The sequence below is a fragment of the Terrapene carolina genome, unplaced genomic scaffold (assembly GCF_002925995.2).
Source record: "Terrapene carolina triunguis isolate 2854851 unplaced genomic scaffold, T_m_triunguis-2.0 Scaffold66, whole genome shotgun sequence".
Lineage (NCBI taxonomy): Eukaryota > Metazoa > Chordata > Testudines > Emydidae > Terrapene > Terrapene triunguis.
In genome coordinates, this window is record NW_020664417.1 from 97003292 (window position 1) to 97075380 (window position 72089).

The window sequence follows — 72089 nt, forward strand, 5'->3', positions numbered from 1 at the left end:
GACTATATAGCAAATTAGTCTCATATAGGCAATAAATCTCCCCACCTCCCAATAAAACATTTAAAGCTACAACGATGCAACAATCTCTTAGAAATATTCTCTTGGTTGCAACAACTGCACTTCGAAAATCCTGGAAGTTAGTCTCCTTGTGTTATTTTTTTTAAAACAATCCAGAACACCCAAACCTTTTAGTAGTTACATGTCAGTCTCACTGACTTGGCATCTGCTTTCACACGGAAGGCATGTCAGGATATAACGGGGTACACAAGGTTGACCATAATTAGGACTGATCTGTATAGTAAGCGGGAGATGTTCATGTTGCTCTGTGTGTGTCTGTCTCTTTCTGGTTGCAGACACAACAAGAGTGCGCTTTGGCTGCTTGCCACACTTTTGGCATTATATAAACAAGAAAACAGGCATTTCCTTGGCAAAGGCTTTTAAGCAAGAGAACGTCTGAAGTTCTTTGAACCTGTGAAGTGCTATATAAAGAATTATCGTTACAACCAGAACAGAGGGCAACGTCTAATATAGTTCGCTTTTTATCTTCTACATCAATTGTAGATAATACAGTAAAATCTGCAAATGTCATCTGCATAGATCTATTGTTTCAGCCCATATCCAGCACGCCCAGAAGAAAACCTTCAAACTAGGAGTATAACACGGTACAGTTGCATAGCTAGCCTGGGTAATGCCAACTGCAGTTTCAAAAGCAACTGTATGTGACACGGATGCGGGATTTGGAAGCAAAATGGTTGGATTGGTAGGGCGCATACAATTACCCAGCATGCTCGTCCAGCTCACAGGGCTCTGAGCTTTCAGAGCAAACTCAAAAGTTTGGCTGTGCTTTTATGTACACTTGGGGCTAAATTCCACCCTCTAATGCGTCCACAGGGCAGTCATTGAAATCACGGCGCCGCAGATGCACCAGAGAGTGTAGTTTAACCCTGGATTCTTTTTTAGTGTCCTCGGGGTGGGGTGGGGTGGGGGGAGAGAGAGGGGGAAAAGGAAGATGTGGCTCCATTTTATTCTGATTATTTACTCTAATCAATTGAGAAGCAAAACATTGGATAATGTCTTGCAGTTCATGTTTAGAAGTAATCACCACATCTCTTTTTCACGGTTATGAATAGACAGGGATTTTTTTTAATGACCTGCGTGTTATTAATTTACGCTACTGCAGTATCTTCCCACACTGTGAAATGCATTATCACGCCGTGCTCTGAGTGACAGCTCTGCTCTCAGGTTGGAGGTTGATGAGGGAATTGCTTGCTTCGGCCAGTTCTGCAATGGAGACTCGTCCTCTCTGTTTGATAAACTGAGCCACTGCGGTCATCTCCTCTGGAGTGATATAGATGAACTTTCCTCGGTCATCAATCACACCTAGAAGACAAACGTGACCTGGAGTCAATACTTCAAAGCGAACTACGTTTCCCCAATAGACATTAATGACCCCACACCGTTAGTTAATTCAGGGACTACAATTACACTACACAAACTAAATTCCAGATTTAGCAAGGCACTATGGTCCAGCAGACAGGGGCACTGGTCTAGGAACAAGGAGACTTGGGTTCTTCTATTTCTAACTCTGCCGTTGGCCTGCAGGTGACCTTCGGAAACACACTTCTGTGCCTTCTTCTCATACTTGGTCTGTCTCGTCTATTTTGATTGCTGGGGCTTGGGGGCAGGGAGTGTTTCTTAGGTGGTAGAATTCCTTTGCTGCAAATCCTACAAAGAACTTAACATTTAGGCTGCTGGTGTGCCGAGACCACAGCCCGTCAATTGGATCAATATTGTCTCCTTTTTTCCTTGCACTCCTTATCTGCCTGTATCCACCTATTGTCTCGTTTTATACTTTGATTGTAAACTCTTTGCGGCAGGGATCGTCATTTTGTTCTCTGTTTGTACAGCGCCTAGCACATCGGGGTCCTGGCCCATGACCGGGGCTTGCAGGAGAATAGTCTCTGTTGGGCTGAGAGGCAGCAGAACACCACATATAATAAATAATAAAATCAAAGGAGTGTACTGCTAGTATTTATTGTAATAAGACAGTAACACATTAACAACTGTAGCCCAAGTTGCCAGCACTAAAAGGCAAGTGCTCTAACCCCGTGTTATCTAGCCCCCTGTAGCAAACCCTCTTCAAGTCCTTCAGATAATTTAGCTCCCTTGAACATAGACAATACCTTTCCCTACCCGTCAAATGATGACAAGAATGAACACCACTTGCTATTACCGTAATTGTATCTATTCAGGGGACACCAACTTAAAAAATAGGGATACGAGGACAAGCACTGGCTGAAGTTCTACTGGACACTTGTAGAACTAGAAACTATTTGAACTTAATTTTGAGAAAGGGATTAGATTTCAGGCTGGCAGTGATTTAGGCGAGTTCGTAGGCTACTCCACCAGCTGAGGAAAGGGAAATCCTATCTAAACAGCTGCACAGTTCCAGGGTTTTGTTTGTTTTGGTTATTTGGCATTTCAGGTTTTTCTTTATTAACTTAGGAACAAAAGATTCACAGCAAAACGTAACAGTCTAGTCTTTGTCTCCGCGGCTTCCCAGACCCCTGGAGAGGCTTTCCCCAAACCAGACCCTGCTTTCTGTTGTTGTTTCCCTCCTAGCCTCCTTCTGACAGGTGGGGAGAGCCACCGCCCACTTCCTTCCCTGACCCAGTCTCTCCTGTCTGCTTCTCCTGCCCAAGATATATGCAATTTCCTGTAGGGCACATGACTAAGAGCAGGCATGTGATCCACAACTATCACTCCCGGTTTTAAAGGCCCCCAGAGCTGTAACAAGTGCACTGGGATAGCCTGTATGCACCCCAAGGACTGGTGCCCCGTGACAGTCCCTTTTCTAGGCTCTAGGTGTTATGTTTTTTAAAAACTGGTTTGCAAACTACCCGAAATCCCCCACACGATTCAGCTGAGACTTTTCTCTTTGCAAAAATAATTTAGCTCTGAGAGAATGAAATTCACACCTGTGCAGCCCAGCAATGCCTGTATGCAGTTCAAGTGCTTCAGCAGAACTCAAATGATACACAGGCCTTGATGTGGAGACTCTGCCGGGGGGTGAAGGTGCATTAATTTTAATTCTATACTGCAACAATAATCAGGTACAAAAATGCTAGAGCACCTCTCCAGGATGGCAGTCCATTTTAAACCACCAAGTTTCAAAGCTGAAATTAGGGTAATTAACATATCTATTGATCAAGTCAAGTAGGAGTCCTTGGTGATTACAGGATAAATTCAATAGAAAGCATTTTCTTACTACCTGGCTTAGGGGTCCTATGCATTTTCTGCATCATCTATTAACATACTAAACAACTCAACAGAAACCCAAACACGTTTCCACTGTCACCTGTTAGAGTGCCATCTGCCATCAGGTCTTGTACTCTATTAATTGCATCCTGTTGGAGGGGTGGGAAAAAGAACCAGTTAAAAGAAGAGAGATCTCACATTTCCAGGCATATCAGAGAGATTGTGCTTCATGTCTTATTCTTGAGTGCAGAATATTTAGGTGAAACATGCATATCAGCATTTCTACACAAATGCAACCGATAAGCCTGTTATCGGGACAAGGTTTTGTCTTAGCCAGGATGCGGTCAGCCTCTGTAACCCGGTGTATGCAAATAGCTCTCTCCCCACAAGAGGCTGTTCTTGCAAACTTATCTGAATGCGAGAGGTATGATTAACATATTTCATGGAAGGGGATTGCATAGAGACCTCTTGAGCATTAACAAAGAAGGGTGTACGTGTACAGAAACAAAAGGGCCAGACCATGCAACTATGCCTATGTACACCAGCTAAGGATCTGGCCCAAATACAGTAATGAAAATGTATTTGTTCTGCTTAAAGTCTGCTGTGTTCTCCACTGGCCCAAAAGGTAACATGCCAAATTTATCCGTGGGGTAACTCCAAGGGTTTTTATTATTTATAGAGCAGCTGAAGTGTCCTAGGCATGTCAGAATTAAATCGAATACATGGCCCTCCCCAAACTGCAGACAGAGCCAAGGCAGAACAGGAAGAGACAAATGTAGACCGGGGGAGGTTGGGTGGGGGGAGGAGAGAAGAAAGAGAAATGGAGGACAGAGGCCAAAAGGTGCAATGTAAGGTCAAGATTTCCCTTGGAAGGTTCTTTATAGTTTTTGCAGGGGTGAGGTTGCTTGTTTTTCATAAGAAAACACACCCTAAAAACATGTTACCATTTAAAAATAATTTAGCAGGCTATAAATTGGGGAAGGGGGCAGTGTGGGAGGGAAATGCCAGCAATAAATGAGTCTAAGGACAAAAATAACTATCATCTGTTCTTTTACTGTACATGAAATAGTATGGCCAATGTTGTAATTTTCCCCACTCATCTGGGCAGCTTTCACCCTATCCAACAATGACCATGCTCGTAGCTATATTCTAGGATACTTTGGGCTACAGAGTCACATAAAAGAGAGCACGCAAACGTGTGCTGGATACAAAGAAAGGCTGGGATTACAGCTCCAGCGGCCAGCAAGAAGTGCTGGGGTACAAGACATTCTGAGCATGCTCCTTCATGGCAAGGACTCACTGGCTGATGAAGTTATTGGCTGGATGGCTCTTCCAATGAATTCCGTTAGGGTGGCCCTTCTGTTGAACTTCAGTCAAAACCCAAGTATTTTCAGTAGGACCACCAAGAGTCACATGGAAATTACGCAATTTGCCCACACTCCCATTATTAGCATTGGTGTATTAGGTCTGACTTGTAATGCTTACCTGGGTTCTTAACCCCAAATGGGAAGCCAGGTCTTCCAGAAGAACCACCTTTGCATTCTACGGAAACAAAGAAGAGTTGTAAGCAGCTGATGAGAATGGGGACTAGCTTTTTATCTGTTTGGCCACAGAAATATGCAGGATGCATCTAGTGGGAGAGAAACTAGAATTCAAGTTCGCAATTCCTAGCAAACTCTCCTGCTTGGGAAACAACTGAGTTGAATCATTTATTTAAATCAGTTTTGCTTACGGAGAAATTAGAGGCTCTTTTCCACTGGCGGATGAAGCACTGCATGTGTTTCTAAAGATCTGTTATGACCAATCTCTTAGAGAGGCAAGATAAGCAGAAACATTTTTGACTATTGACGTGCAGCTATTCATAAAAGGTGCCTGACTGTTCTTCCTGCAACCTATATCTCTCCCCACCAGTATTAACGTAAGCTTTCAGTTTGCACAAAGCTATTCCTTTTCACTTCAGTTTGGGATGTTGCAAATTACGTTTAAAAAAAGGGAGAACTGGGCCAGATCTTCTGGTGTACTAAGCTCTTGGGTGGTTTGTCTGCTTCCCCCCCCCCCCCCCCCCCCAACACTAGTGTTGTTGCCTTAATGACCTTCTTTAGCAAGTTAATCCCTTATCTAGTTTCTCATAGTTAGAGATGTACTCCTAGTGCTCTGTCGAAGGGCAGCGCAATATGGACTGAGGACAGAACTGGGAGCAAAAGAACTCGTGAATTTTCTAATTGGCTTTAGCACGGACTCCGTGTGTGACTTTAGCCAAGTCATTTAGTATCTGATTCACCACTGCTTTACTCTAGTCTTACACTGACGTAACCAGAGGGAGTTACACAGAAGAAGACTGGAGTCGTACAATGCACTGGTGAAACGGGAATTCAACCATTCCATGCCATGATTTCCCTATCCGTAAAATGGGTTAATATCTCATTTATCTAAATGCACTGTAAAGACGCATTAATGCTTGTAAGGAACTTTAAATATAAAGGGCTATAGAGGTGCTAAGTATTATTCTCTTAGTTCCAGGCCACTATTCCTTCCAGTATGGTGGGACGGCAATATCTTGGGGAGCTTTATAATCTCAGATGCAAGTATTATGTTTAAATTGGACAGAACAGTTTCAGAATGATAACGTTTATATTTGGACTTATTTAAGGACACAGCAACTCTAACCTGACTGGACATCTGGGAAATAAACAGGTTGTATACAGTCATGCCCTCTCTCATTAAGGAAAACAAAACCAAAAAAACCACAGACTTACTAGTTGTGAAGTTAGATACAGCCAAGCTAGAGAACTGACTACCATGGACTGAAGATACAGAACTGAAACCAGTCCATGGAATTCAGTTCTCAGAGCTGGGAACTGCTATGGATCATCACATCTTCATTTTAAAGGATAGGGGGCAAAAAACCAAAAAACAAACCACCCCCAACCCCTTACTAAATGAGAAAAGAGGATTTAAGTCTTCCCTTAAAAACAGTCATCCCCTAACTACTGAAACAGTTTATTGGAAGCTTTCCAGGTTAATCGCTTCATGGCTGGTATTCTAGGAAATCGAGGCTCTCTTTTGCAGAAATACAGTCACTGAAGCTTGAGGCCTGAGTCATGGCAGAGCACTTAAGCACGTGCTTAACTTCCAAAAACACACGCTGAAGTTCCATTAATTTCAATAGGCCGGCCTGTGCTTAAGTACTTTGCTGAACTGGGGCCAGAAACTGTAAATTAGGGCCAAATCCTGCTCCGGTTATTTACGCAATGAATCCCACTGTAATCCAGGGGAGGATTCATGTGAATAAGGGGACTAGGATTTTGACCTTATCTCTGAGAGAGAGAGAGAGAGAGAGAGAGAGAGAGCGAGCGAGCGTGCGCACCTACGTGCACTCAGGATTTATCCCCCAGCCTCTTTCGGTATTTTTGCAACAGGTTCTTTTTAAAAACAAACTGGCAGCCACCTGAAGCTGCTCAGAGGTTTGAAACGGGGAGTCCAAGTGGAAATGGTTTAATGGGCCAAGGCCCAGTCTGAGGTACACGTGTATGTTTCTCTTTGTATTTTAGGCTGCCTCACCAGCACTTTGCCTGCTCATCCTTCTCCGGTGGGACTACTTCCCATGATCCGAGCCTCCCTGCAGCTTTCAAACCGCCACCAATTAATTTGTAAAGTTCCAGTTGGGCCCACAGAGTCCTCCTTTTTGTGAAGTGGCCTGCACAGCTCTGGCACCAGGCTCAAACCCAGCAGCTTTTCTGTTGCTCTACTGCATCTCTTTCAAAAGCCAGAACCCCAGTTTGTAACGTCACAATCGGTTGCTGGGGAATGGAAACGCTTTTGGCACTGATTACACACACACACGCGCAGGATCACAGAGGCCTGAGACTTTAGGAGCTGCAGATGAATTTAATAACCAAGGGATTTTCAAAGGAGCCTGAGGGAATTAGCTGCTCAATCTCCATCTAATTTCAATGGGATCTGGGTGCCTCACTCCCTTTGGGTCTGTTGTAAACCCAATCTTAATCACAAAAACCCAACCCCCAAAAACAAACCGAAGAGAGGCTACATTTCATGTAAAACATCCCTAAGAATAAAATCTGAAGCAAGCTGCCTCCACTCAAAAACTGACACCGGCAGAACAGCTTCCTCAACAGAAAGGTTAAATTACAAATTTTTTTTTTTTTTGGAGGCATCGGCTGCTCTTTAAGACCACGTGACAGACGCTTTCAGACTGATGCTGCCGGATTAGCACTGTTTCAGCAGAGAAGTCATTCCTTCTGAAAAAGCAACAACATAGCCAGCTAGGAGGGACTGCATGCTGCCCTTGTCTTCTCTAAACCAAGTATATTTTCATGCTAAAGAGAAAGTTAAAAATGTTAAAGAAAATATTGCTCCCAATTCTGCTGTCTATCCCTATTCAGCAACACATGTGCTTAAGTGCCTTCCTCAATTAGGATGTTTTTCTGAATCAGGGCCTTTTGTATGTGCTTATGTCCCACTTGAACCACATGAACCAAGCATCTTAGCTTTCAGGTCTCAGAGTCACACACTGTTATTGTTTCTCCGGTTTCAGACAGACAATGTAAATGGCAGTTAAAATGTAAGTTGAGGCTTCTCTTTTAATTGGAGAGCGCGAATCACCACAAATACCCCAAACTTTAAAAATGAAGCCCCCCAATGCTATTAAAAGGAAGCCTAAGACATCCTGACGAGTGATCTTTTCTACAACACCTCTCTAAAGGTTAAGACACTGCCACGCATCTCAAGGGTAGAGAAGTTAGAGAGGAAATCAAGTGAGAGGTTTATGTGACCTTTACTGTGCTTGTGTTTCAAGAGGATCAAAAAATGCACGTGGTACAACAGACACCACATAAATTCAGCAATCCTCATTCTCACTCGGCAGTGGGGGGAGGGGAACTAAACTGCAATGGAACCAGTGAATTAAACTTTAAAAATAAATAAAATCACTACGGTGCGTTCAACATTCGCAAACTCAGGGCCGAATCTTGCATGGTACGGAGTGTCCTCAACTACCACTCACCTCTATGAGAGTTGAGGGCAATCACCACCTCACAGGACTGGGCACCGAGAAACTGGCTAGGTAAATTTTTTAAAAAAAAAAAAATATAGTACCTTTTCTATTCAAGACTCAGAAATTTTACTCCAAGGACTATGGGTATGTCTACACTGCAGTCAGAGGTGCAATTCAGCACCCGAGCTAGCTCCGATCTAGCAGTGTACAAAGAGCAGTGAAGATGCAGCAGCAGCGTGGGCTGTACAATCCCGCGCTGGGTACTTACTTGGCACCTAGCCTCTGCTGCTGTGGCTTCACCGCTACTGGTATTTGAGCTCGCTAGATCAATGCTGCTATGGTGCGTGTACTTTTGCTCCAACTGCAGGGTAGACAGACCCTAAGATAGATGTCATTGCTGCCAAGTCCAGATTACACTATGAAGGTCTTTTAAAGGTGGAATGAAATGCTCAGTTATTGATAACTTCTAAAAGGAAATTACATGTTCCTAAAGTGATCTGCTTAAACTGGACTATCTAGAACACTATCCCAAAGCAAACAGGAGAGTAAAATTCTATGTAAACATTTCCAGAGTTTTACTTTAAGTATCCAAGGTACCAACTCAACTCCTGGGTGCACGTGTTGACTTCAGTGACTGGGATACAATAGCCACTGACGTGCATATAAGTGCCAAAATATGGCTATGAGATAAAAGGAGAGGGAGGAACTACTCCAGCAACTAGTCACACATTTGTGAGCTGCAAGAGCAAACGCACATTGTAGTTTAAGTCCATGGATCGCTTGGATACTTGTTTTATTAAATATCCACCTAGATATTAACAAACGGGTTTCCTTTTGTTCTCCGCCAATAAACGTTTTCATAATAAATAAAAGAATAAATAAAAGGAACACACACTGGATATAAAGAAAGAGGAATGGTAGCTTACCTTAATGTAGTTGATAAATTCCGTTAGAAAGCTATGGGACTGGATACAGCAAGGAAAACAAGTTATTAATTCAAATGAACAGAAATCAAATCAAATGTGTCTGCAAATTGATGGAAAAATAAGGATTGTAAAATAGACTTAATTGTACAAGGCACTGCACGAGGGACAGATTCTCATTTGTTGCACCAGCGTAAATCTAGAGTGAATATCATCTATGAATTTGCACTGATTTATCTGAAATCAAAAAAGGCTCAAGGTGTCTGTATTTAAATAAAATATATATATTTATACCTGTCCAACTAGAGTGGAAATATCCAATTTCTAGCTTCTTTATGTCTATGTCATAGGTAGCGTGTCACATTCACGTTGAGACCAAGTTACTTTCTGCACCTTCTAGTAAGTTACAAACACCGAGGACCAAATCTTGCCCTATGGACGTGTGAAGGGCAGGGTGTGGGGTGATATTAATGGGAGGCTGCTCAGATGCATCCAAGGGCAGAATTTAGCCTGGACTACTCATCACACAAGAGAAACTGGAGCCGATTTCTTTTAAACTTGGACGCCTAAAATTAGGCATCTAAATCAATAGTTAGGCATCTAAATAAAAGTTGCCTGATCATCAAAGGCGCTGCACAACCAAAATTTGTATTCAAGTCAATGGAAGATGCCGGTGCTCAGAACCTCTGGAAATTATTAAGTCATTTATATTAGTTGCCTAACTACAGATTTAGGTGCCTAATTCTAGACACTCGAGCTTGAGGATGTTGGTAACCAATAATTGACTAGTAACCAATAACCAGTGACAGAGCATGTGACTGCAGCAGGATACTGGATGCCTCGTAAAGCACGAGGCAGAAAGCCTACAGCCTTCCAGCCACGTTAGCACTGACAGCAGCCCTGTATAACTGTGTATCTTGGAATGTCTTTGTTTAACAGGCATTTGAAATATGTACTTTATAAAAAAAAACATTAAGTTGAGAACAAGGCCCCCAACCTCCATCTTAAGCAAGTAAAGCCCCTCTCTGCTCCCATTTACATACAATAGCCATCCTGGTCTAGGATCTTATACACCACAGATTCCTTTGCCCCCCCAAACAAATTAATGTGACCAAGTTATATACTCCTGATCATGGGACAATTTTGTCTTAGCCGTAACTGATCTCCCAAGAGTGTCTGTGGTATAATTGGCACAGCTGCTTAGCACTGCATGTAACTTACAAACAGATGGGAAAAGTCTGTTTTAGCCACTTTTTGCTGTTGTAAGACACTACTACTCATAAGTTCAGAAATGCCAATGGCACAGTAAGGGTAGATTTAAAAGGAACGGATAGAAGTTAAGCACCCTAGTCAAGCTAACTTTCAGTAGGAGCTTGGCACCAAACTGCCCTTTGAACCTCTGAAAATCTATTCCACCCTCACTAACGTGGCATGACTTCTATTGGTCTTAATTTAGAGCCATGATGAAGAATGCTCCTTTGGTTTAGAGTGGGTGGCTGGACAGAGGGAGAGAAAAAAAAATCACCAATATCAATCTGATTTACACCGATGCCACCCCACTGAATAAACTGGGGTCGCAGCAGCGTAAGAATTTTTGACACTTAAAAAAATGTTATGCTAACATCAGATGAATTCAGCTGCAAACATCTGGAGCACGAGATCTCCATTCCCGTCATTATTTTATAGCACTTCACATTAAAACAAAGCCAACCATTTCGTCTCTGATGGGTTATGAATGAGAATCTTGCCTTCCACAGTGGCAGCATTAAGAAAAAAAAATCAGTTACCACGATGTGAAATACCACATTTTATAAGCAGCATCCAAAAGACATGCTTATATGCAGCCATAATAGAGTGCTACAGTCCTATGCAGAGGGTAAGGAATTAGCAATAGTCACTTCCATCACAGAGTGTACAGTTCTAACACCACACAACCAGAAACACCCGAGATATGGGCATTTTAATGCTTCATTTAATAAATTACGTTTAAAATCAGCTTTAGTTCAGTTTCATTCCCCTGATTTAGTGATAATTCAACCCCTTAGATATTGAAGCTGGATTTAAAACATACTTGGCAGCTATTTTGGAATCAAACTCTGCCTTTGGAATTGCTCTTTTCCACGGTTATCTGTCCTTCTAGCAGCACTTTCTGCGCTTGTACTGCAGCGTTTCTAACCCTAGGAAGGCATTTGGATTACAGAACTCCTAGGTTAATTCAGCCATGCTGTAAGCAGGTGGAACCCCACTGGGAGTTTGCACTCCTTTCCACGTGAGCTGAATTTGCCCCCTCGCATTTCTCTCTAAATCTAAAGGTTGGTATAAAGAATTCTAATGTTCTCCTATAATGCTCTCGGTTCACATTTACTATACACAAGATCTGTCATTTAAAGGCAAAAAAAATTCCTTATGTGCACTCAGCACACACCATCCAAGTGTTATTTTTAGAAGTAACTCACCCAGGACTTGATTCAGAATGGTTTGGGTGGGTTTTTTCTGTTTTGATTTTTAAAACAATAAGGGGATAAAATGCAATCAGGACAATTTAAACAGCTGAATCTATTCAGTCTCAGGAAGCTGGGTGGGAAGCCAGGAATTCTGGCTGCAGTGACAGCACAACATACCTCTTCCTCGGTCATTGCTTCTTCGACACCCTCCTCTTCAACTACAAAACACTCCTTCAGCTTGAGGTACTCTTCATGCTCCCTCTGCTCCTTTTCTTCTTTTGCTTTCTTTTGTTCCTCTTCCTGCAGAAAAATGAAGTGCTCAAGTCATTCCTCCCCAAACCAGGTTAGTTTAATGGAGACCCTGCTTACTTTATCACTTGGGTGCCAATCGGATTCACTGGGACAGGCCAGGAACAGAAGGACTTTCTGAAAACTGAAACTCTGAAGCTCTCCCTTGATCGCATCATTAATTTCAAAAACAGCTCTGCCTCTGTCCTTCTAATACAGTAATTGTCTCAGTCAATTCAGCTGTTCCTGGGCTGGCTCGGAAAAGATCTGATGAAGGGGAGAGAGACACTTTTATATAGCGAACTGCTTCCTCAATTTGCATGAGCACATTTCTTCTGCAGTGCAAGCTACAGGAAGTCCCTGCCCCCAAACCATACATTGATGCAACTTATCCATTTTCAGTTACTGACCCTGATCCTGCTCTCACTTGCACCGGTGTAAAACAGGAGTAACTACTGAAGTCAGTGGAGTTACTTGTTTGCCACCAGTGTGAGAATGAAGAATCAGGCCGATTACAAGGTTTTAAACAAATGTTTTTTTGATGGCAGACTACTCAACTGGTTATAGGTAAAAGATACAAGGAGCTGTATTAACTGCCTGGTTTATGAACAGAACATAAGAGGTGGCTATAAGGAGAGAAAAATAAAGTTATTCTGTGAGCAGTTCACTCTAGTTAGCTAAAAATTACGCATTCTGGTGCCTTTCAATCATTTGTAGTCGCTAATACTACTTGTGCCTTATAAAGCATTTTAAATCTTCAAAGCGGTGTACAATCAGTAATTAAATCTCCTAACCGCCCTGTGCTGGGGGCATCACAACCATTTAACGAGACAGGAAAACAGAGGCACACACGTTAAGTGACTCGCTCTAGGCTGCCTAGCAAAATCAGGGGCACAGCCAGGATGGGATTGCAGGGGTTTCGTGCGCAGCGCACACCATTTTGCTGCTTTCCATGCATTTTTCCTTAGTGTTCTCAGGAGGAAATACCACCACCATATTAAGCTATTTTTGAAGCAAAATTCTATGACATGCCTGTTTCTAATGACCAGTTGTTTTCTCCATTCCACACTGAAATAATGATGCAGCATTTCTTTGACACTGGTATTATATAGCAGGTGCTTCCTTAAACGGAGCAAAATTGAACAATTGCATCAATAAAATGTACACGGGGAAAAAAGAGGTCCTATCGTGAGGTATAATCCATTAACACATGTATTAAGGGACACTGTTCAGAGCCAGACCCTACAAGAGACCGGATCGGGCCCTTAGAACACGGCACAGAAAAAAATCTGCCCTGTAGTAGAGACAGCCAAAAAATTATTATAGGTCTCAGCACTGCCCGATCAGACTCCCAGGCTGAGTCTCTTGTGGGACACATCCACCCTAACTGAACTGGCCTCGTTAGCACTGACCCCTCCACTTGGTAAGGCAACTTCCATCTTTTCATGTGCTGTATATTTATACCTGCCTACTGTATTTTCCACTCCATGCATCCGATGAAGTGGGTTCTAGCCCACGAAAGCTTATGCCCAAATAAATTTGTTAGTCTCTAAGGTGCCACAAGGACTCCTCGTTGCTTTTGCTGGTACAGACCAACATGGCTACCACTCTGAAACTTGTGGGACTGTGGCCCTGAGAGTAATTATGGTGAAAAAGTGACTGGAAAAAAAAAAAGCATCTAATTTCTTACCAGATCTGATCCTTCTGTGCATTCAGAGTCAAATGGGAAAGATTTTGCTGCTTTTTATTCCTGCAGATTTAACACAGCTTTCGAGAGGGAGTGGGATTATTTTCTGGGTCCTGCCTCACCAAACAGGTTATTAACTAAGATCCAGTTGCAGAATCTTTATTATTAGCAGTGCATGAGCCTGAAAAAACACAGCCTGGCTCTCAGAGCTCTTCTTCACTTGTAAACTGAGCCAATTTGATCTAGAATCACTGAGACACATCAAAGTCCTTCACAGCTCTGTCCCTATCACATCCCTGTAGCTCAAACGCTATGTAGAATTCTGAAGCACAAAAACCCTGACATCACTTTCGAAGGGAAGTGATAAGAGTTGAAGAGTCCTTCAAAATTTCCAGGTGGTTGTTCTGCAAAAATCAAAAGATAACTGGCCCATTTACAACTGTCAGACATCATTTTCCTGTTTCTAAAAGAGGCTGACAAGCAAACCAACCAACCCAGTCTCTCTCTCACGCGTCTACAGAGCTGTGCCTTTGATTTCAGTAGGACAAAAACCTGCCAAAATGTTAGTGTCCGTATTTCCACATCCAGCACACTGTGGGAAACACCTCAGTGCGAGGAGATTGACAATGTGCGCCATTCTTGGTCCCACGGCTTTTTTCCTTGGTCACTCATTACAATCTGACCTACACTTATTTCTCAGACCTACAGCTCTCATTTTGTGATCAGCAGAGCATTTCCAGGAGGCCTGAGCAGCGCCTTCAGTAACAACAGTGAAGCATCCGCCAGCCTTCAAGCCTGAATGCTTGTTAGTTTTAGCCTAGGGCAGGACACTCAGGATTTCCAGAGGCTTTGGTGGAACAACTAAACTGAACATAACAAAAACCCAACAACTCCCTGCTCAGCTGTTTCATGCATTTCTTTGGTGTAAATTCAACCATGATTAAGCCTGAGGACAGACCCAAACTGTAAAGAGATAAGAGAGGAGCTTGTAGACCAATAAATTCACTGAGAGAGGCAACAAACAGCAGAGATGGGACATGTGGGGAAAAAAATATATAGTAAAGCCGCTTTGTCTATTACATTAACACGCATTTATTTTCACCTGGCTCTCTTACTACTGTCTTTGTATCCTTCTTTCATATCACCAAGTACTACAGCTGCTGTGTGGAAAGTGTGGACTCAGGACTAGACGGGGAGGTGTCGACAGGAGAATCTATCCACCTGTAGAAGTGGTCCACGTTATGAAATAGCGCTAAGATCAGTCCTTAACTACTTGGTTTAGTGGCCATTTATGGTGCTGCCTGCCTGCCTCACTCCCAAGGATTTCAGAAACACGAGGGCAACCAGTGAAAACGTTTCAGGGAGCCTGTGGGAGGAAAGCGAAATTAAACCTCTGGAAAAAAGCAAAGTACGGTTATGTCATTTATTTCGGCCTGATCTCAGATCTATTGCTCTCAAGTGAGGCTGCAGGGAGCGTGCAGGAGAGAGAACAGACGGGCCACCTCCCTTAAAGGATGGGCGGGGAGTGGGGAAACCCCAGCACTAAGGAAATTTGTTAACTGCCGCTGCTTACCTTGGTGGTGTTTTTTTTGCTGTGAAGCAGTCGCATCTTTCTCCTCTCCTGCCTCAACATGACACCATGTTTGGGCTCTCTACAAATGTAAAAAGAACAGGAGTACTTGTGGCACCTTAGAGGCTAACAAATTTATTATTATTTGTTAGTCTCTAAGGTGCCACAAGTACTCCTGTTCTTTTTGCGCATACAGACTAATACGGCTGCTACTCTGAAACCAGTACAAATGTAAAGTATTTCTTCTGATCAATTCCTATCCTTCTTATGAAGTATTTCAATCCTCTCCGCCCTCCAAGGAAGTCTCTCAGACCCTGGTATAAATTCACACTCCCTCAGAGACTGTAACCCACCCCCCTTCTAAACACCTGGCAAAATCCACATTTCTTCCTGTCGTACCAGTCCTACGTGGAGTCACATGCTATGCATCTGCCAGGACACACTAAACACTTTGCTAGGAGGGGGCTAATGGCATCAGGGATTTTTCTGGAGCATCTCTGTGGTCTCAGTCTGGTGTAGCACCTTACCACTGAATCTCTGGAGTGCTTTGCAATGTTTTTTCCCCTCAAACAGTCACTGTTTTCTACCTTGATTTGTTCTGCACGGCCGTCGTTCACCACGTACAACAGCCCTTCCCTGTTGCTCACTGCATGCTCTTCTTCCACCCAAATTCTGCCAGGCTAGAAGCTGACTTTACTCACTTCCCATTGTTCACTTTCTCTCCTCACCCATGCCTCTTTCTCCCCTCTTCAAATCCATTTTGGTCTATTGTTTCCATTGCTTTAGAAGTCTAATCGGGGGGTAAGGGATGTTGGGCCAGGCCCTGCTCTTATACCCAGTGTCACCCCAGAGGAACTCTCCTGAAGTCAGTGGGTCCATCTGGATTTATAACCAACAAGGGAGAACAGAATCTGACCTCTGGCCTCTTACAGGCCTGTGACGCGCTGCACAGTTCTGCGGTGCTCTATGAATCACCCCATGCTGTACATGCCGGGAGGATCCTGGCCCCAAGAGGATTAGTTTGATGATGATGGTAACTGGGTAGCGAGGCAGCAAGAGGAACATCATCCAGTAAAGTAGACTTCAAAGCAGAGCTCTCAACTTAGGCCCTTCTTCAGCAAACCATTTAAATTGAAACAAAGCCACAAGGCAACATGGTCAAGTGGGCAGAGTACTGGATTGGGACTTGGAAGACCTAGATTCAATTCCGGGCTCGGCCACTGGCCTGCTAAGAGATCTCAGACAAGTCATTTCGCTCTCTCTCTGCCTCGGTTTCCCCAATTGCAAAACAGGGATAATGGTACTGATCTCTTTTGTAGAGCATTGAGATCTATGGATGAAAAGATCTAGGCGTTACTAATTATCATCTAGTCGATCATCCTGATGGTACAGAATTTGCAGGGCGATGGAAGGGGCTCCGCAGGGAGCACAGGTTAGGAGTCAGGCGATATTTTTGAAACCCAAACCGAGTTCCTCTGTATTTCACATTTTCACTGCTTATGCACAGCACCAATTTCTTAAGAACTCTCTCCTCACTCTAATAATGGGACCTGCTCAAAAGGAATTTTGTTCAAACTTTCTAAATAACTTTACCTTCCTGCCAACATTAAGCATGGGAAATTTTCAGAAATTTATGAATGCCTGAAAATAGCCACAGCCTGAAACTGCACTGCAGTCGTAGCTTGTGAGCGTCCAAGTGACCGCCGTAGATGCATGTGAATTTAATACATCCTCCCGCCACAATTGTACAAGGAGGCTGCACTTTTTAAAATGAAAGTTTATACTGACAAAATAAAGCATCAGGGCAACATTTAAGTGGTTTGCAGATATCACTAGCAGCCCTACACAGGCTAAAAATACAGGCCAAAATTTTCAAAGCTGGGTGCTTAAAATTAGGGTCTTCAATATCAAATTAGGAGATTAAATCTAAATGGCCTAATTTTCAGAAGCACTGAGCGCCCCAAAACCCCAGTGGGAGCAGCTGTAACTTGGGGGGAAAAATCAGGCCATTTTTATTTAGGTGCTGAAATATGACATTAGAAGCCTAACGTTAGGCACCCAGAAATTTTGACCAAAGCCTTGTCTGTGCAATATGGACACGGTTTATTATTTACAGCACTGATTCGAACATCCCAATCCTGCAGTGGTGCATTTTTTTAAATACACAATTAAAACTAGCTCAATAGAAGAGGGGCAAACCTTGGGTTTTTTTTCTATTACAGCAAGCCACGTTTCAAAGGCAATTTGCTTTCAGGCAGTACATCCTGTTCCAATATAATATTTCGTTACAGGACAGGCATGGAGTTACATGTCTGTCTCAGTCACACACGCTGTATGCAATTTTTCAAACGACTGTAGATTTGCTGGTGCTGTAGGGAGCAAAACATACAAAATCCCTGTGCACAGAAACACAAGCTCTTTACACAAAAGCTTTGCAGATTGCTCACGAAGGGCGCTGTTTTGCAACATCAGAGGAAGTTAGTTCTCATTGATAAGGTGTCGGTCGGTAAACCATTTCACCACCAAAAAACTCCAAGAGTAAAAGGGAAATCCCCAGGGTAAGGCACTGCTGAAGCCAATACCAATCATAAAGGAGCTTCTTCACAGACGGAGCCAATCAGGTCACCAGAACACTGGAAAGGAAACTTATAAAATTTAAAAATATATTCTCTAGTTTGCAACATTGCAGCTAAGGGGCAACCACATTTTATTTTTATATATATGAATAATTACATTTAAAATAGCACCAGCCAGCTCATTTTCTCACAAAGTTTGAGATTTTAGTGCCCACGACTCCTATTAAAGAGCAGTTTCCGTTTACAGCTAAGCTTTATGCAATGCTGTGAAAAAAGTTACCCAGAAGAAATGGACGCCATTTATCCATCCGCCTACAAAAGGTAAATCAGAGCGATTCTGGGATTTCACTTGTCTTTAAGATTCTCAATTTTCATTAAACTGCCTGTCTCAAACCACTCAGAGTAGTGGGTTAATAGACAAGATGAGATTATAAGTGAATACTTTGAAGGGCGTCTATCATCAAGTAAATCCAGTTACTGGATTTTGTAAATTGTAACTACAGTAACCCAATCAGGAATCACCCTAACTTTTGATAAACTTTCCTGGGCCATCAAACTGTCTGGATCACTGGAGAGAATCTAGCTGTTCGTTTTGGGTGTTGCTAACTTGTCTAGGCACGCAGAAAGACCAGCATCCCCTACAGAAAGTGAATGTCAACTCTTATGGAAAGGAAATCTTTCTTGGTAGCTCTCTATAAGATGCCCACAAAAGGAAGAAATTCTTAGGGTAACTCAACTAGCTCACTGAGTTTTACTGCTCGTTTGTTAATTCCTTTGGAAAATAGTCTTTAAATAACTTCTCTTGCATGTATAAACCATGGTGCTCCTATGGCATGGACAATGTCCATGTGGAAAAAATAGTGGGTTCATATGTTAGAATTTATATTACACGAAACAGTTATTAACACTATGTACAAAATACCCGCCCCAACACCACCACCACCTTTCACATCCATGACTCTGCTACTTGCCTTCATCCCTGCTCCTAAACATCTTCCCTGAAATCGATGAGAAGAAAAACACAAAAACCCTAGGGGCAGATGGCTGAGCTACCTTGAATTGCAGGAGTAACTGGATGGATCTGAGGCAAGGATCAGAACATCAGGCTAAACTCCTAATTCTGAATTCACTGTGCTTTGTGGGATTATGACTCTGCAACAGAAGCGGCAGTACCAAGAGCACCTGCCTCAAACTGAATGCAGAGCTGGAGATACAAAGCTCCGTAACTGCCCTCTCCCGCTTTTTTAACTCATGACTAATCAATCTCTGGTTGCATAAACCTTTAGTAATTTGGCCTTTCCATTTTCTAATTGATGTGTGTGTGCTGCCCACAAGAATTGGTTTTAGACATTAAGTTTCTGGTAAGCAATAATTTAAGGGTTCCCCCCCCCTTTTTTTAAATAAAAGGGAAGTACGAATGGCACATTCTAGCTTAGGCAGTCTGCAAAGAGCATCATCTCTCCTTGGCCCTTGTGAAAGATAAAGGGGTCAAACAGGTTAATATTTTGACCTTTGATGTCATAGGCCAAGTCTGTAAAAGGACTCGAAAGCAACAGTGTTGTGCAGGGAACACCTCTCTCTGTTAGCACAACATGTGCACGTGGGTATACAGTTACCCACTTTGTTAACCCCTTTTATTCTCGCTGTAAAAGGGTGGACCCGCCCCTTTAAGGGCCAGCCTGGCCTGGTCAATTATCAGACTCAGCTGTGAAGGGAGTTGGTGACTATAAAGGCTAGCAATCGGCTCCCTTGAGGGGGGACTGCAGGAAGCAACAGCCTCCGGCAGCAGTCCCTGAGGGAGGAAGACTCCAGGTGGTAAGCCCTGGGCATCACGGCTGGGTAGAAAGACCCAGCTGGGGGGTTTGTTTGCCTTTTGAGAGTCTGTGGCCATTTGGACAATAAGTGGAGCCCAGAACCAAGAGCTGAAGACTAGCGTGGCGTGGGTGATAATTCCTCAGGCTGGTGAGGAAGCCAGCATCTTACACTCTCCTATACTAACAGGTTAAATTCCTGTTACTGTGATCCTCCCTGTAAACGCTACTCTGTCCACTGACTGGAGCAGGAGCTTTTGATTAACAAGCCTAGCTCTTGGGTAAAAAGGTGGGGCGCTAGAATGGTCCCACTTCCTGTTAAAGATTCAGAGAAGAGTCAAATGGGAAGAGCATCTACTATAACAGATGTCCAGCTCAACTCATGGGCTACATATCGCCAGAGTAGCTTGCTTTGTGGATGAGTCCAGAGCATTTGGTGGTTATTTGGCTCCTGTACTCTCTCATATGAAATGGAATTCATTTGCTTAAAACCTGTGCGAGAGTTTCATAAGGGAGTAGAATACCCTTGACGCGCCAGCCTAGTGGGTAGACCTGTTGTCCCCACTAAAGTTACAAGACTATTGAAGGAAAGCGCTGAAAGGATCCATTAAGATACTGTTCTAAATAATACATGACTAAAACCATAGTAGTTCTGTTTAGGCTGGGATTTTCAGGAGCCTGAGAGTCTTTATTCATCTTCTTTTCCCCCAGCCTTGCAAAGCTGCCACAAAAACCACCCCAGTCCAGACACAAAAATCTTTTCCCTCTCACTTAACCATGAACAAAATGACAATGAAAAAAATAATAATAATGGTATTTGATTCACTTTGGGTGAGTAGAATTTTGCAAAGACTGCTTTGGTCTTTTCCTTTTAATGTGGCAAAGTCTATGTGAAGAGATCATTGTGTAAAGTTCCACACACACCTACCACTCAGCTCCTCAACACTGGTTGACTGGCCTCTATTAAGCAGCTTTCATGCTAATACCAGTTAAAGGTATTGCCACCGGGAGCGAAGGAAGCCATAGGAAAACATCACTTTGCAACATACCCTTTGCCACCACCTCTGTCCTCGCTAAGGAAGCTTGTTCTCAGACAGCGTGCACATACTGAGCAAACTGCCTTCCTGGTAAGAAATCCACCTGCTGCGGTGGTTGCGTTTGTTGACGGATTTTGAAATCAGGTGGTTTTGTTTGAATCAGACCAATGCTCTGTCTAGTCCAGTGTCACATCTCTGTCAGTGACCAGTATCACCTGTTTCCAAGGAAGGTGCAAGAAACTGTGGAGTGGGAGGTTATTGGATAACCTGCTCACCGAGAATGTTTCTTCCTGAGCCCCGTGAGTTAGAGGTTGTTTATTCCCTGAAGTACAAGGGTATATATGCACCCTTCCAAAACACTTGGTTTTTTGCTTTCTTAATCCCTGCTACAATAACTCTGGATGACGCTCTCATCATTAATAAAAAAGTAACAGCCGAGAAGCTTTCCACTGATGTACCGGCACATCAGAGTAGCTCAGAAGCGAGGAAGGAATTTTTCAATGGATAACCAGAGCAGAAACATTTTGTTTAGGCAGAAAAAAGGGCATTTTAGGAGCCCTCTGTTAGTTTTCCCAAACTTTACATAAGGAAACTAACACTTTTTTATAAGACTTCCCACACGCTATATTCTGTGCATTCAACCCAGCATGTTAAAAGGCAAAGTGACTCATCTTTTCTGATATCAACATACACAACCCCTATTTTGAGCAACTAAAATAAACTGGCTTACTGCAAGCAGTCAGACACAAATCAGCATCCTCGTCCCAGTATGCCAGTCGATTAACTCAGAGGGTATTCTGGCTCCTTTGGTAGGTGCGAATGCAACGCATGATGCTGCATGACATCTGATAGAGACTCACCCCTGGACGCATGCCCTAAAGCCTCTGTACAGCTTGCTAAAGTGCCTGAGAGAATATGAAGCTTGTTCTTAGCCACTAGCTGTCACCAGAGTGGTCCTTGCTGCTCAGAGAAGCCTCAGAAGAACTGCCTGCCTTCCAGCCCCCTAGCTGAAGGGATACTTTAACAGAGGCTTTGATGTATGCCCAGTATCTGCTTTTCCTAATCGCTTTTGCTTCACCCACCAATATTCATTTTTAAAGATTTCCAAAGTAAGTATTCACACTGCAATGCCTCAGGAGGTGCTGCTGCAGTCTAGCCTGCCAGCTTTGGTGAGTCTGTCACTCCCTACACGACATGGATTTAAAGTTACAGTGAATGCTGGGCTAAGAAGCCTTTCTGATAACCAGCCCCCTCCCCTAAGAGACCAATCTGGAGTACCTCACCAAAGTTCCCATTATAATTTGATAGGATCTCTTTCATTAAGTATACTCCGTGGCCAAGCATTTTCCTGTCGGTCCCTTGGATGGCTGTCTAAGTCAGCATTCACTGTTACAGCAAATTGACCAGACAACTCTTTAATGGCAAAGTTATAACACAAAAGGAGCCGGTGTGGAGTAGTGGACAGACAACTGGACTGGGAATCAGAAGATGAGAGTTCTAGCCACTGACCGGCTGTGTGACCTCGGGGCGTAATCACTTCCCCTTTGTCTGTCTTGTCTACTTCGACGATAAGCTTGTGAGAGCAAGGACTGTGTCTGTCAAGCATTTAATACAACAGGACTCTGATTTTGGTGGGACCTCTAGGCACTATCATAATACAAATAATAACGCAACAAAAGTCACAGGCTTGTCTGATAGTGCCTAACACTAGCAGGGATTTCAGCTCAGTTGAAGGTTGCATACAGCCCTCTTTGTACTGAAGATGTAACAAAGGGCAAAATTTGCTTTAGAATTTCCATCTGCAAACTCAGTCGAGTCCCACCTGTCTTTCTTCTTCAAGGCGTAATCTCTCCTCTTCTTTCCGCCTTTCCTCCTCTCTCTTTGACTCGAGTTTTTTCCGTTCCTCACGCTCTACTTCTTCAGCCTAAAAAAAAACAAACGGCAATAAATTATTCTCTCTCAATCTTTGGTTTCATAATTTACGAGCATCAGTTATCTCTCATCAGTTTCCTGGACTCTTGTGTCCAGAAATACACAACTGATATTTTTAAAAAGAGAAGCTATTTTAGTTTGTCATCATCATCAGGGTTTTCCGTTTGTTTCGAATTTTAGTATTGCCACTCAGTTTATAAATGATCCCTACGGAGATTTAAAATATCAGTTTCCTTGTCGAAGTTTTCACCTCCACTGAATGCATGTATTAGCTTGTTTTTGTAGCTTTGCTATTGAATACTGTGATGAAACCATTGACTTTTCCCTCCACTTTAAATCTAAAAAAAACAAACTGCAAATGTAAAATTTTTATGTTTTATAATGTACCTTGAATTTTGTTCTTATTAATCTGAATGGCATCCTTTAAAGGATTCATACAATGAAAGCACATTTAAATTATTTTACAGTTAAAAATGGAAAAATTGCTCTCCTAGATAGAGAATGGAAATCTTACTATTAGGAAGATTAAATTTAACTTAAAACACAAGAACACCCCCCTGCAAAATAACCAGCCCCTATACCCAATACACACGAATTGTTCCAAGGAGAAAAAAAATAATTCAAAATGGATGGTTTAGACTATTGTTTAAAATATCTTGATATTTCTTTATTATTTTCCCTTTCTCCCCATTCCAAAAAATACTTGATCTAATCTGTGTTTTTTAAATTAAATAGCCAGGAGACTCATTCTCACTGACAATGGGCCACCTGGAACGTTTCAGTTTAACTGTCAGGTGTTTTGAGTTATCTGCGTGGAAAAAAAAAAAAAAGAAAGAAAATCAGCTTGTTTGAACATGGAACAAAGGATCTCTCCTCTGCCCTCCCCCACCCTTTATTTAACTCCGTGGTTTCCAACCTTTTTTCATTTGCGGACCCCTAAAAATTTTCAAATGGAGGTGCAGACCCCTTTGGAAATCTTAGTCTGTGGGTCCCCTGGGGTCTGTGGACCACAGGTTGAAAACCACGGATCTAATTCCGAAGTAACTTAATTGATTTTGCTCAAACTTTCCATAAAAGATCAAGCTTGGAAAGTAAAAACCAAAAATGGTTAAAGTTATGAGCAAGGGAAGACAGGATGGTAATGGAAGACTATACAGAATCATGTAGTATTTGCTACGATATATGCTATCTATAGGACTTATCACCACAGCAAGCTGAGGTAAATTTAATCCTTGAGTGTAAGATCTGGGCACCACTTTATTTTTTAAAGCAGGGCTTATGTGGTATTTGAGTGGCTGTGTGTTGATCCTGTGCAGAGGTCAATTTCAGCTCAACAGACTTGTTTAACTCTCTTATTATTACTTTGCTCACTCTGTACTGTGGCGAGCGTCTTTTCTGTTACGCAAAAGTCTGTTGCAGTTACATCAAGTTTTTGCAAACCATACTCCAGGTTACAGAGATTGCAGGCCAGTAAAGTAGAACAGGAAAAAGAAATTAACGTATAAAAACTTGAGTCATACTAATGTGCTTTAGGAGGGTTTGCTGTTGCTGATTAGTTACCCCTAGACTTACAGCAGTTAAACAAGTGCAACTGAAAAATCCAGAGTGTTTCAACTGGTAATTTAATATGCAGAGCTAGTGTGACGTTGCACCCCATAATGCTTTATAGAAATATGCTTATGAGTGTAGATATGACATAACTGGAATATGTTTTATGCTAGATATGCCATGTAACATATTTGCAAAGGTTATGTTCATCTGCATGTATTCATCCTATTCGTATGCATGTATCATTTTTATATCTGAAGTTATGAGCATTGGCTCTATGCTTGTATTTAAAGTGTTTGCTGTAGAAAGCACCTAAGGAAGATTTGGTCAACATAGCGTGAAGGGGTTATTCAAGTAAATGGAAGTACTTGGCTAACAATGGACCTTGATAGACGTCAATCCACATCTGGGCTTTCTTGGGAACTTCCTATAGAGAACTGAGTCATGCATGGACATGTGACTTGCCCATGTGACTCCAAAACTCCATCTTGTAGCTGTGATTCTACACAGAGGGAGAGAGGGGTCTCCACTCACAAGACAGAGACTATATAAGCCCCTGGGGAACCCCTTCATTTGGTCTTCAGCTGGCTCAGGAGATAGCCTCTCCACCCCAAAGAGATGCCTGAAAGAAACTGGAACAAAGGACAGTAACTATGGAGGTGTGAGTGGTTGCTGGACCCAGACTAGGAGGAAGGCTAGTCTGTAAAAGAAGCTTATTGGAACATCTCTGAGGGTGAGATTTACCTGCATTTAGTTTCTTACTGTATTAGGTTTAGACTTGCGTGTTTTTGTTTTATTTTGCTTGGTAATTCACTTTGTTCTGTTTACTTGGAACCACTTAAATCCTACTTTTTACATTTAATAAAATCACTTTTACTTATTAATTAACCCAGAGTAAGTATTAATACCGGGGGGTAGGGTGGGAAGGGCAAACAGCTGTGCATCTCTCTCTATCAGTGTTAGAGGGCGAACAATTTATGAGTTTACTTTGTATAAAGCTGTATAAAGTAAAACAGATTTATTTGGGGTTTGGACCCTATTGGGAGCTGGGTATCTGAGTGCTGGAGACAGGAGCACTTCTCAAGCTGTTTTCAGTTAAGCCTGCAGCTTGTGGGGGATGTGGTTCAGACTTGGATCTGTGTTTGCAGCAGGCAAGTGTGTCTGGCTCAAACAGGGCAAGGTACTGAAGTCCCAAGCTGCCAGGGAAAACGGGCTCAGAGGTAGTCCCAGCACACAGATGGCAGATCCCAAGGGAGTTTCTGTGACCCAACCCGCCCCGGCTAGAATTTAGGAAACGGATGAATATTCATAGCAAAGAGATGTCTGGTTTCTAGGTTTTTTGTTTGCTCTCTGCTGAATTCTGGCCTAAGGACTGAATGCTCAGCTCCTACACACTTCAATGGGCTTTGCAAGGACATATCTTGCTTATGTCACCAAATTCTCATCCAATCCCCAAGGAACAAGTGGACAAGGCTGTGCATGGAGAACCAGCGCAGTGGTTGGTGTAGGAAGGGGAACCCTCCCCCTACAGGTGAGCATGGAGCACTGCACAGACATTCCTAACTGCTACTACAGACTTGAGGCTGTAGTAAGGGCAAGCCCTATGCTCCCTTTTCGGGGGTTTTGGAAACAGCCTGCCAGCCCGCAAGGTTCCTTGTGTGGTGCTGCAGGGACGGGCACCACAGAGAGGGTCGTCTTACATTTCAATTCATTTTGTACTATGCTTGGGGCACAGAAACTTCTGCACAGCAAAACTGATATAATTTGGGCTGGGAATGCCTAAGTAAGGGGACGTGAGACTCAGACTAGTGGAAATGGTCATTGTTGTCAACGGGCCAATACAAAATGTGCAATCACAGATGTCAGCCGCTCTTCCAGAACTCCAGATGATGGATTTGGGGGGGGGAAGAGGGGACTGGGCTTCCGAGACACAGCGGGTATTTTTTTGATAAAACTCTCAGCTTTTGTGACCAAAGAACAACTCCTGTCTTCTCTAGGTCAGCTATCACCTGCCCTTTGCTTTGTGCTTTAAACATAGCAGGAAACACTCACCTCTCTCTGGGCTTTTCTGGCTTGTTTCTCTTCTAGTTTCCTCTGTTTCTTTGCTCCGATTTTCCCAGACGACTGAAATTCTGCAGCCTCATCTCCATCATCTTCCTCTGCAACATTGCATTAGAAAGGGACAAAGAACATTTAGAGCTCTCAGGAAGTTGGATTCCCTGCTTCTGAAGAGAGATGAGCTGCAGATGAGAAGACAGCCAAAGGTCTGACAAGATCCAATAAAAAGGGGGGGAAAGACATTCACACGAGGCTGCCAAACCACAGAATAGATTTACACGGTAGGCACATGTATGGTGAAGTCAGAGGTAAACTTTACTGGATCCTTTGAAGAAAGGCTGTTTATCATCAACATTTCCTGCTTTCCACCGTTAAACGTAATTTTCATTACATATGAACAAAGTCACGTATCACACACACTTAGTTTTACAATTTAACACCTAGCTGTAGGGATTTTGTTTTCCTGTTACCTTCAAGCCTAGTGCAACAATTATGTAAATTTTAAAGATGGCATTTAGAGGTTTTCTATCCATCAGTAATCTACACTGCTTGAGCCACAGTGTTGTCAACCCTTGTAATTTTGCTTCCAGTCTTGCAATATTTGCTTTAATGTTTTATTTTTTTAAATAAAGCCCAAGTTCCCAGAGTCATCTCAGTTTTCATTTTAAAAAGTTTCTAGCCTACATGGTTGCAGGGGAAAAACCGCTCCCCAAAACATCACCCAAGTGCATCCTGATGGCTCAGAAACCAGAACACTTCCATCTTAAAAAAAAAAAAAAAAAGCCCAGGGGATTTTATATATAATCATAACTTTTGGGACCCAACTCAAGATTTTTGAATACTTGGAATTGGCAATATTATGACAGTCACTACACTGAAACGTGAAGGGTTTTGATTGCAGTGTGTTTTCAATGAGGGACCCTTTTCCCCCATGGAATTTACTTCCCGGTCTGACAGAGCCGAAGTCTGCGGGCCTTTAGGGCATGGGGCAAGGCCCAGATTTCCTCAGGCATTGCTAGAGGGGATGTTTGGGTGGCTGAGGGATCGGGTACCCTTCTCCTTTGACAGGATTCGGTTTTGAATGTGTATCCCACGGCATGTTAGAGACAGCCCGTTTCACAAACTGAAACACATACTACTATAGACAGACTACTGAAAGTAGACGCCTTCTCTATTAGATTTCTTTTCTGCAAATTGTTCTCAAACTATACCCCTGTTCGCTCGCTCTGGAAGGAAATAAACACGAGGCAGACTTCTCAGCCCAGGTTTCAGTAAGAGTGAAATCGTACTAGCCAGATGTTCAGAAGGGTTCCCCCTCCCTCCCCCACACAGAAAGCACAAAGCCCACTCATATTTTACATAGTAACATTTCAGAAGCTGCTGCAAAGTGTGAAAATAATTTGACTCTGGATCACGTGGCAATATCAAAGTCAGCGACGCATCACCAGACGCCCTGGATGGAATTACACCCTTCTAATTCACAATTCTCTAGGAGTCACCACATGCATGGCTGGTGCTTTCCAGAAGCAAATAAGAAAACACAGTCCCTGCCCTAAAAGGCTTGCATAGTGTCATCAGATCTAAATTTCTTACTGGCTCCTCAGGGCTTGTCTGCATCCGGGATATTTGTACCCGGGTTTGGCTCTCAGTCTAGCAAGAGAGTAAATTTTTATCCTGGTTAAGAAGTCTAACTGAAATTCTCATTTGGAGTCTAGAGGAATAGTAGTATTGAGGTAAAGTATATACAAAATTGTTAATTGTGAGTATGCTTTCTATGTTCATGTTAGTTGTTTAGTGATGTATGACAGAGAAGATGCTGTTTAAACACTTGTCGGGGACTGACAAAAATAAGTCCCTGACCTCTGACCATTAACATTTTCCTCCCCCCAGTATGAAGTGTCTGATGAGATCCCACAAGACCCACTTCCTCAAGACATCAGCACATTTCTTTGAATGTGCAGTTGCTAGAAATGCACCACGTCTCTCTTTAGACATTTTTGTTGGGCCCATGATTCAGCAAAGCGCTTCAAGCTAACAACGTGCCCAAGTATGTGCTTAATAGGACTTAAGTACATGCTGAAGTACTTTGCTGAGTTACAGCCTTCATCATTAAAGTGGTAGAATAGATGTTCAATGTAGCATCGTGTTTGAGATTTCACACACAGCTATTACCATCACAGCACTACAGCTTAGTCACACTGCACCTATTCAGGCACGTACAGCAACAGACAATAAAGGTGTTTGTGCGCAAGGGGGACAGAGGTTATTGCTGATGTAGGAGTCACACATTTTTGAACTTCCCAGATGTACAGGCAAAATTTTAAGAATGTTTCTTGATCATTTTTGGTTTGGGGTTGTGGGTTGTTGGGTTTTTTTGCATTTAATCTACACACACTGTAGATATGCCCCTTTTTCAAATAGCCTTTTAGTAATACAGTCATCAGCATTCAGATGCACTTGCATCTGAAGAAGTGGGTTGTAGCCCACGAAAGCTTATGCTCTAATAAATTTGTTAGTCTCTAAGGTGCCACAAGTACTCCTGTTCTTTTTGCGGATACAGACTAACACGGCTGCTACTCTGAAACCAGATGCACTTAGTGAGAGAATCATCAGCACTTCTTTGTATTCCTCTAACAACTGTTTTTTGCTGTTGGGCTCTGGGTTTGTAGATTAGGGACCAAATTCTGCTCTGTTTCACTAATGTAAATGGTAAGTCCACTGAAGTAAACTGTTTTATATTGGTGAATCCTGAAGCAGAATCCAGCCTCACAGCTTCACTTCTGACTACTTAGACTATCAGTGAAGAGTAGGGGGCCATCTTTTTGTTATGTATTTGTACAGTGCCTAGCACAATGGGACCCTGATCCGTGACTGGGGCTCCCAGAAACAACTGCAATACAAATGATAATGAACACATGAAGCAACTAAGATATTGCCTTCAGAAATCCATCCAACCCTGATTACATCGGAATCTTTGTTACACATGGCCACTGACAGGGACAAATCAATCCACCATACAGAAAAGCATGGGCAATAAGATGACTAACATGACAGTCATGCAAGCCGCCTTTTTTTTTTTTAAGTGAAAAGATTTATCAGTGAGCCATTTTAGGACTCAAACAAGATGCTGGCCTATTAATCTGCAGCCACAAAACCAGCCTACGCTGATGACAGCCAAGTGCAGTATGTAAAGGCCACAGGCTCCTTCGAGAAGGGGTCGAACCACTTGAAATTCCTTTTCTGAACAAGCGCATATGATATAACTGAGAAACCACACACACTTACCTCCTTCGCTCATGTCTGGGCTTGAAATGTCTCAAGGGCAAAGATGGCCAGTGCTAAACCACGTCACTTTATTTACTGATGTCAAGAAAATCTAGATTGCTATAAAAATGCAGCCCGATGACAAATTCAGGTCAAAACGTGTACTATTTACAGGTGCTTTTCTAATGAAGAATATGGTAGTCATGGAAAGCACAGTACAAAGTTTAATTGTGCACCGAAGAGGTTTTATGGTGTTTTATTTCACTTAAATTAGAAGAGCAGTCCAATGACTACATCTATTAATAGAGCTCTAAACAGTTCCTGCCTCACAGGAGTTTGTGAGTAGGGTGACCAGATGTCCCGATTTTATAGGGACAGTCCCAATATTTGGGGCTTTTTCTTATATAGGTTCCTATTACCCTCCACCCCCATTCCGATTTTTCACACTTGCTATCTGGTCACCTTATTTGTTCTATAAACGTTAACGATGCCTCACAATGTAGGTAGGTATCCGTGATGCATGGCACTATTGTGAGAAGTATTTATTAGTTAGTAGTCAGGCAGATTGATAGATTCCTAGGCCAGAAGGGACCATTGACAATGGTCATCTAGTTTGACCTCCTGCATTACACAGGCCAGAGAACCGCCCCAAAATAATTCCTAGCGCAGATCTTTTAGAAAAACATCCAATCTTGATTTAAAAATGGTCAGCGATTCACTGCAGGTTGACTTGCCAAGTAAAATAGTGCACAACTTCCCAATTTACCACCTTAGAATAAATTTAGTCATCCCATAAAGGTGTACATAGGATCCACTATTTAATGAGCATTACAAAACAATAATAGGATTTAAAATAAATTCAAAGCACAGCATTATTCAAGATGAATTTTATGTCGGCACTGTTTCAGATGTCAAAATTATGAACAGCTGCAGATTTAAATGCTACACAAATCAGTCCTGTGCATTTTAAAAGACAAACTGATTTAAAAACAAACAAAGACACTGTAAGGGCCCCAAGTTGCAGTTTCTGTGTTCTTCCTGCAGCAGTTGACAACTAAGCAGCTAAATCGTCCAGCAAGCTTTAAGCATTTGATACTTTCTGGGGGAAGCATACCATGCTGAGCTCCAGGTCTCAGGAGGTAAGTAAAGGAGCTGCATGTCAACTATTACCTTTTAATCTGCTATGTTTAAATTGGGATTTTTATTTCCTTATATTTGAAAAGCTACATTGTCCTGGTGCTCAGTGGCACGCCTTGCTGTGCCAGCATTTCTCTGGGGGCTCTACTGGTTTCTGCAGAGTTGATTACAGGTAGAGAGGCACAAGGATAACTTTCCAGATGTGACCCAATGCAAACTGAGTTTTGTCTTCCTGAGTCTGCAGACAGACAAAAGAAACAGTAGCACAGAGAGGTGAGCCCATAGCTCCCCAAATGCTGATGTTTTCCATGGTTTTGGGGCTAGGGCACTGGAGTGAGAGTCAGGAGACCTCTGCCACTGGCTTGCTGTGAACCCTGGAAAAGTCATTTCACCTCTCTGTGCCTGTTTTCCCTCTCACCCTTGTCTGGCTCGCCTGTTTAGATTGGGGAAGGGAGCGTCTTTCACTACACGTTTGTACAGCATCTAGCACAATGAGGCTCTAATCTCATTTGAGGTGACTGTCTCACAATTAATAAACAGCAGCAATTATTCTCCAGATAAGCAGAGGGTCCTGTGGCATAAACAATAAGAATGATCTTATTGCTGTAACACTCAGAGGGCCCAGCCCCAGTGTGCAAGGCGCTGTATGGTTGTGTGTGCATTCTTGGGAGATTTTGGTCATTTTACTAAGAATCAAGGCCTCAGAAGGTTTGAGTAAACTCATAGGAGGCTAGATATTTTTCTGAACTTGCCAAAGAAAATTAAAGCGCCCAGAAAGTTAACTACTTCACTGCTGAGCATTTTAGCAGCGACAAGCCACTACTCTGGGCTTGCAGACCCAGCTTGAGTACAGGGCTGCCACTCAATCTGATGTCTGAATAAAAGCTTTCAGCAAAACCATTAAACTCTAAAAACAATCAGACTCCACCAGAGATATGAGCTTTGGTGAATCAGTGAAAGTCAGAGCCAGCAAAAGCCACCTCCACCTGAATCAACTAAAGAGATTTCAAAGCTGGTTTCAGCTAATGCCATTCCCGAGCCATGCAATCTCACACCCTGAGCCTTGCAAACTCACAGTCTTATTTGAAATTCCAGCTTTGTTCTTTATGAGGCAGAGAAAGACTCAGTGACTGGCCCAAATTCACACAGGAGGTCTGTGGTGGAGCATGGAATTGAACCAAGGTCTCCCAAGCCTTAAGTTAGTGCCCTCACCACTGGGCCATCCTTCCTCTCTACTCTACCATGCCCCCAACTTATCAATATTTCAAACATAAACATGGAGCATTCAGTACCTAACCATAAGTTTATTCATTATCTTCACTGTTGTAATGCCAGCCCCAGGAAGGTCCCCAACAGTTTCCCATCTTGCTATGTTATGCCTAACTTAGACTGAAAGCCCCCCAGAGCACAAGCTTGGTCATCTGTTTGTCCAGCACCATGTAGATCTATGTAACTAGTATTAATAGCAGCAGCAGCAGCACCACCACCACCGTGGTCTGGAGGAGCAACACCTACAAGTCCAAGACTATTTTCTAAGCCAATTTAGAAATAAGGAGGTTAGTAATTAGCTCACTGGGTTCACTCATTTTGAGAATCACTCTGTCAGAAGTCTGTCCCACCATTTTGATCCGAGCCGGTTATGAATAGACATGGTTACTCTCAGAAGAGATGACCTTCTTTAAGTAGTCAACTAACCACTGACAATTTTACTCAGCAGGTGGAGCCCGCGTGGGACTCTTGGCTAACAGGCCTGCCTGCATGACCTGCCACAGCCCACACGGAACCCTTGAATAAGGAGCCCTCCTACACACGGGGGGTCAAGGCTCTGTGGGGAAACCGTTGGCGTGAGGCATTTCAGCCCTGTTTTCTGTGCCAATCTGCTAGTTATTCAGATGTTCTGACCCACCCCAACTGCAGGAAGAAGCAGCCACAAAAAGAGATTTCAACTTGATTTAGCTTTACTTGCTAAGGATGGGTATTTTACACCCCCCCAAAATAATCATTTTCCATCTCTCTTTCTATTAACTATTCCTCCCGCGCACACCCTCAATATCTAGATATCAGGTCCAGTAAATAAAATTAAGCCTTCATCTAACTTATTTCAATAGCTTGCTATAAGCACCCAGAGAGATTAAAATTCAAATTGAACAGGCTGGACACAAGAATCAAGAAATGACAACTAGAAGCTAGCAACAGGAATCCTGTTCCTAGCACCATACGGTAAATTGGAGACCGTTCAGAGAAGAGCCACAAGAATAATTAAATTATTAGAAAACATGCCTTATAGTGAGAGTCCAGGGAGCCCAATCTCTTTAGCTTAACAAACAGAAGGTTACGGGGTGACTTGATTACAGTCTATAAGTACCTACCTGGGGAACAGATATTAGCTCTTCCCATCGAGAAGAGAAAGATATAACAAGAGCCAATGATTGGTGAAGCTAGCCTGGAAATAAAGTGCACATTTTTAACAGTGAAGGTAATCAGTCATTGGAAGGATTTACCAAGGGTCATGGTGGACTCTCCGTCATTGGTAATTTTTAAATCAAGATTATCTTAAAAAAAAAATAGAATTCTCTAGTTCAAACAAGAGTTATTTCAGGAAGTTCCATAGCCTGTGTTATACAGGAGGTCAGACCAGATGATTTAATCTTCTGAGTTAATCTTTTCCCTTATTCTACAGGAGAAGACTTCAGTCTTGAAGTGATACAGCAACTCAGTGGAGTCAGCAAAAGTACAGGGTCACCCTTCTTCCCTCGAAGGGATCATATCCTAGCAAGGAAATTTAATTGTAAGATGGAAAAAATCCTCACGACCCACATCCAGTGTCTGAACAAAAGTTACACAAGGCCCAAATCTCAGGTCTGCTGGCGTTACTTCGTACCAGTCTCCTAGGACAAATCCGATATTGCTCCCAGAAGGATCATCCTGCATAGGGGGATCCTCTGGTGACTGCAGCGACTCCTATGTCAATGCATTCTCAGCTCTCAACATAAGGGAGTATTTGGGGAGAAAGAGAACTTTGGCAGCTGGTGTAACTAGTTTTAAGTCTGCTTCAACCTGTGTCAGGAACCGGGCCAGCGCAGAACCAGCCCCAGGACCAGGCAACTGAAAATAAAGCTCAGCCGGACCAAAGCATCTGAACCATAATACAAGTCCAAAACAGAAAAGAGACAGAGGAGCGGCTTATTTTTAAGCACACATCAACTGAAATCCTGGATGCCTACAGCCCTGCAACTGAGCTAAAGGCAGCCCGCAGAACAGAGCAGCAAGTCCACAAAAAGTGGTTGCAAGTCCAGCCACCGCATGGTTTCCGGTGCCTGTGCTCTCTCTATGGGGCATTAGCACTGTGCGTCAGTGCTCAGGTACTCGGGAGAGAGTACCAGCAGCACAAGATAGAGGTGAGAGAAGGGACACCCAGGGAAAAAAGGAGTTGTCTTAATAGGATATAGACTGTAGAAACAAGTAAACAGATGTCAATACAAAGACAACTTTATATAAGGGCTAAGTCACTTGCCTTTGATGTGCACTGAGCCACAAAAGAATTTATATGGGCTGATGACATGTATTCTTCCACTGCTAAAGTGCAAACTAACATAAGCAGCTGTGCTTTGATAGCTTCACATTTGGCTCCTCAGGATAAAGTCTGAGTGGTCCAGGCTTCAGACATCAAAAGACTTTTAGATTTCACTGTCTTTTAAGTGTGCCAGCACATCAAAAGAAACAGCAAAGTTCAGACCCTGTCAATCTCCCATGTGTGACACAGCTAAATATAATTAGCTTAGATGGCACATTTACCTGCCAAAGCAAATGCAAACATCTACTAAAAACAGTAGGAAAATAAAAGCTGGTAAAATGTGATTCCCTCCAAGACAAAGCATCATGCCGCGCCATGTTATCTCTCACTGACTGCCAATCAAACATGATCTGTTTATCAATGACAAGATTCCCCTTCCTCCCAGTACGATACTGTATCATCCAGTGCTACAATCTCAAGCAAAGCAGGGTCTACCCTGACCAGCATTTGGATGGGAGCCCTACAAACTCAACCTAGGATCGGAGAGTCAAGCTCAGTGAACAACGCTGTTCATGTTGCAAGCCAGAGAAGCATCCAACTCATTCACCCATAGCTGTACTGGCTCTGCAGAGCTAATGAGTATGGAGTGACAAAAAGGTAGTTTGGCTAGAAAAGTCAGCAAACAGCATTTACAGGAATAAAATGGTGTTACTTATAGGCACTTTCCTGACCATAACCACACTAGAATAACGTGGTTACTAACTCAAGATGCAAAACAAAATTACGGGACTCTGTCCACACTGACCTACAACCACACCTCACAGTGTTCCAATCTGATCCTGCTTAGCTTCAGATTGTTTCTGCTCTGATCAGTATTTGGATGGGAGCCCACCAAGGAAAACCCAGATGCTGCAGGAAGTGGAGTTGGTGATTTAGTAGGTGGTGTTCTTTCCCCTAAGACAGCACTAAACCAATGCTTTGTGGTGCTGAGGCAGGATCTAAACACCAAGGTACCAATTCTGTTTGTACCCTAAGAAGCCTTTGCACTTTTGATACGGTCGAGCTGTTAGCCCTGGTGAAAGTGGTCACATTCTAACCTGGTTACCTATGTTCTGCCTTTCTACTAATTTCCCCTCGTAGTTTCAAACTGAGGGAGAAAAAAAACAGTATTCTTCATCCTCCTCCTAGAAACAGGGTCGCATTGCTGGCACAGAACGGCTGCCACAATCCATCACAGAAGCAGCTGCATTTCAGTGATGGGCAAATGATATGATATGAGCTCTAACACACTGGAGGAAGTCGTGTGTAAATTTATCTTCAGATTATTAGGACACTAAGTCAGGTCAGTTTCAGGCTATGCAGTCTCCAGTCAGTGCAGATGGAGAGGACATTCTGGGAACCTTACCTCGTACCTAACCCAAACCAAGATCATCTGCTAGCCCAATTCGTTTTTAAAAGCGGAGCTGAATCAGAAGTTACCTTCCATCCCATCTTCTGCCTGTTGTGCTCTCCTCTGGGCCAGCATCCTGCTGCCCATGTTCCTTCGGCGTCTGGGCATCCCTTCTCCCCGCTCATCGGTGTGAGGCCGAGGCCTGGCCACCACGGCTGCCACATTTCGCTGGTGTTCCTCGTCAGCTGGAAAAGGGGAACATTTTAAATCAGAGGTTTAATATTGATCTGTTGCAGTCAGCCCATCGCAAGAGTGAAAGGAGCTAGCTGGCCGGCAATTAGAGATACACTAGCAGTTGGGATGGTTTGCAATGTTTAGATCAGGATTCTTTCACACAGAGAGAACGTCATTCCTTCCCGCCGCCCCCTTATGATGATGATGTTTCTGTATGGTAGCACCTACTACATGCTGGCTCTTCCCCGACATTCAAGAAGGGTGGCCCAAGGATCTGACAATTAGGCAGAGATAGGGAGAAAAGGAGAAGAAACAACAATAGGCAAATTATATCTAAATCAACATGATTAATCTATGCCGGAGGTAGGCAAGCACAGCATTTGGAAAACCCCACCCTTAAACTTGCTGGGTTAGATTTTTAAAGGCACTTGGGTGCCCAGGGGGATTTTCAAAAGCACCTAAGGCTCCTAACTCCCATTGATCCCACCAGACACCTCTCTGCACCTTTAGGTATTTAGGCACCTAAGGTCCATTGAAATCAATGCAAGTTAGGAGTCAGAATACCCTGGAGGATCGGGGCCCTAAATGCCTTTAAAAACCTGGCCTTCTGGGTCTCAGGTCCCCACCAGTAAAACAGGGATGATTCTTATCTGTCTTGTTTATTTAGACTCTAGTCTCTTAGGGGCAGGGACAGTCTCCTTGGGAGGGGGAGAGGGTGCCTTACACAATGCCCCTCCAAGTTGACTGTGGTCTCTAGGCACTACTGTTAATAGAGTGGAAGATGGCATAAGAAGGGTCTATGGACAGGCACTTCAAATACTGTTGTGACCATGAACTAGCCCTAGATGAGGAGGCTCTATCATTCTATCATGGGCCCATGGCTCTTGGAACTTTCCAGGGGGGAGGGGAAAAAAAAAAAAAAAAAAAAGGACCCTTTGTGCTGAATTTCAGCCCAATAAGTGATTTTTTAAAAATATATATATTCTTTTCTCCTCGCATCTGGTAGGAGAATCAGTTCAGTCCTTTCTGAACGTGGGACCCAAAAGTGTTTTTCTTCCTTTCAGATGATTCAGATCTTTTTGTTTTTTTGCACTTCAGCTATTCAGACCTGACGTCATCTGGCCTGTTCAAACCTGCAAACGTGTGTGTGTATTTTTCACTTATTGCTGCACCTGGAAAACTCTGTTGACAAATAAGGACTACAGATCACAATCTGTGCATGCAGTGTTGCCTCATTATCCTATGCTGACATCAGCTCAGTTATCCTCAGAATAGACAAGTACGGAAGTGGGTGCTGGTGGATCAAAGTTAGCAAGAGGTACAAGCTACCTATATCATGTTTCAAGGATACAACCATGCTTGAGTCCACCTACCTACTCATAAAGGTTACAAATCACGGATGAAGAGTATGTAACAGAGTGATGCAGCTTTCTCCAGTCCCCCCACAACCCTCCTGTCCCCTGACTATTGGCCTGTTGGCTGATTTGTCAAGCATCCACAGCATCAAATTTATACTTGTGCCGCCTATATAATTCCACCCCTACCTACTCATCCAGACACACGTCTCATCCCATCCCCTCTGCTGCTCCAGCAATGCCACCCTTCACGACCTGCTTCATCCACTTGTCCCCTAAGCGTCTCCATGTCTTTCTGCATGCTGCCACCTACGTGTGGCGGGCTCCATCCTGAAAGGCATGGAGCACTCTGGACCCGAGCCAGCAAAGCACTTAAGAACATGGTTCACTTTAGCGTGCGAATGGTCTCACTGAAGTCTTAACTTTAAGCATGTGAGGGGACTACTCCCATGCTTAAGTTAAGCATGTGCATAAGTTCTTGGTTGGCTTGGGGCCAGTGTGGCCAGTAGCTTGCAGGATTGAGCTCAGAATGCCCTCCACACACTGCTCTGCCATGTCACTACCGCCTCCTCTGTGAAACCCAGGCTAAAAACTCACTTCTATTGTGGTGCCACCATAGGAGAATAATATTCACTACGACATCCTTGAGGAAGTCACTGCCATATGCTCAGGCAGTAACCCTCATCCTCCTCACTCATTCATCTCCTTCTGTTTGGCACCCTCGTTTATTGTATCATGTCTAAAATTTTGAGAGTAATCTCGTTAGGGCAGGGAATGTGTCTTATCTTCTGTGACATGCCTAGCATGCTTCTGAGAGCTATAAAATAATTCAATGAAATACAGTATACTACAAATATTTATCATGGCGCTTTGTAACTATTATTAAAAACTCTGAGAAGTGTTTTGGGATACAGTGCGTATGGAGGCACTATACAAAATACATATATGGTATTTCTTAGCCTCTTAAAAAACATCCCACCCTTCAAGGCTTGGTATCCTTTAATCTAAACGGATTCAACATGCCTGTCAAATTTTAAAGACATCCCCGCATAGCGCATCAGTTGGGAAATTCTAGTGCTCATTTATTTTGTGTAATAAAAAAAATACCCAGAACACAATTCCTGAGAAGCAGAGACCGTTATACATTTTATGAGAAATAAATCTATTTATAAAGTGTGTGTTCATTTCAAACCCGTCTTGCAGCCCTCACAAGGACAAATGTGTGAACCCAGTGACCGCATCACCTTGACTCAAATCACATGGCTAGTCCCCAAATCTATCAGTGTTAATCCAGCAAAGAAAGCAGTATTAAAAAAAACAAAAAAACAAAACAAAACAGAAAACGAATGTTTCTCATGGCCACTAAATGCCCAGAGTCACTGACCTGTATTGCTTGTCTATTTAGATGGCCAGATGGGGCCTTATCAATCCCAGCTTTGTTCAGAACAGAGCACACTATAAACCCTGAGCAAAATATAATAATGCATAACAAATTGCCCCAATTAAAGGACAACACCAAAACAAAGAAACAAAAAAGCAGAAAAACTGAGATACCCTGGATGTGCATGTTTAAATTTTATTCAAGTTTTCCATATCTCCAGTTTTATGACTCAGTGTTTCTACATCCAGACACACACCTCGGTTCAGTGGGAAACTGGATTTTCTTATGTGTGGGCGGCAAGATCAGCTTCATTTGGGATTCTGAAAACCACCAGCGGAATGGGCAAAACAAGAAACCCTAAAAGGGCCTAAAGCCGTTTAAAAACAGAAGTGTTTATATATGGATCACTTCACCTGGCTCCACAGCAAATAACATGCAAAGCAACACTATACGAAACTAAACGAGGAAAGAAGAATACAAACCACTCACTGAAAGCAGAACAGTTTTCCAAACTGGAATTTAGCAAAGGCATTGGGGTTATAATGTTATAGTACATAAGAATGGCCATACTGGGTAAAACCAAAGTGCTTCTAGCCCAGTATCCTGTCTTCCGACAGTGGCCAATGCCGGTGCCACAGAGGGAATGAACAGAACAGGTAATCATCAAGTGATCCATTCCCTGGCGCCCACTCCCAGAGCGCCATGGTTTCTTTTATGTCCCAAAACGCTTAGAGCGGCAGTTTTACATCTAATTTCAAATAAGGTACCTCCAAGAGTGCTCCCTAACTCAACTTTACACAATTTTACTTGCCCACAGCAAAGAATTTTTATTTTTTTGATCAGCATGTAAAATATGTTCTCTCCTCATATAACATTATCATCTTTAATAGCTTGGTAAGCCGGCAATTCAACATTGTGCCTGGGCTGGCAGATTTTTGTGACAGTTTTGCAACACTGCCCTACTGGTATCCTGGGTCACTAGCTTTGTACTGACTCAGACGAAAGAGCACCATCTACTGCTTTAATTTATACATTTGCATAGCGATAAGCACTACTGTAGCAACTGCCTTACAAATACACCTCTACCTTGATATAACAGGGTCCTTGGGAGCCAAAAAAATCTTACCGTGTTATAGGTGAAATCACGTTATATCGAACTTGCTTTGATCTATCGGAGTGCGCATCCCCGCCCCGCCCCCCCCAGAGCACTGCTTTACCGCGTTATATCCGAATTCGTCTTAGATCGGGTCGCGTTATATCGAGGTAGAAGTGTATGTTTCAAATAAGCCATCCCCACACCACTTCCTGCAAGACCCTCTCTCTCCTATCCACAAACTAACTCAGCTTGTGACATCCAAGGAGCTGGTAGCACAAATTAGCATGGCCGAAGGCGTGCCATTAAAAAAAGCCATACATACGTTGCACACATAGTTTTACCAATGTGGTGTATGACACTGCATAGCAGTCTTGGCATACAGAACAAGGACATGTCTGCACTACAAACCGTCTAACACCAGTTACGTTGGCACAGAGCCGCCGCAGTTAGTAGATCGCTCATTCATGCGCATACTTGGCTCCTTGTGCTGGCATTGTGCGTACTCACCAGGAGTGTCTGTGTCAATGACAGGTGTGGTGCACCAGGGGTAGACAGGTATCCCAGTGTGCCATAAGCCATTCTCCAGTGCAAAGCCTTTTAGGAGACTTGCCCAATGTGTTGTGGGGTAGAAATGAGTCACGCAGGGAATTCTGGGAGCTAGGAGACAAGTTCCCATCATGCAACTGTCCTCATCCTATAATGACATCTATATCCCATAATTTTCATGCCCTTTAAAAAAAAATCCTGCAAACCCGCAGGATGCTTCTCGCTGTCCGCCATCTCTGATGGATAGAATGATATAGCCCAGAAGGGATCTTTGGTCCCCCATTCCCAAGCTTCAATTTTCCAAACACTAGCAAGTGATATAGGGTAATTTCTGGTTTTCATAAATAGGCAGCATTCTTTACTCTCAGTAGGACTGCGCTAGTGTCCCAGCAGGATAAAACTGTGCTGCTGGAGGCACTGCTCTTCCAAGGAGACACAAAGTCAAGGTCCTGACTGTGACAGATGGGCAGCTTTCTGCAATATCTTTGGGAGACCATATTGCATTAAGGGCATGGATCATTGTGGGCTAGGGACTGTACGCATTCCATGGGAGGAGGGTTATCGCAGCTCTTGCAGGAAGTGCAAACGGAAAGGGATGAGTAGGCAAATCATTCAAGTTATAACACCTCCAGAGAGGTACCACCTCCTGGGAAAGTGCATAGTCTGCTTTAAACTGGATTCTTCAGAGACCAACATTGAAAAAAAATAAAAAAAATAAAAAATCCGAACATCTAGATAAACAGCCTGATCTTAAACTGACTCAGGGCCTTCAATCTGGTGCCTGATTTAAAGACTGATGAGAACTTGTAACCACAGGGAAAACCCACTTGTGGGATTTGAAGGACTGACACCTATGTTGGAGCGGGGGTGTGGGGTGGGAGTGACCTTTTTAGCATGTATGTAGGTTCTTTTATAGTTTTTATATACATTCACTGTAATGTTTTTCCCTTATGAATAAGGCTGAGAGTCTGTCACTGATTCCATGACTTTCTGGGATTCCGTGACTTCTGCAGCTGGCAGGTGCGGTTGACCCCAGGGTCACTTGAGCATCTCGGGCAGCCCCAGGGCCAGCCGCACCGCCCCCCACCTTCGTAACAGGGACAGTCCTGAGCTGCCTCCCACCAGCAGCAGCGCGGCAGTCCTGGGCTGGTGGGGCCGTCCCCTCGCCAGCAGTGGTGGCCCCGTGCCACCCTCCCTCCCCCGAGCAACAGCGGATGCCCCGGAGCCTCCCCCCTAGCACTAGTGGGCACCCCAGGGTCCCCACCCCGAGCATCAGTGGGCACCCCAGAGCCAGCCCCCCCCATCAGCGGGTGCCTCAGAGCCCCTCCTCCAGAGCAGCAGCTGCGCCCCTAGAGCCCCCCAGAACACCAAAGATTTAGTCAGGGGTATATAGTACAAGTCATTGACAGGTCACAGGACTGTGAATTTTTGTTTATTGCCCGTGACCTGTCCATGTCTTTTACTAAAAATGCCCATGACTAAACCTTAGCCTTACTTATGAATAAACATGCTTGCTTAGAAAGAGCAGTGTGGTAACTTGTGACTGCTGGCAATATCTCGGAGAGAAAGCAAAGCAGAGATGATGGCAGATTGGCTTGCTGGGGTTAGTACAGTGTAGATCAGGGAGCTGTGCAGCGTTAAAACCCCTACTCACAAGGAAGTGAGACACAGGTCTCCATCCATGAGAGGTGATGGCTGGGTGCTGGAAACCTTTAAGTGCATGAAGGGCACCCACAGAGTAAGAAATATAGATGCAGTTACCCTGAAACTGTGACACTGAGCACCTGTTCTCGCTACACACTTGTCTAAAACAGCTGTTCTTTTCCTTACTGTGACCTCTCATCACATCAGAGAAGTTGTGGAACCTCTATTCAGAGATACAGAACTCCCTTTGTGAGGTGATCACAACCCCCTAAACCTATTTGCAAGCCCCCATGCTGAAGACGCCTGGCCTAAAGCACCTTTCACAGCAGGATGTAGAATTACTAACACAATTGTAACAGCTGCTGCCTTCCACCCAAGAAGAGAGTGCAGTGAAATGACCTCTGTGGCAGATTGCATCCTGCCATCAAATGCACAGGAGTCCCAGTGGTTTTGAAAACAACCTTTTGGTGTGCAAGGAGGCCAGGATCAAGCCCAAGGTTTGCAATTCTGTAAAGTGCTTTGAGGCTACAGAAGTCAATATAAATAATTAAATAATAAAACATTTCTGAGGACAAAGACAAGTCAGGTGGTGTCACAAAATACCATTAAAAAAAAGCTTCAACACAGTTAAAACATTCTGAATATAAACTGATTTGAAACAAAACGCCTTTTAAAGAAAGGCTATTTGGGATCCCAGATCATTAATAAATAGATGCATGGGCTTCAACGTAAGTAAGTTGTTCCCCCTTCCTCTCTCCCCCGCTCCCCCCCCAAAAAACCAAGACAAAATACAGTTCTTGCTTCACCCTGGCTTGCAAGTCTTGAGTTCAGGAAGCGGTATTTCTCCTGCAAGAGTTACCGATGTGTCAATATCTAAGGTAGGGACAAGGCAGCTGCCTGCTCTGCCTTAGGTATCAAGCAAGGTCCTGAGCTGCTGTGGAAGAAACGCTAAGGCCAGGTCTACACTAGAAAAGGTACAGCCATACCAGCAAACCCTTCTGTTGTAGATACAGTTTATGCCATCAAAAAAGTGCTGTTGCTGGAATAGCTTATACTAGTTTGGCAAGTGACATAAGCTATACCGGCCAGAGCACTTTTATGCTGGTGTTACTGCCTCTACACTAGTGCTTTTGTTGACAGAAAAATGACACTTACACACCCGAACTAACATTACTATCCCGGCAAAAGTCTCTAGTATAGACCTCAACTTGGGTCTTCATAATTAAGAAGCCTCTCCCTTCACTTTTAAAATGCACTGATCTGGACAGTTTATGGCTCCATTCGGCTTTCGCTAATGACATTTTAAGGCGGTGTGTCACCAAACCCTTCTCAGAGCAGGGCTGCATAACATGGTGCCTAAAACACTGCTAGCTACCAGCATCTCATCTTCCCTAATGCTACCACCAATCAAGCTGACCTGGTGGTAGCAACAGCTGAAAATTTTTGTTAAAACTTCCTGCTATAGACAAGGCCAAAAGCAGGGGCCAGTCTGGGTGTGGGAGTGTGTGAAGTTAAACCTTAAGGGTCTGTCTACACTTGAAATGCTACAGTGGCACAGCTGTGCCATTACAGCGCTTCAGTGTAGACACTACCTATGCCGATGGAAGCGTTTCTCCCTTCGGAGTAGGTAATCCCCATCCCTGAGAGACGGTAGCTAGAACGATGGAAGAATTCTGTCGACCTAATGCTCTCTACACTGGTTGGCTTTACTACACCACTCAGAGGAGGATTTTTCACATCCCTGATTGAGTCAGCTTGGTCAACCTAATTTTCTAATGTAGACCAGACTTAAGGCTTTGAACTCTGTTCTCTTTATAGACTCTCTAGGTTGTGTTCAAGATCTCCTAGGAGAGGACCTGGGGTGGGAATTGCTCTCTAACAGTCTGAGGAATTGCCCTACTCCACATATAACCAAATCTCACAGTCCAGGGCATGAGGAATACCCACAAAGAGCATTTCACCATTGGGGCCCCAGTGCTTCACTGGGGGAAAACAGATTCTGCTTTCTTCAGGATCTGGAGCATCCAGTATGATCAACAGCTGAAGCAGGGTATTTGAGGAAACTGATCAGTAAATGTGTCTGCCATGGGAAATGCTATGTTCCTAACAGAGGGGGAAGCAGAAATGCCCTCAAAAGTCAATTTCAATCAATACATCCAGCCTGATAGCAGAAGACCAGCCAGGACTTTTTTTTCTTTGCATATTCTTGCGGAAAACAGTCAGCAGTTACTCTGACTATAACCTCTTCGAGGCAGGAACCAGCTTCGTTCTGTGTGTGTGTACACAGCACCTGGTGCAACAGGGCTTTATTCCCGAGCACGGCCTGCAGCTGCTATTGCAATACCAATGACACTAATAAAATGGAGAGTGAAGAAGTGAAGCACTAATGCTGTCCCCCCAAAATAAAAAGAAAAAGTCACATTTCACCCATCACCATGGTTGATATAAACCAGGTGCCAGGCAACGCACCCCCACAACAGTGTCACAGCACAGCAGGCTGTGGAAACGCCACATTACACCGTCCTCATGGGGACCTGAGCACTGGCTCACCCCAACTGCCCCCCTGTGCCCCCAGCTTCTACCGCCCCCAGGTTTCCCCCCCGTCAGTGAGCCGGGGCCTGGCTGCCCCCTCCTGTCTGCCCACACGGGGGCTGGGCCCCCCATCCTGCCCCACAGGCACCTGTCCCCCCCAGGGGCCTGGCTGCCCCCTCCCATCTGCCCACAGCGGGGCTGCCCCCCCATGGGCCCCTGTCCCCCCCAGGGGCCTGGCTGCCCCCTCCCATCTGCCTGCAGGGGAGCCAGGCCCCCTCATCCTCCCCCCAAAGGCACCTGTTCCCCTCAGGGGCCTGGCTACCCCCTCCCGTCTGCCCCCCCCATGGGCCCCTGTCCCCCCCAGGGGCCTGGCTGCCCGCCCAGGCATGTGGTGGGCCCCTCGGAGGACGCAGCCGGGGTGGGGGGCTCCCGGCTCCTCTCAGCTCCCCCGGTAACAAGCTTGCCCCGCCCCCCGGGCTGAGAGCCAGACCGAGGTGAGGACAGGCCCCCATGAGGGGCGGACCGGGGGGAGAACTCCCCCCCCCCTTACCTGCCTGCGCCTGGCCCCGGAACCGGGTGGCAAAGACGATGAGAGCGGCGAGCAGCGCCGCGGCCAACACGTACAGCACCGGGTCCATCTTCCCACGTGACTGCCCCCCCCTCGGCGTGGCCACGCCCCCTCAGGCCACGAGCCTCCTTCCCGAACGCCGCGGCCGGTTCCACAGCGACTCAGCTCACGGGGGCGGGCGAGTGAGGCTTGGTACGTTCCGCCTCCGATCCCGGAAGTGTGGGTGTGGGGTGGGGGCTGTGAGTGAGGGCCCCAAATCCGGGGTGGCCCCTTCGGTGCCTGTTCCAATAGCGTGGCGGGCAGGGCAGGGAGTGGCTAAGGTGCTGCCTGCAATGGTGCCCACCTCAGTGACAGCGGGTGGGGGGCAGCTGTCCAGGGCAGCAATGGGCCTAGGCAGCATCAGGGGCACCCCAGCCTGGAGGGCCCCACGCCTGCCCCAGGCCGGGTGTGGGTGGGGTCCTGGCAGAGGGTGGCCTGGACACCAGCTGTAATGGGGTTCTGGTGGTTCTCCCTCTTCCCTGGGTGTCTCCTAGGCGGGTTCCCTACCCGCCTTCAGCAACGGCTTTCCCCAAAGCCCCGCTCCGGGGGGCGATCCCCCCCTTAGCGGGGACGATCCCTTCATCCTTTGTCACTAGTGGGAACCTTTGGCTGTTCTCGTCCTGTCTCCTGTCTGCCAGCCCAGGGTGGGTCACGAGCGTGAGTCCCAATCTCAGGGCAGACCATGAAACAGCAGGGCACAAACCCCAAATTGGTTGTGCCAAGCTCTACTTTGATTTCACCAACCCAGCAGCAAGTGTGAACGCCTTCGGCATGATGACAGCCTCAGCATGCAGTCCCAGACCGTCCCCTGGGGTACTCCGACCTATCTTGCCTTTGTGGTGGATGGTCCCTAACACCAAACATCATAATAATATTCAGGTTACTCCCAGTCCCAAAGGACCAGTCACTTACCCCCTTGCACTGTAGATCTCAAACCGAAGACAATGCTTCTAGCCACTCCTATATTAAACTAGCTAAAAATGTATTGGCTAAGAAAGAAGTGAGAGATATTTATAAGGTTAAAGCAGGTAAACGTACACACAAATGAGTTACAGTCTTACATTCTATAGTTTCTATAGTTCAAAGTTTCTATAGTTAGCAAGCCCTATGTGTCCTTTAGGGCTAACCCAGGCTAACCTGCTGGGGAATCTCTTGCTTATGCTTAGATGTCTTTGCCCCACAGAGTTCAAGCAACATAGAGATAAAGTTCCTTCTGGTCAGGCATTTTTAGTCCCTTCTCCTAGAGTTCAAACTGCTGGGATGAATGTTCATGCATGTCTCCTCTTCATGGGTGTGGGGGGAGCCATCAGCAAAGTCTTTTGTTCTATGATGTCCCACAATGGCTTGTCTGATGTTTATAGGCCTTCTTTTGTTTGGCAGGAGACACCACCTCTTGTGATAAAGAAGTAACTTGGTAATGTCTCTCTCCTGACTCTGAGCTTTTCCAGTTTCATAGCAAACACTTCTATAGTTACAGAGCAAATACTATTACCTTATAATGTAGGATACAGATATAATAAATGAGATTAATGCATGCAGCAACCTACCAAGTATTTCATAAAGTCCAAACACTAAACTAGGGTTGCCAACTTTCTAATTACACAAAACTGAACAACCCTGCCCCGAGGCCCCGCCTCTGCCCTGCCCCTTCTCTGAAGCCCCGCCCCTGCTCACTCCATTCCCCCTCCCTCCATCGCTCACTCTCCGCCACCCTCACTCACTTTCACTGGGCTAGGGCAGGGGGTTGGGGTGCGGGAGGGGGTGAGGGCTCTGGCTGAGTGTGTGGGCCACGGGGTGGGGCTGGAGATGAGGAGTTTGAGGTGCAGGAGGGGGCTTAAGGCTGGGGCAGGGGGTTGGGCTCCGGCTGGAGGTGTGGGCTCTGGGGTGGGCCTGGGGATGAGGAGTTTGGGATGCAGGAGAGGGCTCAGAGCTGGGGCAGAGGGTTGGGGTGTGGGAGGGGGTATGGGGTGCGGGCTCCAGCCAGGCGGTGCTTACCTCAGGCAGCTCCTGGAAGTGGACGGCATGTCCGGCTCCTACATGCCCACCTTATGGAAGATCTTGTGAGGGGCATCCTTGGAAAGCCTTACCCATGCAGGTTGCTTCCCTGCACTATATTTGCTAATGCTTAACCAACCTAATTTTAAATTAGGTTTAAATTAAATTAGGACAGCCATACTGGGTCAGACTAATGGTCAATCTAGTTCAATATCTTGTCTTCTGACCGTGGCCAATGCCACATGCTTCAGAGGGAACGAACAGAACAGGGCAATTGTCGAGTGATCCATCTCGTTGTCCACTCCCAGCTTCTGGCAGTCAGAGGCTAAGGACACTCAGAGCATGGGGTTGGATCCCAGATCATCTTGCCTAATAACCATTAATGGACCAATCCTCCATGAACTTCTCTAATTCTTTTTTGAACCCAGTATACTTTTGGCCTTCACAACATCCCCTGGTAATAAGTTCCACAGGTTGACTGTGCGGTATGTGAAGGAATCAAATGCAATGCGGCTTCTGCCACTTTCCTTAGGAGAATATTTCATGAGTAAGATATCTCCCTGTCAGAATGTTTTCCGTTTTATTCAGCGTAACCATTCCTTTCCTGAATGTCATCCTGTAACTGCTCGAATCCCCCCTCACGAATGCCCTCCTTTCCTGGTGTCTACATCCGTCAAATATTTTTAGTCAATTATGTTTGCTCTGGATATAAGATACTAAACATTAAATAGGAGAGCTATACAAGGGACTCCACACATTTTTTTATCTACCTCATTATTTTATCAAAGTAGAAATTTTAGTTTGGCAGGAGATTTATAGAACTTTGTATTATTTTTATGATCCTGTAGTTGCCTATTATTTATCATTTTTACTTTCCTCTTGCCATTTAGACTACTATGCAATGAAGGCACAGTACGGTAGCAGAACCACTGTCAAATTCACTTTTACCCTTAGGAAACAGAACAAATACCCTTGGATAGCCCAGATTCTGGGCCTGACCCTGCAAGCCGTACCCACATGAGCAATTTGCATCCACCGGAACAGTCCCTGCAGCCTTCAGTGACGTTAATAAGGTTACTCATGTGCACAGGGAGGGACTACACAGGTGTGTATTCATTCCCAGGATCAGACCCTGTCTAGGTTGTATACTCATGAACGTCTAGTCGTACCACTAGGTGTCACTCTTGTTCCACAACACAACTGGAAAAGAGGAGATAAAATTTACACAAGATAAATAAAGGTGCATTGGATGCCTCAGTTCAGTTTGGCTAGCACGTCTCTTCCTGTCTGGAAACACGATGCAAGTCTCCTGCTATTTTAAGATCTGTTGGACTGTATTCCAGTGGTGCTCAACCTCTTCCCACTTTGGACCCCCCCAAAGTGTCCGTGGTTTCTAACTAACTACATTTCAAAGAAGGTGGGGGTTGAGCTCACAGCAAGGAACCAGGTGTGTTTTGTGGCTGCTGGAGGACCTTTGTGAGGATTTTAATGGAGGATGAAGGGTGCTGATGGATTTTTGGGGTGGTGGGGGAGGATTCACTCTCATAATCCTCTTAATGCCATAGTTACCTGCAGTCCCCGTGTGGCTCTGTTGGAGAATGACTCCCCCCGCCATCAATGTTGTAAATGTACAATACTCCATCTCTGACAATTTGCACCTTAGCGCACCTCCTGCTAACAGCAAAACAAACACCATAGCTCATTGATCACACTGTACACAGCAATCAGAGTCTAGTCAATGTCGCTGTATGTAACAAAGTGGTATTTCAGGGTGAAAGGAGGACATGCAGCCTCTCCGGTGCTGTCCACCTGCCTCTTGTACCTGGTCAGGTTTCTTCCCTCCAAGTGTTTGTCTTTCTAAAAAACTCTGTTGTCGTCCAGAGGTGCACTTGGACCCTGTCCTAGAAGAGCTGAGTACCCTCAACATAATTAGAGTCAATAGAAGTTTACGGCCTTCAGCACCTTCCAGGAAATGCTTGGGGCTGGGCCTCTGAGGAGGAGATCCACAGGCAGAAGGTGCTGTATAAGCGCGCAGTGTCACATCTACACAAAGTTATTTAAGTGCCTAAGGATGCTGATAGATGCCTGTGGGATTTTCAGACTCCATTGGAGTTAGGTGCCTAATCTGCTCAGGCATTTTAGCAAATCCTGCAAGGCACCTATCTGCATCTTTAGGTGCCTAAATCCCTTTGAATAGCTGGCCCAGAATGCTCTTATTCTCCCTACATTAATTACTCTTTTTGTAGAGCGAGTTCTCCTGAGCTCCCGCACCAACCTGGCTTTTCTTGGCTTTCATGCATACTCTCTAGATTTTGCATCTGGTACCTTCACAGCACGTTTTTGGCATCCACTTTCTTTAAACTCCACTGAATGGTCACCACACTGCAATTGCCTCATTTCTTAGCCGCCACTACCTTCTAACAAACGCAAGCCAAATCTTCCTAGCCTCTGCTCACTCATAACCCTGAAGCCCTTGATCATCCTGATTTCCCCCCCATTCTATGGTACTTCCCGTTAAGCAAGATCAGTATGGGGCAATACTTGGATGGGATATGTCCGAGAAAAATCCCAGGGGCTACAGGAGGAGGTTTTAGTGATTTGACAGGTGGCCCTTTTGCCAATGTCCTAGTGGGGTAGGCACACAGGTCAGCTGGAGGCAGTGGGGTAGGCACACAGGTCAGCCGTTTTTTGTTGGAGACATAAAACTGAGGTTCTAACTAGTCACTGCACATCTCACACCACTTGTCTCTGAATAGAGGCATTAATTCTTACCCTGCTAAGACAATTCCAAAGAGACGTGTGAAATATTGGTATCGAACCAGAAACCCTTTTGAAATGCCACTGTTTGAAGTTCCATTACTCCCACCAATCGGGGAGAAAGAAGGTCTCACAATGGCAGAACAAGCTCCCGTTGCTGGAAGCTGAAGCTAGACAAGTTCAGACCAGAAATAAGGTGCAAAAGGTGAGGACAACTAATCCTTTGAACAGATTAGCAAGGGACGTGGTAGATTCTCCACCACTTGATGTCTTTAAATCAAGACAATGTGACCTAGAGGAGGTAGTATGGCCTAGGGATATGGCACTGGAGTAGAGACCTGGGTTCTATTCCTGGCTTTGTACTGGAAACGTAAACGTGCTGGCAACCTTGTGTAAGTCACTTCAGCACTGTGCCTCAGTTTCCCCATCTGTAAAATTATACTGTCTTCCTCTGTAAAGTTCTTTGACAGCTATTGATGATAGCCAGATAAAATATATGTTCTAGTTCTACCACAAGTTATGGTCTAGAGGCAGGAATTCCTGGGTGAGGTTCTATGGCCTGCTATGCAGCACGTCAGACTTGATGATCCCTTTTAATCTATAAATGAGAAGACGAAGAATAACAATAAGAGCGGCCAGGAACTAGACCAAGAGGAATGCTTGGGAGAAGGGACTAAGGGAACAAGGGGAGATGAGGATCAAATATCTGGGCAGTATGTCAAAGGAAGCACAGGAGAAGGGAACCAAGCTGTAGGGATTGATAAACAGACCAAGCACCTAGGAAGCACCTGCAAGAGGAGGGGAACAGAACAGCTAGGATCGGGGAGTGAAGAGTGTGACAGAGACGGCAACCTCCTGCAATCTCCTGGACAAACCTGACTGAATTGAGTTTGTGTATCATTGTGGGCCAGGGATTACATGTAAGAACAGTGGGGGGATGTTAGGCAAATTCACTCAGGTTGTAACACTCCCAGAGGTACCACCTCCTGGAGAGAGAGACTTGCATGTACTGGTTCAGACTGGATCCTCCAGGGACCAACAAAGAAAGAAAGGATTTAAACCATCTCAGGGCTATCTTCCTGATCCAGCAAAAGGAGGACCTCTGGTCTGAGGGGCCCCGGATCCTTAGGCCTACTGAGGCTGCTTATTCTGAGCTGAAGCTGTGATGAACTTGTGATGACAGGAAAACGTCTGGGAGAGTGGCCAAAGACCTTGTTGGAGTTGGGGGTTGAGCTCTGGTAAGCTTATTAACAGGCTCTAATATGTTTTAATATGTTTTCTCTGTAGTGCTTTTACCTTAAGAATACATACGCTTGCTTATGTAAGGGGACTGTTGTCCCCTTACTAACATTCAGTGGGGGTGTTTTGGTTGGCTAGCTTCCAGTACTAAAAGAAAGGGGAAGGGTCGATGGGAAATCAGGACCCTGAGACTGACAGTCCCCAGGAACAATGGGGAGAGGCCAATGCTCCAGGTCAGCCTGATTGACAGGGCGGGCAGGCTAATCAAGGAGTCAGGCGGCCGGGGGGGTCCCATCCTCAGTGTGAGCTGGAATTGCCTGGGTCAGACAGAGTGGGGCCGAGCTAAGGAGAGAGCAGGGGCCCAAGCTGAGCTAGGGAGCAGGGCTGCAGCCACAGAGCCAGAGGGGCTAGACAAGCAGCCCAGGGGGCTGGAGGCAGAGCAGCAGCGTCAGTGCTGAGGCCGAGTGGAGCCGGAGCTAGAACAGTGGATCTGGGGCTGGAGCAGTCTGAAGCCGGGTGCGGTGAGCAACTGGGGCCAGCCAAGGGGGGACCCTGGGCAAAGGGCCCAGCGCAGAAAGACACCCCCAGCCAAGGATCCTTGCAGGCCAGACTGGGAGGGAGATCTTAACCCGATGTGGGGCTGGCGCTGGGAAGAAGGGTCCCACCACCAGAGCAAGCGTCCAACCCGCAGCATCCCTGCAGCACTGCCAGGGCCCGAGAAGGAGGCCTGGGACCTACAAGGAACAGACTGTGAACTGCTCTGACGTTCCAGAGACACTGTTTGTGATGTTCCCTGCCACAGAGTGGGGTGATGTGTTTTCCTTTAACCTTTCCCATTTTTCCTTATTCTTTTTTAAATTAATTGCTGATTAAATTGTATTTGCTTTAAATTGTATGTAATGATCAGTGGGTCAGGGAAGTGTCCAGTGCAGAGAGAGTACCCCGGAGTGGGGACACCCTAGCCCCTATCCTAGGTGACCACAGCAAGGTTGGGGGTCGAGCTCCCTAGGAATCCTGGGCTCAGCCTTGTTGGGGTAATGAGGACTCTGCCAGACAGGAGAGTGGAAGGGGAGTCCTCAAGGGCAGGGAGGCCTCTGGGTAAAGGAAGTGGGAGCGAGGACTCAGATCCTTCTGCTAGCCCATTTCACCAGGGTAGGGCAGAAGCCAGGAAAGTTCCCCACAATAGCGGGACCATTCCCCCGCTTACACTTAGAGCTGTGTGGTAGCTTAACTATGGCATTACACTGTTTGCTGTCTGAGAGGAGAAAAGCAAAGCAGGTCGGCTTGCGCAGCCTGACTTTGCTGGGGAGGTGATAATGTAGGCAGGGAACCATGCAGTCTGCAACTACCCCGGTCAGGAGGGAGAGAGATGTGGGTCTCTGCCCAAGACAGGTGACGGCTGAGGAAACGAGAGCCTAGAGTGGGTGCTCTGGCTGGACCACGAGAAGGAATACAGGTGCAGCTACCCTGAACTGTGACAAACAGCAAAAAGACACACTGGGCCTAATTCCCTATTGCCTTGTACCTTGTGCAATCCTTCTCCCCAGTGCTAAGTGGGGATAAAATCCAACCATTGCGATCTGGTGGCGCTTCACCCACCCCCGTAGCACCGGTGTGATCGACAGCAACGAAGAATCAAACCCATTGTTCTTAACCTGTTGCACAAAAGACAAAGCACAATTCAGAATACAGATTTCCATAAATGACTTTTCCACCTGAGCGTTTGCTGTAGCAGTCGCTGGGGTGTTGTAGGATCGTGCCTGGGCGGTGGCGGTGGAGCTGGGCGATGGTAAATTGGAAGGCAGATGGTCAGACTAGGTGATCGCAAATGGTGGTCCATGCGATCGCAAATGGGAGGAGCGGTGGGACTGGATGATAGCTGATCAGAGGGAAGATTGGAAGATTGTCTCGGGGACTATTACAATGTGGGCCAGGCTCTGGAAAAGTTGGAGAGCCCGTTATAAATATATAGCATGAAATATTATATATTGTATTACAGGGGCTGTAATGCAGCTGAGATAACAGGGATAGAGATTCTACTTTTCTGAATTTCTTGAGCTGAGTGAAACTGTCTCAACTCTGACATTGCATTGAGGCCAGCTTTGCATGATACAGAGACGAAGCATATAGTTTGTATTGCCAGTGAGCACAATTTAAGAATTACTTGGGGATTTTTTGGGCTGTATGGGGCTATCCTAGTGGGGCGTGAAGGAGAAATGGCCCAGAAGTGAAATCTCTAAGCTGGACATTCTGGGGCTTTCATCCCCTTTGTCATAGAATCATAGAATATCAGGATTGGAAGGGACCTCAAGAGGTCATCTAGTCCAACCCCCTGCTCAAAGCAGGACCAATTCCCAACTAAATCATCCCAGCCAGGGCTTTGTCAAGCCGGGCCTTAAAAACCTCCAAGGAGGTTTTGTCCATAGAGGGGGTTTGCCCTTCAGTAATGGCTCAGCCACACAGTGCTTAGTTATCAATCTCTCAGGAGACCCGTTTCTATTCCAGATGCTGCCACCAGCCTTGGGCAAATCACTTCATTTCTTTGTGCCTCGGTGTCCCCATCTGTAAAATGGGGATAATGACACTACCCTCCTTTGCAATGTGCTTTGAGATCTAGGATCAAAAGCATTATGTAAGAGCGAGGTATCATTAATGATTATCATTATCATGCTTTGATAGCAATAAGGCCTTCCGAGCTGTTTATACAGCACGGTAATGAGCTTCCTTTATCTTTTCAAAATGTGAGTTGTACCCATTTTAGAAAGCATTAGTCAAGAGCCTTGTCACTTTCAACCCCCTTTTAATTTCACCTGCCCACCCACTCACTTCCATTAAAACCTTCTTAATTAAAGCTGTTATCTCGTTCTTGGCACAATCATCTACATTTGAAATAAAGCAGGGCAGTGCTGTCTGAGTCAGACAACACATGCAAGAAGCAACTAAGACACAGATGGGCCTGATTTTCCATTCACACAAATGGAAATCAGGAATAATTCCCTTGTAGCTGGTTGTTACACCCTACTGAAAGTGGGCAGAGAATCAGATCCTTATAATATAATATATGGTGATATACCTATCTCATAGAGCTGGAAGGGACCCTGAAAGGTCATTAAGTCCAGTCCCCTGCCTTCACTAGCAGGACCAATACTGATTTTGCCCTAGATCCCTAAGTGGCCCCCTCAAGGATTGAACTCACAACCCTGAGTTTAGCAGGCCAATGCTCAAACCACTGAGCTATCCCTCCCCCAATAGCATGTATTGGTTTGGATGTGCTGCTGCACAGTCTCTCAGAGGCTATGTCTACACTGCAACTAGAGAGATCGTTACTGCCTGGGTTGGCATACCCACACTAGCTTTAATCTAGCTTGTGCAGCTAAAAATAACAGTGAAGATGCAGTGGCACTGGCTGTACAAGCCCCCTGGGACCATGGGTACGTACTAGCATTGCTAAGCTGGGCCACCACATCTTTACTGCTATTTTTAGCTGCACTCGTTCAATTAAAGCTAGTGTGGGCATGCCAGAGTCCACCTGGCAAAGGGTCCCTGTTCTTTGCAAACATCTCACCCCAGACCTGACAAACTCACTACACTATACCCATGACTTGAAGGGTATTGATTCATAAACAGTAACATGTATGGTATCTACAGAAAGCTTGTAACTCGTCAAGACTCATAACACTGCTCTACAGCCAAAATGCTTCTGAAATAAATATAGTCAAACTTTACTAATTCTGGGTCACTGAGAACGAAAATGATGCTTAAAATTGTTGATTGGCTCTAGTTTTCAAGATATGCTATTGGGTCAGTATATACGACCCTTGACTTGGGAATGGCGGAGGATAAGTGAGTTATAAAGGGAAGGGATCTCAATTTAAACCAGAAATGACTAAAATACATCTTTGACTGGATCTATGAATAAATCTATGACTGGGTTTGGACAGTACTTGCTTTTTAGGCAAAACAATGAATGATGCAATCTGAAGCTGGTATTGCGTCATACATGATATGAATTGCATCATGTTATTCCTAGAAGTCATGGATGATGCAATCATAACGAAGCTTACATCACTCTGCTGAACAAATTGCCCTATATCAGCTCTAGAAATCATACAGTGTCGTGCTCTCTTATCTGTCAGTGTTTGATTTTGCAAAGGGACACATTTCTGTTTAGCCAAAGTGAGCAGAGATGCCTCGTACTTGTGTGAACAGTGCAGATAACTTCTGCTATGTTTGTGGTGAAGTGACTTTTGCGTTACAAAAGCACAGTGTAACCACTATGGTTAAGAAAGCCTATCACTTTTATTTTGGCTGCAAAATTGGAGATCAGGACAAGAGGTGGGCCCCACACATATGCTGCAACACTTGTGCAACAAATCTTCGCCAGTGGTTGAACAGGAAAAGGAAATCTATGCCTTTTGCAGTGCCAATGATTTGGAGAGAGCCAACAGATCATACCAGCAATTGTTACTTCTGCATGGTGCCTCCAGTTGGGAAAGGTGTGTCAAAGAAGAAAAAGTGGACTGTGCATTATCCAAACATTCCATCAACTATACGCCCAGTACCCCACGGAGAAGGACTGCCGGTTCCTGATGCACCAGAATCATTCTCACTTGAGTCAGACGAGGAAGAGGAAGAGGATGAAACTTCTGGTCCTGAACCATCAATGTCACAGGACCCACATTTTCTCCCATCCTCCTCCTCTGAACCACACCTCATAACACAAGGTGAACTGAATGACCTTGTCAGGGATTTGGAACTACCCAAGAGTAAGGCAGAGCTGTTGGGCTCCAGACTACAGCAGTGGAATCTCCTGGCAGGTGATGTTAGGGTTTCCACATTCCGTGACCGTCAAAAGGATCTTGTCCCATTCTTCTTCATGGAAGGTGATCTTGTAGCCTGCAACAACATCGATGGTGTGATGGCAGCCCTCAACATCGTTCACGATCCAGATGAGTGGAGACTGTTCATTGATTCAGCGAAGACGAGTCTTAAAGCTGTTTTACTGCATAATGGCAATGGTTTGCCATCAATTCCAGTTGGTCATGCAGTCCATATGAAGGAAACCTATGACAACATGAAACAACTTTTGAGGTGCATAAACTATGACCAACATCAGTGGCAGCTTTGTGGCGATTTGAAGGTTGTTGCTCTCTTGCTTGGTCTGCAGACTGGATACACAAAGTACTGCTGTTTTCTCTGCGAATGGGATAGTCGTGCAAGAGATTCCCACTACATCAAGAAAGATTGGCCACTCCGACAGTCATTGGAGCCTGGGAGGAAAAGTGTTCAGCATCCACCACTTGTTGAATCAAGGAAGATTTTGTTACCACCCTTACACATCAAGCTGGGTCTGATGAAGAACTTTGTCAAGGCCATTGACAAAACACAAGCAGCTTTCAAGTACCTCCGTGGAAAATTTCCAAGGTTAAGTGAAGCTAAGATAAAGGAAGGTGTCTTTGTTGGTCCTCAGATTCGTGAACTTCTTCGAGATGATGCATTTGACCATGCACTGCGTGGCAAGGAAAAGACGGCATGGAAAGCCCTTCAGTTAGTGGCAATACATTTTCTCGGAAACAACAAGGCAGACAACTGCAGGTTGTTGGTGGAAAACCTCCTCAAGGCATACAAAAGCCTTGGTTGCAACATGTTACTAAAGATACATTTTTTGCACTCTCATCTAGATTTTTTTCCACCGAACTGCGGAGCAGTGAGCGACGAGCACGGCGAGCGATTTTACCAGGACACTGCAACAATGGAGAAACGCTATCAGGGCAAATGGAGCCCATCAATGCTTGCAGACTATTGCTGGACAGTGACAAGAGATGCTCCATTTAATGAATACAAGAGACAAGCCAAGAAGCGCCGAGTAGACACTGAATAGGACTAAACTATGTACATAATAGTTTTTTGCCTTTTGTTTCATAATAAATTTTATTTATATAACCCTTTTGCTGATTTTTAAAGTGTTACATAAACAGGACAGGTGAAATATTATCATGTAAAGCAACCATAAACACATGAAAAGACCTAGGTTTACAATTTATGATTAAAACTCTACTATCTACACAATATACATAGACATCAAATGTAAAAACTTAAATATCTTAGAATCAGTAGCCAATCAGTTGTTTTAATTGTCATATTTGAATTCAGCACATCAAAATACATAATATATAGCACATTTTATCTCTGGAGCAGATGACTTCTCAAAAATTGTAGACCAGTGTAATCGTTGAAAGATATAGGTATGGATAATATTTAAGGAACAATGTATTGATAGTGAAAGTATGCTTCATGGACTTGTAGTCAAAATTCCTCACCAGGGATAATGCATCTTGGTGATGTCCTGTTTGAGCTGCCTCCCTAGTCAAATGGCAAGGTAGTGCAAGGTTCTATTGTCTGCCTGTGCCATATCCCAGAACAGTCAATGGAAAACCATCAATGATCAAAACCACTTGGTATAAGGAACATGATAGCAGGTGGGAGATCGCCCTGGCTCTGAATAGAGACAAAAGACTGTTTTTCGTATAACAGAATGTATGGGAAAGCGCTCTGGATCCATTCACTGAGGGCTTGTCTTCACCTACAGCGCTACAGTGGCGCAGCTGCACCAGTGATACTTCAGTGAAGAGACAACTACACCATCAGGAGAGCTTCTCCCATCGACATCGTTAATCCACCTCCCCGAGAGGCAGTAGCTATGTTGGTGGGAGAAGCTCTCCTGTCGACACAGTGCTATCTGCATGGGGGGTTAGGTGGTATAACTACGTCGGTCAGGGGTGCGGATTTTTCACATCCCCGAGTAACCTAGTTATACCGATATAGGTCTGTAGTGTAGACCTGGCCTCGGGAAAACCCCTGGCAGAGTGGGGAGCTTTCCACGAACCTCTGGATCTTGGTTCTTGGGAAACCAGCAAGCTCTGCAATAGCCGGAACTTTCGTGGGTGAGAAGCTGCTGTATTAGATAGGAGGTAACTGTTAGTGAGTGTAGACTCAGGTTTGGATTTTATGATTTTGTTTTGTGTTGTAACCATTTGTTACTACCACTCCCTAATTGCTAGTTAAATCCTTCTGCTTAAATAAACCTTCTTTTGTTTTATTATCAGTGCTCACAAGTGCTGTGTGGGTTACAGGAGCGGTGGTTGAAAGTGAAACTCGTAAACTGGGGCACACTGCACCTTTGGGGGTAGAGGATCTGGAATTTCTGAGATTAGCCAGTGTCAGGGATTCGATATCAAAGGGGAACAATTCAGAGGGACGCAGGGTGCATCTATTGCTAACCTGCAAGGCAAAGTTAGGGCTGGCATAGCCCTGAGGAGAGTGCTTGAGTGCCTGAAAGGCTGGCAGCATCAGGGAACGGACATCCACTACCACAAGAAGGACTCCCTCACACTGAAGGCAGGGAGTAACAAGGTGACTCCATCCTGGATGGGTACCCAGAAAACCATCACAGCGGGTATGCCAACCTGAGCTGCAATCTGTGTAAGAGGTAAGCACAAGTATGATCTTTGTAGAATCAAAGCCAGGTGTGCTTTGTATCTGGGCCCCACTTTCTCTGACCTCCAGAAGTTAGGGGTGAGGTGGAGATTTGGGACTGTGGCACAGCCTCAGCTCAGACGTCAGAGTCTGGGAGAAAGAAAGCGGTTCCTCATCATGAATGGAAAAGCCACCCAGGTTTGCATATGCTTATCCAGCCTCTGATCTGAACGTAGGGGCAACTTCCAGGTATTTTCCTGTTAACAAGAGGGGTTCTACACTACTGTCAGCAAAGAGCCTGAAAAAATCTTATGGACAGATCAAGCTGGACTCTGAGCTGATCCACACATAAGACTGGCTTTAGAAAACGATCAGTCTGTTTCTAGAGAGCGCCTCCTCATTGCCTGCTGCGTGCATAGTTGCCACTGAGAAGGCTAAACTTACCAACAGCTAAGCAAACTGCATTACCCACGAGGTGTGTTTGCATTTCAGCTTGAACGGCACAGGGCTTGCAGATAGATCTGAGAGCAGGAAGGCTGCTTTCATTGGGCTGGATGTGAGCCAAACCCATTATTTTGGGTTTAAGAGGGGAGTGGGGGGAAGCTTTGCTCTTGTGGTTCTTTTGATTAAAAGACGGTAAAAAATAATGAAAAGCTGGAGGGGATTGACCTCTAGCAGGCCCTAGAATTAGAACACGGTGTTGCCAACGCTTTACCCAGCACCTTTGTTAGATGTCTCAGCAGAGAAGGCCAGCACTGAATTGGCCAGTGAGGTGGAATCGCCTCCTCACTCCTAAAGTGAGGCACAGGAACCCGGCGCTGTGCGGAAGTTTACACAGCAGCTGCCTGTGTGTTACCTGATAAGTGGAAAACTAGAGGAACATAGGAGTTGGCAAACTGGCTCAGACCCAAGATCCATCTAGCCCCGCGGTTCTTAAACTGTGGGTCGGGACCCCAAAGTGGGTCATGACCCTGTTTTGGTGGGGTTGCTAGGGCTGGCGTTAGCCTTGCTGGGGACTGGGGCTGAGGACCAACCCAAGGCCCACTGCTCAGGGCCGAAGCCTGAGGGCTTCAGGTTATAGGTCCCCTGCCTGGGGCTGAAGCCTTGAGGATTCGGCTTTGGCCCCCCGACCCGGGACAGCGGGGTTTGGGGGAAGGCTCAGGCTTCAGTCCCCCTCCTGGAGTCGTGTAGTAATTTTTGTTGTCAGAAGGGGGTCGCGGTACAATGAAGTTTGACAACCCCTGATCTAGCCCAATATCCTTTCTAACAGGCCAGCACCTGATGTTTCTAAGGACAGTGTTAGCACCCTGCAAGAGGGAGATGTGGGGTATTCTGTCCCCCAGCATAACTGCCCTCCTTCCATTTCCAACGCTGTCAATCTGGTATCTTTCACAAGCAACAGGAAATCTTCTCAAGCCATCTTCTAGGAGAGATTCATACAGCATGTGGAATATTGAAACCAGGTGACTGTGACATTTACTGTACATTTTCAGTGGTGGATCAAGTCATTAAAAAGTAAGAACAAGGTGTGACATTATGAGTGTAATATAATATCTCATTGAAAGGGACACAGGGCCAGAAAGAGTTAATTAACTCACAGACTGACCTGATCCATGGCCAACTTTAAAGATTGGTTAGGAAGATATGTAAATGAATAGAGCTTTGAAATGCAGCCTGCACTGTTAGAGATAGAAGGGTTGATGTTTGCTCAGGTCTTGTGATGTAAGCAATCAAGTCTTGTCTATTGCTATAGCTTTGATTCACAGATCAAAAAAAGGAATATTAACATTTAGGAAGACACTTGAGTGAAATAGTATTATTGTCTATATGTCTCTTGTGATAACCTGTATCTGAACTGTTTAATGGATAAAGTACCCTGTGCTAATTGCCATGATGTCTGGGAGAAGGAAAGTTAAGCCTATTGTTTTCTCAGGCCAAAAGGCTGCTGGAAATGTATAACAACCCGGGGCCACAGTCCTTCTTCATCTCAGATTTGCTTTGGGTTTCAAGAAGGGGAAACCCTAAGCCATAAGAATGGAGATCCGCAGTCATTGACTGGAGTCACCCTGAACATAGACATTGGACTATAACCTATGGACTATTTCTAAAAGGACTTTTGGCAACTACAAACTCATCTCTGCTATGTATCTAAACCTCAAGAATTGAATTCAAGTCTGTAGGTATATTGATCTTTTAACCAACACTTACATGGGGGGAGGGATAGCTCAATTGGCCTGCTAAACCCAGGGTTGTGAGTTCAATTCTTGAGGGGGCTGTTTGGGGATTTAGTGCAGGATTGGTCCTGCTTTGAGCAGGGGGTTGGACTAAATGACCTCCTGAGGTCCCTTCCAACCCTGATATTCTATGATTCTCTCTTTTCTTTTTAAATAAATTTTAGTTTAGTTAACAAGAATTGACTATAAGCATGTATTTTGGGTAAGATCTAAGTTATCATTTGACCTGGGTCTGGGGCTTGGTCCTTTAGGTTCAGGCGAACCTTTTCTGTTATATGATGAAATAAGATTTTCAGAATTTATCATATGTTTGACATGTGTGTCTGGATGGAGGCCGGAGGCTGGGTACTTTAAGGGAACTGCATTATTTGGACTTCTGAGTAACCAGTGAGGTACTATAGAAGCTTTTCTGTGCTGGCTTTATAAAGCTAAGTATTGGAATATCCACCAGCTTTTGGGGTTTGTCTGCCCCGTTCTGTTTGCCGTTCACCCTAATTGAGTGACCTCAGCTGGCTCCCACGGGCAGCACGTCACACAAGGCCAGTAGGGGGCACTGCTGGGAGTGGCAGTTTGAGCCTCCATCACTGAGTGGGCAGCTGCAGAATTCGCCTCTACTTGGGCTGCCACTGTCAACATGTGATCCTCAAAAATCATCCCACAAGAATCCAGTGACCAAACCATCCAAGTCAAGAGCTGTTACATCAGTCTGACAGGTCAGGAAGTTCTGTCTCCACTCCCTACTGGAGAAAACATGGAGCCCAGGCCTCCAAAACAAGGGAAAAAGTCCTTCCATCTACAAACGCTGACATAAAAGAGCTTCTAGCAGTGATCAGGGCACTCAGAACTTCTATTCACTCCAAGATGCTGGTCCTTAAAGAGAGCAGTGGCTGACCTAGATGAGAAGATTGGTGGAGATGAAATTATATAGCAGGAGGAGTGAATGCTGATACTATTTTGAATCTGCAGGCCAGAATCAAGAAGTCTGAGAGAAATCAACATATGGGGCTGGACCCTGGGCTGGGTTAGGGCACAACTCCCACTGCAGAAAGATGTCCTAAAGATGGTATAACTCTCCAAAAGAGGATCCTCCCCCTGACCTTTTGTAAAAGATTCCTTGAGTGGCATGAGGGCTTACGTGGGCTCATGCTAGCCTTCTGCACAGGGGTGAATTTAGATTGTGCATGTAGTTCACCCAGGACAGGCCACTGTCAGCTACAGAAATAAGCCCACTGGCATGTGGACAGAACCGTATCTGTTCAAAGGCGAGACTGTGACTGTACGCAACTAATGACTACTGTGAGCATATGTTTACATGGGCACAAACAGATTGTTAACCACCAATGAGCTTAATTTTGGGCATTTTGTCCCACTGGGTTAGAATGGGAGAGAGGTCTTGGGGCAGCAGAATTTGAATCCAGAACTTTATCCAGATTGAGGTGTAGGGCAAGTTTTGGGTTTGAGAACCAAGCGGGGTTACAAGTCAGGTTTGGATTTGATGGTGCTGAGCTCGTGAGCTGTTCGAGTTTGGCCTCAAATGGGCAGAAATCTTGAGAGATCAGCTGATTATCATTATGATTTGATTATTTATGAAGAGACGAGAATTGTTCAGACAAAAATACATGCGCAGTCTCACATAATCTAGACAGACACTGAGCAGACAGGATGAACCACAAATCTCAGAGGTGAGTATATCACTCAGCTGTGGATTTTTATATTGTGATTGTATATTGACTCTCTTCTTGGGTACACCATGGGAGAAGGGTGTCTTTAGAAAGGATTTGAATGAAGGAAACCCCACACATTCCCCTCTTCTCAGGAGATTTGAGCCATTTTGGACCATGACTAAACACATACAGAAAACAGGCCCCTTCCAGTTTCGGATCCATCTCAGATATAAAACGTCAGGGCCAGGATTAGATCTGGAGCGCGAAAGGGAGTGAGGATTTGGATTTAAGGTTCTAGTCCGTATGTAGTGAGCATGAAATGAAGAAAAGCACAAAATACACTTGATTCAATTTCACATTTTATACTCTTTGGGGAAATAAAAAAATTGTACTAGTTTGCACACTAGCTTTCTCAAGTGTAAAGCATCATCTGATACCAGGTTCACTTATCTTCAAGGTGCTCCATAGCCTGCACTTAGGGTATATCTACACTAGAATTAAACATCTGCACTGGCCCGTGTCACTGACTTGGGCTAATGGGACTTGTGCTGCGGCACTGTAAAACTGCAGCGTAGATGTTTGGGCTCGGAGTGGAGCCTGGGCTCTGGGACCCCATGAGGGGGGATGTTCACAGAGCCTGGGCTCCAGGCTGAGTCTGAACGTCTAGACCGCACAAGCGCGAGTCGGCTGACGCGGGCCAGCCATGGGTGTGTAATTGTAGTGTAGACGTACCCGAAAGCTCCGGGATGAAGCCCGTGGTTGACAGCTCCACTACTCTGACACAATGAAGCTCTGTACAATAAAAGTCAAGTTCGTCTGTGCAGGAGACACAGCTTTCCCGGGGGCCAATCTGAGACCGTGGAACAAACTCCCCCAGAAACTAAGGACCATCATAGACTTCACCACCAAGTGCAAGGCGCATTGCTTTCACCTGCCTTCTCTAACATAAATACAGAGCAACAGGTGTCTTTATAAAAACAACTCCCACTTAAAATCTACCCCCCAAAACTCTCCACCCATTCAAAAAGAAACCCCTACCAAAACAAGACACTCAACTGCACACGTGTCTCCACCTGGGGAGAGGATGAGAGAACAAACATAACAGATGTTAGTCATGTTGCTTAATGCGATACTAGAAGGTGCTCAAGATACTACATTGATACGCACAGTATAAGAACCTGTTTAGAAGAGAATTCTTCAGTTAATTTTCCCAGTTTCCTTAATTATTTCATTTGCTAAACATGTACACGGAGACTGCTTGGAACATCAGCGAGCATTTGTTGTTTCAATGATCTGTTGCCGAAAAGAGACTGCTTCGGTGACAGTGACAATATTAAAAAACAATACTTTCTCCCCCTGCCACCTTTGCAGCTGTAAAAGATAATGAACATCAAACACCCGAACGCTCAGGGTCATGTGTGCGCTCAGTCTTTTGTTTCAAATCAATGCCACTGTGGGTTGGTAAAGATTGGAGTATTTCCATTTGCTTTCAGCTGACTGAAGGCAAATGTTTACCTGCCGCTTGCCTTTTGAAATACGCTTTCTGCTGGGTGTTTTCTGCCGCAGATCTCCTTGCTGTATCCATTGTGTAGTGTCTATTAGGCCTGCTATCTGAATAGTTCCCTACCCTGCTTGACACTGCTTCAGTATGAAGATTGCTATAAAGGTGGGGGGCAGGGAAAGCAAATGGGAACCTTCTGAATTTCAAGCAATATCCAAGGCAGGATTTCAGAAGGCTGGTCCAAGGGCTATTGTAAAGGTCCAAAGAAAGCCATGGTTGCAAAACTATGTTTATGTTCTGGAGGATGCAGGAGCCAACAGCTGGTTCATACCACATCCAGGCTACAGCTCCATGCTCTGAATGACTGTGGGCTTCTCACATTTCAGGCACCAGCAGGCTTCAGCCAGGTATTCTCTGACCTTTCTGTAGCCAAACACCACAACATAGGAGCTAGCGGAGTAATATATGGAGGACAGAATTCCATAGACACCATTGAGGATGCTGTTTTCAAAATCGCTTTCGATCAACCCAGAAATGATGGCAATCCAGACCATGTCATTGGAGATCCAGCAAACCACATAGATGGACAGCAACGAGAGCAAGATTTTTGTGGCTTGGGCTGTGTGCTTGTTCCAGCTGCTGTCGGTGGTCCACGTGGCCCTGACTTTTCTCCGGTGCTTGCAGAGAAGGTCGATGGTGAAGCCATTTAAGGCAATCACAAGGACAATGAAGATGAGGTCCAAACTGACTGATGCGTAGGTGGTGAACTTCATGATGAAAGTCCCTGTGTAGCTTAAGCAGGTTGTAATTGCCAGATACTCTATGGTCTTGTTAGTCTTCTTCTCCGCTGTTCCGTCGTGTTGAAGGTAAGGGATATGGAAAACGATGGTAAAGATCCAACATCCCACAAGGACGCTATTTACATACTGCCCCTGGTGCCTGTAGACGAATTTTGACCAGCGGTGGTTAGGTCTTCGGATCTTGATCAGGTGAAGGAAGCTTAAATTCTCCACGGACCAGATGCTGATCAGCCTCAGCGTGTGGTAAGTGTAGAGGAGGATCCGGCAGCTCAGCTTGCCGAAAGCCTTGGCGCTGACAAAGAAGATGAGCCCAGGGATTACCTGGTAGCAGCAGAGTAAGAGGTTCACCAGGGCCATGTTGACGATGATTCTGTCCAAGGGGAGAAGGGCTCTGTGCCGGACAGCATTACTGACGAAGGCAAAGACAACAGTGAGGTTGCCAATCATGCCGATAAATGCCGCTAGATAAATGAGGATGGACGCAACATACGTAGGATTACACATCCTAACAATACCAAGAGAGAGAAGAGTTCGCTTTGAGTTTCCCAGCTTGTTTCTTAACTTCCTCCAGTTTCCTTTCTCCTTTTTGTCGAGGCTGCTTTAACATATCACCTCTGCCTCTGGCCCTCTGTGGTGTGTTCACAATACAGCAATTCTACCAAGCCTCTATTTTTTCAGCAGGCCTATTTCCCCCCTCCCCTCCCCATCCCAGGCGATGGGCGAGCGGTTTTATAGTCCCTCTCATGAAAGGCTCAGGGGCGTGATTACCCTGCTGTTTGTGTAACCACCGTTATCTTAGTCTGCTAAGAAAGGGTAGGTGCAATATAGATTAAGCAATGACTAATAGAAAATGTGCTATGATAAAAAGTGCTGCCTGTATAATTAGAGAGGCTTTCAGATGAAAAGGCTACTTCAAGGAGTGATGGGATACGAACAGCCAAATTGCTCACATTGTGTCGGAGTGAAACCTGCATTATGTGCCCAGCTAAGAGACCGGCTGTGACTGGTTACCTAGGGGAGGCGATCCTTAACGAAAGTTTAAGCAGAATTATACTGGAAGCTGCATAGGGATGGGTGTTTGTGTGTGAGAGAGGAGGAGGGCTTGACTTTAGGATGCAGTCCAATGTTAATTAAGGGCGATATTATGCTTGCCTGTTCTTTATGAGGGGTATAGAGGGCAAAAGGGATACTCCCCGGAGATCCAGAGGTGTCAGAGCAGATGGGGAAAACGCCCTCACTCCCATCCCAGCCCTGCAGAACAGGCACGCAGGGTCCAGCATGAGCCCCCTCTGCACTTACAAACTCCACTTATAGAGGGACTCCAAGGGCCACCCCTCGCTTGGGAAGTCCTGACCATGTGGCTCCAGTGGAACCGAGGTGGTATGGTCCAGTGGTTTGGGCACAGGACTAGAAGCCAGGAGATGTGGGTTCTAGTCCCAGCTTGGCCACTGGCCTACTGTGTGATCCTTTGCAAGTCACTTCCCCTTTCTGTGGCACAGTTATCCCCTTTGCCTCCCTTCTCTATTTAGATTGTGAGCTCCTTGGGGAAGGGACTCTCTCATTGTGTTCAGCACCTAGCACAAAGGGGCCCCAATCTTGGTTGGAGCCTTTAGGTCCTCCTGTAATACAATAAATAATAACAGCTGCACTGGCTGGCAGGGGGGTGGGGTGGGAAAGCACAATGGGCCCCGGAGCTTCCAGATACAAGGTGGAATTACGCTGCGGGGTGACCTGTTGGGGAAGTCCCTGGAGGTGACATGGGCCACAGTCCCACCTCCTGCTGGTCCCTTTTGGGGTGGATCTTAGTAACCAGCTCCACCTGCGTTACAGTTAGCTCAAGCATCAAAGTAGCATGAACTTTGATGCCTGAGGAATTTGCCCGATTAGTACTGTAGGCAGGTAGGTGTGTGTGGCCACCCCTCACTGTCAATCTCTGAGGGTGGCCACGCTTCTTTGCTGTCACGCACCTGGAACAGCAGTCTGTGCAAGGGGGATAATAGCTGTTTCTAGGGCTCAAACCCGCAGGTGGGGGAGAGCAGTGAACAGTTCAGGGGCCCAGGCCCTTAGGCAGGGCGGGGTACCCAGCAGTCTAGAGCTCCAGCCCTCAGGCAGGGTAGAGCAAGTAAGAGTCTAGGAGCCTGGCCTTCAGGCAGGGGTGGGGGTGGGAGCGTCCAGCATAGTCTAGCTCAGTGGATGGTAGACTCACACCGGCCTCCTGGTCGAAGGTGGGGTGGCAGAGGGTAGGGAGACACAGGCCCACCCGACTCTACTGCGTCCCAGCCCAGGGCCCTAACAGTGGCGGAGTGGTCCGCCTCTGGGTCAGCGGGGATCTGCCCACAACACGCTGACCTTGTATCAGGCCAGCACTCTACCAGACTGTTGTCTAGTTTCCCTGGGCTACTTCCTACTCTCCCCAAGTTTGGTACCTCGGTGCGGTGAGTGTCTGGTGTCTCCTCAGAGTACACCGCCAGTGGCAACCACAGCAGCTCCTCAGCATTGGTCGGGTCTGGCTGCTCTGGTAGGTCGGGTGAAGTCTTATATGGGCTCCTCCATCAGCAGTGGGGAGAACACATCCTTCTCCTTTGGCAGCTGCTGCTCAACTGAGCTACAAGGCCCGCCTTTTATACTTCCTGTTCCTGTCCCGCCCCTCAGCTTCCAGCATGGTGAGCGTGGCCTTCCGTCCACCAGGCGGTGTCTGGCCGTCCCCCACCGTCAATCTCCAAGGGTGGCCATGGCTCTTTGCTACAAGCACCAAGATAATGCAGTGATGGATATCATAGGTAAGTAGATGGGTAAGTATGGAGAGAGAGGCAGAACCCTAGCTAGCACTGCAGAGGAACCACCGTCCATTTGAGGAACCTTGACCTAGTGCAAGACCCCACCGGTTGACGCAAGCCTTCCCACACTAACCAGCTGCCATGGCAGTGAAGAGCAGAAAGGAGGTGAGGTGAGTCTCACTTTTGGATCTGACATTCAGATAACAATGGTGGGAGTATTTAGGTTGCTCCTAAATCCTTTTTTTAAAGAGCGACTAGACATCATGCAACCAGGCAAAATTTTGCTGACAAAGCTTTTTGTTTTGGACAAACATACAGATGTGGGTTGACCGAGACAGTTCAATAATTTGTGATGAATTTGCCAAATTGTTTCAATTGGGAAAAAATAGTCTACTTTTTTGTTGTTGACATTTTTGAAACAAAACATTTGGCTTTTCATTTTGAATGTTACTTCAATTTATTCATTCTTTAAAAAGGATTAAAAAACCCTCAAAAATTAAACAAGGTTTTGGGGCAAATTAAACATTGAGTTTGACCTGAAATGAATTTTTTTGGACTTCTTCGATTCAGCCACTGACCTGGAAAACTGTTTTTTCACACAGCTGTAGCCTCTACTAAAGCAAACTCCTATTGTATTTAGTGGAAGCTTTGCCTGAGTCAGGGCTAAATGTAAGCTGGTTTCAGGCCATTGTGACCATTTGCAAGACAGAACCTCAAGTTCAGCTGGCCAGGAGAATATTTTTTCCACCATGAAATATTTCAGTGAAGCCATCCATCCCCTTCCCATTTTAACTGAGAAGCTTCTTCCAAATGTTTCAAGTTTTTGTTGGAAAAAAACTGAACCCCCAACATTTTCAGTTGCCAAAAACTGAAACACTTTCAGGCTTAGCTTGCAGCAAATTTTTGTATGTGAAATTTTCCATTTTATCAAAAAGTCATTTATCAAAATCTCCCCCCCCGCCCAACAAACATTTTGAGGGAAATATTTCAACCATCTCTGCTCCTGACATTGTTTCCCTCCCTCACTGCACTCAGTCTTCCTCCATTCTAAGTGAAGGGGAAAGGTTTTCCCTGGCAGAGAGAGTTTTGTTTGTCGGTTACTGGCCTGTCTTCTGCAGTCAGGCGGCCATTGCAGTTGGATAGGAAGCGCATAGTACGGTTCTTGTCAACACTGGCACCGATGTGGCCACTGTGTTAGTCATTGCAGAGTGCCCAGAGTACCCCTTCCAGCAGGACTGGAATCACTTGTGCACTGGTAGTTGTAGGGAAATAAAATTATACAAAAAAAGCACAATAACTTTGTTCCTCTCGGCTTTGTTCCCCCATGATGTCACTTACTGCAGTGACCTACATTAGATAGGGAAGGACTGAGGAGCCACTCAACCTACCCTGACTCACGCAAGTCAGTCTTACTCATGGGAGGAGTTTGGCCGCATGTCAGGTATCCAGGGTAAATCCATCCTACTCCCAATAAGGTTTAATTCTTGTTAGCTGACACTTTGCTGGACATGACTTGCCCTCTGGCCTGGCTGGACCACAGAGTGGGGTGGGCCTTGAGGGTGTGAGACCCAGAACAGAGCCCTGTGCCAGCTCTGGAAGTGAGGAGCATGTTCCTGGCTGCTTCTATCACTGTCTCCCTTTGCTGTGTGCGTCTGGCTAGATACTATACGACAGAGGTGTGTGTTGATTTATCCTTCCAGGACTTCTCGGTAGAGGTCAGGGCAGGAAGTAGACAACACCCGACATTTCCAATTGAAAGTGGATTTTGCCAGCTAAGCTGCGGAAAAGCATGAATTTTTATGTGAAATTTTTTTTCAAGAGAAAAAAAAAAAAAAAAAAAACCCTGCCCGAAACAATGTGGCAAACCACTAAAAACAAAATGCTGTGAACAATTTCCCACCCACTTCTCCCAGCCCTAATAGGGCCCGGCTGATGAGGCCACGCCGCAAAGGAGCCACAAGGGTCTGGGAGAGAATTCCCCCAACATAGGGCTGATGTGAACAACCTAATCCTGCCCTGTGGCAAGCCTAGTGTTGAGGTTGGGTGGATCAGGGCAGCAGTGGCCATGTCCATGGTGCTGAACACACTATGGGGATTCCAAGAGGCTGCCATAAATTAAGGCCCCAGAGGCCGCTCTGACTCCCAGGGCCGTTTCAGCCCTTGCAGCAGCACATAATCCAGTTGGCTTAGAGCCATCTTTGCCCTTAACGCCCCGGGGGCTGCACTTTCTGTGCTGAGGAAGTTAACAGCTCAGAATCTGCCCCATTACAGAGTTATTGCTACAGCTATTGCTATGCATCTGAAGAAGCGGGCTGTAGCCCACGAAAGCTTATGCTCAAATAAATTTTTTAGTCTCTAAGGTGCTACAAGTACTCCTGTTCTTTTTGCTACAGTAGACAATCAGCCCCAGGGTTCTGGCTGCTTTCCATCCATTTCCAGAGCAATGCCCAGGTTCAAGTCTGCATTTCTCCCTCACTTTAACAGCAGTTGTGTGGCTAAAACGCCAGACACTTATTATTTCTTTAGTGCTGACACAGCTTTGCTCTTGTTCAAGACACAAAGGTCAGGACAATCCCTGCTCTCAAGAGCTTATCTTGAGCAGTGGGTTTCAATGTTCCCCTCCCCACGACCCCATATTACAACCGAGAAAAGGTTCAAGACCCCCCTCCCATAGGAGATCCCTTTCCCTATAGTCCATAAAGAAAGAGAGGGGAATTATAACTCCGGATACCTGTTCATTTCTCCTGGCTTGAGAAGCTGTGGACTAGAGGAGACACACAGAATCCAGCGTGCATTGGGGAATCCAGTAACTTCCTTCTCAGTTTTTTTTTTTTAAAGAATTATTATGAACACAACTCTCTGCTTAGCTCTGTTCATTTGCCTCATCCTCCCACTCTTTCCCTCTATATTTGACTGTTTTGGCTTCCTGTTGCATCTTGTCTGTCACTTAGATTGTGAGCTTTCTGGGGCAGGAGCTGTTGTCTTTGTTACATGCTTGTACAGCACCTACAACAATGAGGGCCTAATCTTTGATTGGGGTGCCTATGTGCCACTAACATAGAATTAATACATAATTGTGGCCAAGGATATTTTAGGAAGGGTTTGAATAAATTATGGATGGTGGCTTTTTCCTACCCCTGTTTCTAGATGTTTAGTTTTTGTATCTCCTCAAAATTCAGTGCTTTGGGATTTGTTTTAATTAGATTCCTGAGACAGCCACAAGAACCCCAATTCCCTGGTTCTCCAGTCACCACTTAATACACACACACATTCACACTCCACCTCTGCAGGTGCTTCCCATCTTGTCAAGATCTGCCAGGGAAATGTGAAATTAATTAGCGTGTTGTGCTGAATTTTTAAAAATGATTATAATTAACAAAATGTGCTTAATAAAAGCATATGGGACCAGCCAGAAGAACACGAACCACCATAGCAGAGACTAAATATTTTAAAGGAGAGGATCTTTGGAGCCTGTCAATCCTTGGAGAACTCTCTGATACTAAAAATTATCAAGAATATTTCACATAGAATAACATGAGGGGGGATAATCTTTTCTCGGCATATGTGTAATAGCACCTCAGACTTAATGGGAGTTAAGCCATATCAAAAAGACCATATATTTTAAAAACATGGGATCCTAGATTAGCAACAGATGATATAATCAATAGAAACAACTACTAAGAGTATCTGAAATAGGAACCTTCTGTCATGAATTCTAGGCATAGAGATTGACCTAGAACTTCTGTGGTCAGGTGACAGGACAGCAAGAGTCAGTGCTGGAGGTTTGCACCTGCCATGAGTGTGGCAAGGCAATAATGCAAGAGTGGACGGATCGAAAGAAAAAGGCTGGTGTCATCTTGTAGGTGGTCAGAAAGTGTATCATGCGTCACTGGACCAAGAGCAAAGCAGCACCTGAAAGAGCAACTTGTTCCTCTAGAAAAGATTGATTCTAGAATCAGAGATGCTCAAAAAAACAATTTGAGTGAAATCCTGGCTCCAGGGACATCAGTGGGAGTTTTGTCATGGACGTCCATTGGGCCAGGATTTCACCCTGGCTGCGTACCGAATGCAAAGCAGCGGATGTACTAATCCCAGTGACTTCCACTTTATTAAAACATTGTTTAACAAAGATCTGTCTAATTTATCAACATTTGATGGGTTTCGGCAGAAGTTATTGGATAAGTTGATCACCAGTTATGGAAAAATTACTATTTAACAAATAAAGGAGGTCAAAATTCTTCAGTGAGACAGAAGAATATCTCCAGGAACACCCATATGACAGTAAAGATGACTACAACTTAATGATATATTTTTTGAAATAATGTAATTGATATAAGAGCTACCATGTGCTAGGTAAGCTATATTATGCACCCTGATGATCGTATTGAGTTATAGTCCTCACTTAATAAGACATGTAACCCTTCTGCCAGGTGGAGCCAGCAGCAACCAGGGCTGGATTCAATATCTAGGGGTTCCTTTTCAACAATATACCACAGAACTGGCTCATGCCTCCACCCAATAACCTGGGACAATTACACACCACCCCTGGGCACCTCTGAGAGGCAATACGTCTCCACTTGCAAGCTTAGAGCCTGAGTGTAGAAAAGAAACTTTTAATGAAAGGAGAGAAATCACCCAACATTAATTAGGGAACATGCCACAAGCAGGATTCATAAAAATAAAACTGTGAGCAGGACACCCATCCCAGAGTGTGAGGGGCAGAGTCTTCTGCTTTATGTTCTTGAGTTCTACAATCAAAAGTTCCTTTTCTGTGCCCACTCTGCTCCCTCACCATGCCCC

General features: G+C 45.0%; 2 protein-coding genes across 2 annotated transcripts; both read right to left on the bottom strand.

The window, feature by feature from the left end:
• Positions 1-1116: 1116 nt before the first annotated feature.
• On the bottom strand, positions 1117-44890 carry DDRGK1 (DDRGK domain containing 1). Its single transcript, XM_024193800.2, has 9 exons — positions 44790-44890; positions 35541-35696; positions 26141-26247; positions 22431-22532; positions 11817-11939; positions 9199-9237; positions 4744-4800; positions 3359-3407; positions 1117-1380 (listed from the first exon to the last, which is right to left on the bottom strand). Exons 1-9 carry the CDS (start codon positions 44875-44877, stop codon positions 1208-1210), a joined length of 894 nt encoding a protein of 297 aa, XP_024049568.1. The 5' UTR covers positions 44878-44890; the 3' UTR covers positions 1117-1207.
• Positions 44891-64053: 19163 nt separating this feature from the next.
• On the bottom strand, positions 64054-64959 carry LOC112102475 (vomeronasal type-1 receptor A14-like). The gene has a single exon (XM_024193801.1). It carries the CDS (start codon positions 64957-64959, stop codon positions 64054-64056), a length of 906 nt encoding a protein of 301 aa, XP_024049569.1.
• Positions 64960-72089: the final 7130 nt, after the last annotated feature.

What these genes read in the sequence shown, in the direction of transcription:
- DDRGK1 (XM_024193800.2), bottom strand. Translation starts at nt 44,877, where the DNA reads ATGGACCCGGTGCTGTACGTGTTGGCCGCGGCGCTGCTCGCCGCTCTC. An exon ending in CCAGAAAAGCCCAGAGAGAG is followed by an intron (nt 22,533 to 26,140) that starts GTGAGTGTTTCC and finishes GTTTTTTTTTAG; the next exon opens with GCTGAAGAAGTAGAGCGTGA. An exon ending in GCCTTGAAGAAGAAAGACAG is followed by an intron (nt 11,940 to 22,430) that starts GTGGGACTCGAC and finishes ATTTTTCTGCAG; the next exon opens with GAAGAGGAACAAAAGAAAGC.
- LOC112102475 (XM_024193801.1), bottom strand. Translation starts at nt 64,959, where the DNA reads ATGATTGGCAACCTCACTGTTGTCTTTGCCTTCGTCAGTAATGCTGTC.